Here is a 70,946-nt window from a genome sequence, read left to right on the forward strand (position 1 = left end):
AGGAAAGGTCAGTACCAAGCAAAAATATGGATAGGAAAGAGTTGCATAGGAAAGAGTTTTCCTTGCCTTATTCGCTCGGTAGTGACTTCAGAAATAGTAATAGCAGATATCACTTACATTTTTTGGGATCACTATCAGGCAAACAGGTTTGCAGCCCCTGCAAAAAAATACCTTATTCGCTGAGTGGTGACCTCAAAAAGTGTACAAGCAAGCAAACAGGTTTACAAGCAATGTGAAGGAGATCTTAAATCGATGCGGTTCTAACTATCATGTCGTTCCCTCTGATCACCTCCCCTAATATCGGGGGGATGATACCATTTATTCTCTCTCCCACGTCCACCTCTCATGAAACCTCATGGCAGTACCACCCTCTCATAAAACCTTATGCCCAGGCTCTGCTTTTTAGGCTTGTCTAAAACTCTATTTAAGAAGCAGTTGTTTCAGAACCTCCCTCAGGGTTTCGCAGAACAACTAAAAGAAGCTTAGGATAGTGGCGATGCCTTTCCAAGGTATACTCCCGCAGCGCCAGCAACACCGCATCCGGGCCCTCCTCATGAGGTCCCCCCTTGGCCCTCCCCCGATGTTACCTTTAGTGTTCTCGTCCGACACAGCTCGGGAGTGGCTGCTGTCAACACGGGAGTCTATTCTCGAGGTAAGTTGCTGGTAATTCTTTTCTTTCCGCTCCCAATTTCTAAGCTCGTAGTTTGAAGAGCTTACTTGCTAAATGCTCTGTGCAGGATGCTAGCCTGAAGCTGCAGCAAATGCCGATCGTCAGGCAGAGGGTCTCAATCCTTAAAAACTCTATGGAAGCAAGAAGGCCCGAAGACATGCAGCGATTGCTCGCCGAGAATGGATCTATGGAGGCAATCATTAATTGGCTTCAGGAAATGAAGGATGAAGTGCTTGAGCTAGCCAGTAAATATGAGGAGGCCATTAACTTTGCAAACATGCTTTGCGAACAGATAAGTTGGCTGTGAACCCTAAACCCCCCGGAAATTAATAGGCCACTCTTTGTAAAGTCTGAAGTGTTTTCTAACTCAAACCCGGTGTTCAGTTGTAATTTTGTTTCTTTCTTATTAAATCAAAAGGCGTATTTTGCAAAAGAAATCCCTAAATCCGCAACAAGTAGGGGTTACCTTCCCCTTATTTGCTTAATATTGACCTCTGTACTAGCAGACATCACTTAACTTTTCTTTTGGTCAGTACCAAGCGAATAGGGCACTTCGGACCAGGTGACCTTACCGTATTCGCTTGGTACTGACCAACTACAGCAAATTAAAGGGCACGGGACCTAAATCAAAAGGCGTATTTGGCAAGGAAAACCCTAAATCCGCAACAAGCAGGGGTTACCTTCCCCTTATTTGCTTAGTATTGACCTCTGTACTAGCAAACATCACTTTACTTTTCTTTTGGTCAGGACCAAGCGAATAGGGCACTTCAGACCAGGTGACCTTACCATATTCGCTTGGTACTGACCAACTACAATAAATTATAGCACACGGGACCGAAATCAAAAGGCGTATTTGGCAAGGAAAACCCCAAATCCGCAACAAGCAGGGGTTACCTTCCCCTTATTTGCTTAGTATCTACCTCTGTACTAGCAGACATCACTAAACTTTTCTTTTGGTCTGTACCAAGCGAATAGGGCTCTTCGGACTAAGTGACCTTATCTTATTCGCTTGGTACTGACCCACTACACAAAATACAAGTGCGCAGAAGGGTAGTAAGTAGCATACCTCTTCACTGTGTGTAGAGTTCCGCGTCGCTGAAGCATTGCAGAACAAGAGTAAGAGAAGGAGGATGCGCGAGAGTAAGAGGTGATGGAGTTTGCTTACCGCGTGGCATCGATGGGGGTAGAGTTAATTAGAATGATGCGCAGTAGAGGACGCGAAAAGAGGCAGAATAGTTGAAACTTGAGATGTTTGGCGGGGGTAATGCCTCAACTTAGAATGCTTACCTCAGGGAGGGTGACAACTTCACTTATGCGCGAGATTGCGGTTGGTAAATCGTACTGCATGGGAATCTGAGACCATTTGATACTGGTTGTCCTTGAGAGCGCAACCCACGTGCCTTTTTGAGTGACTGTTAAGGGTCAGACAGACGCCAATCGCCCTTGCTGTCGCCATCTCCATCTCCATCTCGCACCTTCTACCTGGCCAGCTCTCATGCCTTTACCTTTTCTGCGCCCTTCCCCTTGGCAGCTCTCGTGATCCTGCGTTTAGAGTCAAACGCCGATCGCCCTTGCATTCGCCATCGCCTTTGACTTTTCTGTGCCTTTTCCCTTGGCCAGCTCTCGTGATCCTGCGTTTAGAGTCAGACGCTGATCGCCCTTGCATTCGCCATCGCCTTTGCATTTTTTGCGCTCTTCCCCTTGCCCAGCTCTCGTGATCCTGCGTTGAGTGACCTCCACTGGGTCGAGTCCTTTGCTGTTGCGTCGCCATCGCCCCCCTACTGGTTCTTGTTGTCGGTGGCCTGCGACATCACCATCCAACTCGGTGCCATTGGATATTGCAGAGACAGGTTCTTTCTCCCTGCCTCTCCCCTTCCTGTGTGTTGTTAACTTTGTCCGCACCGAAGCCACTGCGTTAGGGTAAAAACGCATGCATGGTTGGAATAATTACTCCTTATGTGGTGACCGTATAGCATTCATGGTTGGAATAATTACTCCTTATGTGAACTATAAATCTATCACTATCATGCAGCAGTCGTGTGTAGCTACCCCTCTTGTAAATTATTTTTTGCTCTTGTAATTTATTAACTCGCGCTTATGGTAAAAAAAAAAACATAATATGCTCTGTTCTTATCCACCTGTTCCGAATGCCACAAGACAGAACCAAGCGAATAGAACCCTTCGGAGATTCTTGGGGGCCCTACTCTCTTGGTACTGACTCAACTAACGTCACCACTTATGACATTAACGCACGGGACATAACCCGTCGATATGACATTAGCGTACGGGACATAACCAAGCGAATAGAGTTCTTCGGAAATTCTTGGGAGCCCTACTCGCTTGGTTCTGACTCAACTAACCTCAACTCTTATGACTTTAGCACACGGGACAGAACCAAGCGAAGAGGGTCCTTCGGAAATTCTTGGGTACCCTACTCGCTTGGTTCTGACTCAACTAATGTCACCTCTTATGACATGAGCACACGGGGTCGAACCAGGCAAAATAGGACATTGAGGGGTACTCGAGGCCCAAAATTCGCTTTGTTATGACACCAAATAGTTTTGGCTTGCTTTTTCTTTCAGTCATGGGGATCATAGTCCTAGAGATAGACGTGAGCGAGGATACACGTGAAGAAAAACTATTCACATTCTTATATAACACCCGAGCTCATCACCGTGCACCAGAACTATCAGGAATGTTCAATGCAGAGTTTTCTATATAGAGGATTATAGATTTCTCCTTTGAGTACCTACAAAACCATTTGCAACAGTACGAGGCAGTCACTTGTGACAATTCCATGCAGCTGATGGCATGAGATATGTGCACCCTACCGACCTTGACCCTGACAAGAGTGCTTCAAGGAGACTGACTCGCTTTCCTGACAAGAGTGCTTCAAGGAGACTGACTCGCTTGTACAAGACAGGTGTTGGGGTATAAAGCCCAATGTGGTCGCCCAGGTAAGTGGGCGGGCCGCCAGGTATGTACACATATTCTTTTGTAAAAAACCTAATAAGAACTCACTATCCTCTACACATTACAGTAGAGCGAGTTCACCATATCTTCGTGCTCTTCTTCTCGCACTCTCTCTCGCGTCGCACTTCCGCTCGTACTCCTTCAACTGGTATCAGAGCTCAGATCGAGGCTCGGGGCAGCACTGCAGGAGGCTAGAGTCACCAGCTCAGATTGGAGTGAAATTCGACAGGCAAAGACACGGCCCCAAATCTTGTGGGCGAACCCGTAGGACTCGGTGTACTCAGCATTTCATTCTGAGATCATCTCGGTCACCGTTCGGATTCGACAAAGTTCTGCACAGGCCATTATCGACTACGTGGTCTCAGCGGGTGCAGATCCGACTCTGCAAATTTGGGTTTTTCGGCCTACGACTGCAGGTGCTGAGGATATCGACACTCCCAGAGTGTTGATTTGTGGCAGTCTACACATCGAAGGACGGCTCACAGTTCTTGGAGGCGTGTCACATACGACACGGGCGCATCTACACATAGACTGTAGGCGACATCCACTAGTTCATCAGGTAGCTTGTGTTTGCTGCTTGATATTCCAAATTTCATCCTGACATTGCAGGTACTTCCACATGGGATGTATTGTCAGAGATGATGTATGTCTGTTGAGGGTTTGCTGGCTGTGAGTCACGCAGCAAACAACCGCCGTAGCGGTTACAGCATACAGTGGGAAATTTATGGATGTATGACTTTGTGGGAAGTCTATGTACTGTCAGATTTACTGCAGCCTTTGTTGAGGGTCGAGTGAGGTTTTATTGAGCTGGGGGATTCTCGAATGTTGAGATCCTTTCGGTGATACAGGTCTTGGAGCGATCCCTCGAGCACCCTTAGATAGGCAGCTAGGATGTATTGACTGTGAGTTAGACAATTGGGATTGCATCTTTGCTTTACTGCCGTTGAGGAATTGTCGCAGTCTATGCTTATAGGACAATGACAGGACAGTTAGAGTGTTAGAGAGACAGTGGTTTTTTGAGCTGTTTTTTGGTCTGTTTTTAGTACACAAGAGCCATTTTACAAAGGAGACTCTGCCAAAATTTCTGCAGAATCTAAAGCTTTCTTGGTTCATTTGACAGGTTGATATTGGTTCAGAGGTCAGTTTACAAGGGAAACTCTGCCGAATTTTTCCCAGGAAAGTAAACTACTGTGAAGCGTAGCTATGGCTAGATCACAGGACACTGCTCTTTACAATATCAAGAAGCTGGATGGAACCAATTTCCCATTGTGGAAGAAGCAGATTTGGCATGTATTGGTACAAAAGAAGCAGATAAAACCTATAAAGCTCAAGGGGATAAAACCAGAAGATATGGACGAAGATGAATGGAGCGAAATGGATGAATTGGCACTTTCTACCATTATGCTGACTTTGGCAGAAAGCGTTTACTTCAATGTAGCAGACGAGATGTCGGCTTATCAAGCATGGTTAAAGCTGAGTGATCTTTATGAGAAGCAGAGTGCAGCTTCACAGGTATACTGGCTTAAGAAGCTTGTTGACTTGAAGATGAAAGAAGGGACACCTATGTCCAATCATCTGAATGAATTCAACACAATCTACAGTCAGTTGTCAGCTCAAGGTGTCAAGTTTGATGAACCTGTTAGAGCTATGTTCCTGTTGATCACACTGCCGAAAAGTTGGGACACTTTTCGCACAGCTTTGAGTAATTCTGCACCTCTAGATGGTTTGACCATAGCAGGTGTAGAAGGCAGTCTACTTACTGAAGAAACCAATAGAAAGACAATGGACAAAGGCAAAGGAACAGCCTTAGTTGTCAGGGGAAGGACCAAAGAAAAGTACAAAGGTGGAAAGAGGAATCAGTTTCGTAGAAAGTCCCGCAATGCTAAAGGCAAGAGTGACATAGAATGCTACCATTGTGGCAAGAAGGGTCACATGAAAAGAGACTGCAGAGAATGAAAAGGAGAAAAAGGCAAAGAGAAAGCAGAAGACCATGGTGAGAAGAACAAGTCCTCAGTGAAGATTCAAGAAATAAATGTGACAAACACTGTTGCAGAGGATGACAGTCTAGTGTCAGGAGATATCTACTTCTTGAAAAATACAATGGACTCAGCTCTTCTTACAGCATCTGATGGAAATGCACTGAGTGATTGGATCATAGACTCAGGGGCATCACTTCATGTGTCTCCAAACAAGGAGTGGTTTACCTCTTATGTGACCACTAAAGATCATGTTTGGCTAGGCAATGGGCAGACATGTGAGATCTTAGGTGTTGGAGATGTTCAATTGAAGTTTCAGAATGGCTCTTCTTTCACGCTGAAGAATGTGAGACATGTTCCCGCAATTACAAAGAGCTTGATCAGCACAGGTTTACTTGATGATGCTGGCTACGTCACCACTTTTGGACAGAACATGTGGAAGATATCCAAGGGTTCTATGACAGTAGCACATGGAGTAAAATCTGGAGGACTTTACATGATTTATGTATCAAATGTCTCTAAAAATGTAATCAATGTAACCGAGCAGCCGAACGCTTCTTTGTGGCATAGCCGGTTAGGACATATGTCCAAGAAGGGAATGGAAATCTTGTCTCGTTCTGGTTATTTGCCTGGCTTTTCATTTAATGATGTTGAATTCTGTGAACATTGTCTGTATGGTAAGCAAACACAGCAGCCACATAAGCATAGAAGCAGTAGAAGAGATACACAGTTGGCACTTGTTCATAGTGATTTGTGTGGACCTATGCCTAACCTATCTCTAGGGGGAGCTTCTTACTTTATGACATTTATAGATGATTACTCGAGGAAAGTATGGGTTTACTTTCTCAAGCACAAGGATGAAGCGTTTAGTGTTTTCAAAACGTTTGTGAAACTTGTGGAGAATCAGAGTGGCAAGAAGCTTAAATGCTTACGCACTGACAATGGTGGAGAGTATGTTTCAAAGGCCTTTCAGGACTTTTGTGAGTCAAAAGGTATAAAACGTGAACTTACTGCTCCTTACAATCCTCCTCAAAATGGTGTTGCTGAGAGGATGAATAGGACCGTACAAGAGAAGGTCAGAAGTATGTTGTCTAATGCACAGCTGCCAAATGGGTTTTGGGCTGAAGCTGTATCAACAGCTGTTCACCTTGTAAATAGATCTCCTAGCAAGGTTTTGCAGAAGGATTCAGTGCCAGAGATGGTATGGTCAGGCAAAATGCCCTCATACAAGCATCTCAAAGTCTTTGGCTGTGAGGCATATACTCACGTTCCAAAGGAATTTAGGAACAAACTTGAGCCAAAAAGTAGAAAGTGCATCTTTCTAGGCTATGGTAATTCTGGTGAGATGGGGTACAGACTTTGGGATCCCGAATCCAGAAAGGTTGTCCGCAGCAATGATGTTCACTTTAATGAATCCAAATATCATTCTAAACCAGAGAGGGTTGAGGAGATTAGAAGAGTTGTCTTCCAAGAAGATGGACCTGCACGTGCAAGACAAAATGTCAGCGCTCAAGAGGAGCAAGGACAGGATAGAGTGGAACCACAGGTTGTGGCTGAGCCAGAGCCACCTATTGTGCGTAGATCTGGACGTGTCACGCAACCTCCTGATAGGTTTGTTCCATCTATGAACTATGTCATGTTGACTGATTGCAATGAGCCTTCATGTTACAAGGAAGCAGTGCAAATGAAGGACTCCGAGAATTGGCAATTGGCCATGCAGTCAGAGATGACAGCTCTACATAAAAACAAGACATGGAAGCTAGTTAAATTACCACAGGGCAAAAAGGCTCTACCTTGTAAATGGGTTTACAGGTATAAGATCACCGCTCATGATAGTCAGCCAAAGTACAAAGCAAGGCTTGTTGCCAAGGGCTTTAAGCAAGAACAAGGCATTGACTTTGAGGAAGTCTTCTCTCCGGTAGTCAAGATGACTACATTGAGATGCTTTCTTGCATTGGTTGCCATATTAGATTTGGTGTTGCACCAAATGAATGTCAAGACAACGTTCTTGCATGGTGATTTAGATGTGGAAATTTACATGCAGCAGCCAGAAGGGTTTGTTGAGAAAGGCAAGGAAGATTGGGTATGCCAGTTGTTAAAGAGTCTTTATGGCTTAAAACAATCACCGAGGGCATGGTACCATAAATTCCACAAGTTTATGCTTTCTCAAGGCTACAAATGTAGTGAGTTCGATCACTGTCTATATACAAAGAAGGCTAAGGATGGTAGTTGGCTGATCCTTATTTTGTATGTGGATGACATGTTGATTGCTGGCAAGCACTTGGAAGAAATTTCAGCTTTGAAGTCAAAGATGGCAAAATAGTTTGACATGAAAGACATGGGTGAGGCAAGTCATATACTTGGTATGCGCATTGAGAGAGACAGATCAAAGAAGTTGATTTGGTTATCTCAAACAGAGTATATTGACAAGGTTTTGCAACGTTTCAATATGGAGAAGGGAAAGGCACTGAGTGTTCCATTGCCACCATATGTGAAACTTAGCAAACAAGATTGTCCTGTGTCTGAGGAAGAACAGGCTGAAATGGATAAGATTCCATATGCGTCTGCAGTGGGTAGTTTGATGTATGCAATGATTGCTACTCGCCCAGACATTGCATTTGCAGTGGGAGTAGTAAGTCGATACATGTCAAACCCAGGCAAGAAACATTGGGAGGCAGTGAAAGGAATAATGAGATACCTGAAAGCTACAAAGAGTATGCGTATATGCTATGGGAGTCAGGAGCTAAGTGTAAAGGGTTTTACAGACTCAGATTCTGCAGGTGACTTAGACAACCGAAGGTCTACGTCAGGGTATGTCTTTACATTGGCTGGTGGAGCAGTATCATGGCATTCTAGATTACAAGATTGTGTTACTCAGTCTACTACAGAGGCTGAATATGTTGCAGCATCAGAGGCATGCAAAGAATCAATTTGGCTTAATCGAATAGTAACAGATTTGGGAATCAAAGAAGAGATGCCTTTGTTATATTGTGATAGTCAAAGTGCTATACAATTGGCTCGCAATCCATTTTATCACTCAAAGACAAAGCATGTGGATGTGAAGTATCATTTCATCAGGGAAATGCTCGAGGATAAGCAACTTTAGATTGTCAAAGTTCACACCATAGAAAATCCTGCTGATCTACTTACAAAAGGACTTCCCTCAGAGAGCTTTGCGCATTTTCGCAAGCAGTTAGGTGTAGGGTAGTACATCACTTCTCTACATCTCTTGTATATTAGCTTGTATTGTAGCTTCTCTCACACTTAAAGTACCACATTGGACTTTAAGTGGGAGGTTGTTGGGGTATAAAGCCCAATGTGGTCGCCCAGGTAAGTGGGCGGGCCGCCAGGTATGTACACATATTCTTTTGTAAAAAACCTAATAAGAACTCACTATGCTCTACACATTACAGTAGAGCGAGTTCAACATATCGTCGTGCTCTTCTTCTCGCACTCTCTCTCGCGCGCACTTCCGCTCGTACTCCTTCAACAGGTGTATGAAGCACTTTAAAAAGTGTCGCTTATTGGAATTCTACCATGGGTTTGTCTGTTACTTATACTTGCAGACGGATGGCGAGTCAGAGACAAATTTCGGTAGTTGTCCATTGGCGCCGGAGGAAGAGGTAGAGGATGTGGAGGTGCAATTCAATCCAGAAGAAGAGCGGGAAGAGGTACTAAAGGAAACCTTTGATGCGGTCTTAACTCTTGTTTCTCTTGCGGATGCAGCAATAGGGTGCAGGCAAGAAAGCCCAAGTATGGAAGCGGCTTTGCCTCTCAATTGTGCTCCCAGCTTTGCTATGGCGGCCGACACCCACTATATTCTACTCACAGATATCATGCATGAGCTCAATATACGGGAGGACTACTGCCTAGCGGCAATTGCAAATTTTTGTGAGGCAGACATGGGGTTTGTGGACGATGATGCAGTGGACCAATATCTTATTGCTGACACAGTTGTTCGTGACTCACAGCTCACTTCAGGGTCGCAATTGGTTAAAGATAGGTTCAATGAGGCGAAGTCCGGAGAGGCCGATTTGCCAACAGATGAGCAGTTTGAATTGACAACAAAACAACTCGGCTTGGAAAACATGGGTAGACATGTGGCACCAGAAGATCATGTAATGAATAGTCAGTCTATTCACTTATGGGGGAGGTCGATGCTGGAAATGGACGAGAATCAGATGGTAACTTTTGTCGAGCATTCATATAGTATTAGAGATGGCCGAGTGATAAAATATCATGAACAGTTTTTTTTGCTGCCAGGTGCTAGTGTATTACGATAGTTTCCTTAGAAGAGCGGGAGGCTCACGCCAAGGGCTTGTCACTGGAGTCCAAGGCAAGGATGCAGCGTTGTCTCACTACATCGGGCGTTTCAACCACAAAAAGGTTTGTAGAAACAATTCAAGTACTTGACAATTGTACTCATCTCACTTACGGCTAATAAATTGATTGCAATTATTCTGTAGATCATAATATACCACAAGGAATATTCCGATGACAATGCAAACTTCCCTCTGTTTGCAATGAAAGCTATTACAAGGTTGTGTGGTGGGCACCCCCTCCCACTAAACGCAGAAAGAGTAATTCTGATTGAAAAACAGTTTGCTCTACGTGTATTTGGCATTGGGTATGGGTGCGAGGCACTCAGAGCCCCATATTTCATGTCCTACACAGCTCAGGCTCTGGCTGTAGGGGTTGAAGATCCGGAAGGCTTAGATCCATACAATAAGCGGTTGTTTCTGAGGGAAAGAAGACGCATGATGCTCGTAGGGATGCTGCCATCAACAGAGGAACGAGCTCGTCTACAGAGCTTGCACATCGAAGAGGTACAAAGTGAGGAGGAAGGAGGTGCATCGAAGAGGATAAAAATGACGGGCTCAGGTCCATCTTCTCCCGCTCCTGACTCGTGACTGGCGCCACCTCGCATGGCGCTCGGCCGCATTTGATGCTCCCCAAGCCATCTGTTTCTTCTCTTTGCGGATGTGTTGTAAAGACCGTGTAATTTCTGAACTCTTAAGAAGTTCCTTCTGCCTTGCTCTATGAATTAGTCGTCTATAAGTCCATTGGTGTAACTCTAATAGGCTATTGGCCTTTTCTTTTCCTCCCCCATGCCGAGTGTGCTTAAAATAACCTGTTCTTGCCATGTAGTGGGTTTTTTCCATGCCTTGTGTGGACCATATTGATAGTGAACTGTATGTCTTGGCAAAATATGGACCATGGTTGAATAGTATGTGCTGCATTAAAATAAAACAAAATGGTCATTTGAGTACAATTTAAAATTTTGTTTTGTATACGTAGAATGCCAACCTACCATGTAATGTGTGATATGTTGCCCACCCCACCCTGTAAGGTAAGCCTTTTTCCAATCCAACAAGGCTGCTTGAAATGATGTGAGCTTACTTTGGTCCCAAGAATGTTGCTCAAGGTAGTGAAAAATTTTATCTAGTGATTTCCACACATTCTCTTTGTGATTCTGGATTGCCCCACCACGAGCATTGTCTTTAACCACTTTATGTAACTGTTTCCATTTGTTGAACAGGATTCTCCTTTCTTCTCTATCTGAATCTTTGAGGCTAAACCCAAGAAACCTTCTTGCCTTCACTCCACCTATCGATGCTTTCCTTGGTACCTTGTACCGACTTTGAGACATCTTTATCCTGTTCGATTTTGACATTGCCTCCATGCAAACCAATGTCTGAGAGCACTCCCTCTAATGCTTTGATCACTCTTTTCGACTCACTCTCTGGCTTTAATGTCCATGCAAAACATATGTACAAATGAACCACCTTTTCAATTATTCGACAGAGTGCATGAAGTGTACAGACGTGAACTCTACTCAGAGGAATATCAAGCACTGGTTTAAAAGTTTTATCTTGAAGATGTCTATTGGGAGCTCTAATCCATTGCACACTCTCAAGTGATTGTGCATCAGCCATGCAATATAAGCATAGATTTGCCACAGCTGCTCCGTGTGTTATGTTGTACATACACTTAAGAGTCTTTAAGTCACCTGCCATGTGCCATTCCACTGTGTAGTCGCCAAATCCTTCCACTGAAAGAACGGCTCCGTTTCTTTGTTCACTGATGATAGAAGGAATTTGGGTTTGACTAAAAACCCAATCGAGGATTTCAAAATTTTCCTTATCAACTTGCAGTGAAAAATGAAAACACAAAATCAACAACCAAATAATCAATATTTTTGTTATCAGAGATCGACCGAAGTATACCTGAAATGATCCTAGAGATAGAATGTTGTTTTTTGATTGCACGCTGAAGTATCGTGGATCCTCTTTCGTTATTGATGGATCCAGATCTCTGTTCATGAGGGTAATGGTGACTCTCTCCAACTTCTTGTTCTTCAGGACCTCTCACTCGTCGAGCTTCAAAACAAACTTGAGAACCCCACCGCACTTGTATCGACTGATGTCAAAGAAGTGAACTGCATACCTTTGCAATGCTTCAAGATCAACGAAGAGGTTGTTGTGCTCGTTAAACTGTACCTCTCTACCGCCCTTGCCTAAGCATGTTGCTTCAATATGGAATGGTGACCCCAATTTCTCAAACACCTCATCGTTTACGTGCCGGCGAGCAGCCTTTACATGTGATGGCTTTGGCAGCAATGATCCTCTCTGTAGTTTATTTTGAGATTTTTTAGCTATTGCTTTGAAGAGTGCCCTATATCCCATCTGCGAGATGCCACTCTCATCAAGTATTGCTTGCACTTCCATTGGTTCCAGCTGATTCTCGTTCATGAAGGAGGTAAGTAGCCTCCCTTTCAACTTACGAATTTTTTTCTGAGTTATCATCTCTTCAACTACTTCTTTTGGAACTGGACGGCTGTAATGCACTCCGGCATTGAAGCCTGCACTGTTCGAGTTTGGATGCAGTAAAGACCTGCCAAAAAAGCACAATGCGTTATGATCATGTATAGGAAAGTAAGTGTATACACTTCTTAATGAAGCACATTGAAGAAACAAACTTCGAGTTACCTTAAAGCTCGTATTCGTTTTTTCAGGCCACCACTACCAACCTTCATGTTCTCAAGGTTGCACAAATCTCGTTTTCTTTTCTGACTACCAAGCACGGTGTCTTTCTCTCGCAAACTTGTGATCTTCTTCTCAAGGCCTTGGATTGTCTCTTTGTTTGATGAAATCTTTTGAGAGCATGCTTCATTAAGTTTCTTCAGTTGCATGTTCTCCATTGCCAGGAAGTTTCTTTGCCTTTCCGCATTCAATCCTCTCATTTCCAAATGTTCGGTGTATCCCAATAGCCCATCCTTGCCATCACCTGTGAAATGTAAGAGGTTAGTGATATTAGCAAAGGGAGGTGGCACATTTGTCATAGGATCCTTTGTATAAATAGACCCATCGGTCCACAAATCCAAATGATGTTCCTTGTTTGTCCTTCTAAGTTCTTTCTCCCGTTGAGATAAGAAAGACTCCCTCCTACGTTTCTACAACGGTGCGTACTCTTGCAATACATCAACATGAAGATGATTTGTGTTCTTTCTTTGGGTAAGTGTTAAAGATGAAGGGGCCGAGGATTGTAAGTTCAAATTAGTGTTTTCATCAGGAAAAGATGCGTTCTCCATTCCTAGAGTTGATAGAGAAGAAGACGGAGAAATATCTCAGGTTTTGGGAGGGAAAGCCATATTCTCAAGTTTAGAGTTGATAGAGTTCGTGTGGCTTATGTTTCTGGAAGGAACGCTTGTAAGTTGGCATTTCAAATCATTAGTCATACGGCTAGTTGGATTCCTGACAAGAGAATGAAGGATAAGAATAATAAAGACGGCGGCTACCTACCAAAGAATGTCATTTTGGCTTTTTGTTGCGCAGAAAAGTATCACATAAAATGCACAAGTTAACATTTTCATTTTCTCTCTCTAAGCCGACGTGGCACTTCTTACAGGGCCCAAAAGTGAGTCCAACTTTCTCCTAATGCAATACTTCAAAAGAGAGATAAATTAAGCAATTGACAACAATTGAGGACCGGATTTTCATGGAGCCAGTCCCCCCTCCAAAAGGCTTTGTATTATGGTTTCTCCCATCAAGAGAGACATTTTACAATACAATTCTTTGTGTTCCTTCAATACTAGCTAGTGCAATGAACATTGAAACTTCAAGCACTAAGCAAAACACTTATCAAATACAACATCAATTCCCTCACGGTCTCAGACCCAAGACCTCACACACCTCGAAGATGGTGAGAGCTAGCAGGGTATGAGAGTAGATTGAGAGGAAGAAGGAGTAGTCTTATGAGAAAGATGTACATCTCCTCACATAATCACTCATATTAGCATAGCTTAGCTTAGTAATTAGCATGGTAGAGGAGATGAGCATGCATTGAAGCTTGGCTCTTGGTTGGATTTGCATCACAAAGCCAAGAGTTGTTGGTGTAGGCCTCCCTTCTCACAAGCTTGGAGTAGGTGATAAGCTTTCCATTAAAGCTTGAAGCAACAACAACAACAACACACAACAACGACGCAACCAAAATTCTTCCAACCAATGTCCTACTCAAAACTCTAACGGTAACAAAAAGGTGAAGTGTTTTAAATATTTCCAATATGGCCACTATGCAGATAAGTGTCCAAATGGTCCTACTAAGAGCAATGGAAAATCCAATGTCCAATCCAATGGAGTCATCCAAAATCCAAACCAAAGATCTTTCAATAACAACCACCCCAACGGTGCTACAATTAACCTCATCAAAGATGCTAATCTCAACGACAATGAAGTGGAAGCCAATTACAATGAGAGATATGATCCGGAGTATGATCACGATGACAACCCATCTTCAGGTACTCCTATATCTCCTCACACTTTGTTTAAAGTGCAAGGCACAATCAAGGGTGAAAGTCTCACCATTCTTTTAGATGATGGCAATAGCCATGATTTTATTTCTGCACGATTGGCACAACTCTCTCTCTCTCTCTCTCTAAAATTTCTTCACCTCACAAAGTCAAATATATTTTAATAATCAGTATTTTAATTAAAAAATCATCACTGTCGAAGTTTGCATTGGTGAATTTACTCAAGCACGTACATTTCTTGTAGCACCATTGCATGGTCTTGATATTATTTTTGGAATGCCATTCTGTCATGATTCATTGATTAATTATAAAACGCGTACCATGTGTCTCACTCATAATAATCAAAGTTTCTCCATCCAAGCAATACTAACACATCAAAAAATTTCGGTTCTCTCTCACACTCAAATCAAAAGGCAATTCGAAAACAAGGGAAAAACATATATAGTGCTTGGTAAATCAAATCTCCGTTGAAATTGAAACTTCACATAACTCCTCACATGATGATTTTCTCTCACAATTTAAGAATTTTTCATGCATGACCTACCACATGGAATTCCATCTTCACTCCCAGAAGACCACAAAATAGATATTATACCGGTTAGTGAACCTCCTTGCAGAGCACCTTATCGTATAAATCCAATTGCACACAGGGAGATACAAACTCAAATCATTGACTTGCTTGATCAAGGACTTTACGACCTAGTAGTTCACCATACAGAGCTCCAGTACTACTTGTTAAGAAGAAAAATGAAAACTTTCGTATGTGTATCGACTACAGGGAATTAAACAAAGATCACCATCAAGAATAGGTTTTCTATTCCTAGAGTGGATGATCTATTAGACAAACCGAAAGGGGCAAATATCTTTAGTGAAATTGACCTCAAATCAGGGTACCATCAAGTCAAAATGTTTACCAAGATGTCTACAAAACAGCTTTCAGAACACAAACGGGACATTTATGAATTTCTTGTCATGCAATTTGGTCTAACAAATACACCAACCACATTCACACGCATGATGAGAACAGAATTTTCATTGACCATCAAGATTTTGTGATTCTATTCTTTGATGATATTCTTGTATTCAGTAAATCAGATCAAGAGCATAAAGAGCACTTAAGACGTGTATTTCATCTGCTTGTACACAACCACTTGTATCTGAACCATGAAAAGAGTTCATTTTTTACAATCTGAGATTGAATATTTGGGACACAATGTATTGAGCAAGGGAATACATGTAGACCCCAAGAAAATTGAAGCCATTCAGTCATGGCCTAGACCCAAAAATTTACATGAACTTTGTTCTTTTTTTGGTCTACAGAGTCATTATAGGAATTTTATATGTAACTTTGCTTACAAATCTCATTACCTCACTCTTCTATCAAAGAAAAATTCTCATTGTGCATGGTATGATTTGCAAGAAAGTAAGACATATTATAGGGAAAAATGCAAAAAGATGGGACAATTCTTTGTGTTGTTGCATGGACTTGAGGTGAAGTTTTATTGTGCTAGGTTGTTGCACACAAGAAATCTGTGGTACAATGTTTAGCGGATTCTAATGAGTATGCAAGATCTAAAATTGTGTGTTTTCAACGACCATACTATACACTAGGGTGTGTTTGCACATGATAGTTTATACACACACACACACACACACACACACACACACACACACACACACACACACACACACAATCAATCAAGTTTTCCATACACACATGCTTCATTGCCAAAATGATCAAAATATAAGTTACAAGAGAGACTTGGGTGACTAAATTGAAAAGAAAACCATTCATATTGAATGAGTTTTGTTGAAGATTACAATGTTGATAATGACTCTAACTATGAGTCTACTAACTTGAAGCATTGCGAGAAGATTACAAAGTTGAAATGCCAATGCTAAGAAATCATTCCTTCTTATTTGCACTGACATTTGAAGGTGCCTCATATTCATCAAGTTTCATCTGACTCTCTTTGGCCTTGAGTGTTGGAATTAGGGTTGCAAAGAAACACACACAGCTTGGAGAAGACGAAGGAAGCTCAAGGCACACAATAGAGAGTGTGTTACTTAGTGTGCAATGGAAAGATAGATAGCCCTAGAGTGATGGGCGTATATACAATGCACGGGGGAAAAAACCTCCTAAAGAGGGAAAAAATGCCCCGGCGGTCCTAGTGTGTTCACACACATCACTACCATATGTATATGGTAACAAATCCCCCCTGGAGTGATGCGCTGAACGAGAGCTGGCACATGAGTAAAGGGAAGTGCCATGCCCTGAGGACAGGATCAGTCCACAAAGGGGAGTAAGCCCAAAGCTTTGTGGAAAGCTTCAAGCTTCTCACGAGAAAATGCCTTTGTGAAAAGATCTGCAAGGTTGTCCTGTGTTGGCACATAAGCCAAGCTGATCTCTCCTGCTGAGAGACTCTCCCTGACATAGTGGTAATGCACCTCAATGTGCTTTGTGTGAGCATGAAAAACTGGGTTCCTCGCAACTGCGAATGCACTCTGACTGTCAGTGTAGATAGTGTTGGCAGTGTCCTGTCCAACACCCAAATCAGCCATAAGGCGTCTGATCCATACACACTCAACCGTAGCTGTGAAGACTGCCCTGTACTCAGCCTCACAACTCGAAGTGGCCACAGTAGGTTTCTTCTTGCTCAACCATGATATACATGAACTGCCAAGCATGAAACAAAAACCACTTGTGGACACTCGCGTGTCAAAACAACCAGCCCAATCTGAGTCCGAAAAAGCATGTAAGTCTGGCGGCAATGATCCCCCCTTGGGATAAAACAAGCCAAGATGTAAAGTGCCACTAAGGTAGCGGAAAATCCTCTTGACAGCCTGCCAATGCTTAGACCCTAGGCTATGCATAAATCTGCTGACCTGTGAGACTGCAAACTGAATATCCGGCCTCGTGTTGCATACATAAATGAGGCAGCCAACAGCAATTTGGTAAAGAGTGACATCAGCAGGATCGCCAACATCATGTAGACTCAACTTCAAACCTGTTTCCATGGGAGTGGCAATACGTTTGCAATCCTCAAGTCCAAACTTACAGAGCAATGTCTCTATGTAACTTTTCTGACACAAGGCAATACCACCATCACACTGCTTAAACTGTATACCCAAGTAATGATGCAACAGCCCCAAATCTTTCATCTTGAAAGTAGCATTCAAATCAGCCTTAAATTCAGCAATATGTCTCTCATTTGGTCCAGTGATCAGCAAATCATCAACATAAAGAACCACGATGATAAATACATCACCCTCACGCTTTACATACAATGTGCTTTCTGTTGGACTGTTACGAAAGCCTTGTTTGACCAAATGAGTGTCAGCTTTCTCATACCAAGCACGAGGAGATTGCTTCAACCCATACAAAGCCTTGTTACATTTGCACACTTTGTCCTCTTGTCTTTTTATGACAAAACCGCGAGGCTGCGTTACATAAACTTCCTCAAATATGTCACCATTCAAGAAAGCAGTAACAATGTCTGATTGATGTACATCCCAACCAAAATGAGCTGCCAATGCACATAGAAAACTCATAGTAGTCATACGACAAGTGGGAGAAAAAGTCTCTTCATAATCTATGCCTTTTTGTTGTGCATAACCCTTTACAACAAGTCGAGCCTTATGGCGATCGATCTCACCATCCGGTTTGCGTTTTGACTTGTAAACCCACTTTGTACCAATGGCCTTTTTGCCAGGAGGCAAATCACATAAAGTCCATGTGTCATTTTCTATAAGTGCATCATATTCTGATTGCATGGCAGCCATCCAATTTTCTGAATTCTGTGCTTCATCAAAAGACAGAGGCTCCTCAACATCATGTAAACTAGACACAGCCAAAGCATAACAATCTGATGCATAAGATGCATGGCGAGAGCCTGAACGAGTACGACTAGACAAAGGTGCATCCAATTTACTGTCACGCAAAGTGTGCACCAGCTATTTTGGCATACCTCTAGCGTGTTCATTTTCAGCCCTTTCCTCATCAAGTATATCATGTACATCTGCATCAGTAATAGGCTGATCTAAAACATTTTCAGAAACCCCCACAAGCTGTACATTTGCCTCATTGGAACTTACATTCCTATTTCCACCACTGAAAAGAGGCAACAAAGTGTCATAAATGTCCTGTGAGGTTACATTACTGTCTCTAGTACATGACAGCAAGGGCTGAACAGAATCTTCCACAAACACTACATCCCGAGAAACCAGAATACGTTTTGTTTGTGGATGATACAACCTGTAACCTTTGCTTTCAGCACTATAACCAACAAAAATACATTTGACAGCCTTATCATCTAATTTTCTTCGCTGCACTTGTGGCACCAAAGCATATGCCAAACAACCAAAAACACGCATGTGCTCAATAGAAGGTTTTCTATCATGCCATGCTTCATATGGAGTAATAGACTTCAAAGCTTTCGTAGGACACCTGTTAAGTACATAAGTGGCACACATGATGGCCTCAAGCCAAAAAGAATGCGGTAAAGCTTGACTTTTGACCATACATCGTGCCATTTCCGTTAGTGACCTGTTTTTCCTCTCAGCAACACCATTTTGCTGAGGTGTATAAGGCATTGTACATTGGTGTTTTATCCCACAACTAGCCAGAAATGCATTAAATTCATGAGACATATACTCCCCCCCTCGATCTGAACGGAGGGTGCCCATAGTACATTTCGAGACATTTTCAGCCATAGCTAGAAATTGTTTGAAGCACATAAAGACTTCAGGCTTCGCTTTAAGCGGAAATACCCATGCATGCCTAGAGTAATCATCAATGAAAGTCATGAAGTACAGGTAATTGCCCAAGGACGGAGTTTGCATGGGCCCACAAACATCACTATGCACAAGCTGCAACCTGCATGTGGCCCGAACTGAACCATCCTTTGGAAACTTAGAACGCTGCATCTTACCCAAAATACAGCCTTCACAAACATGTTTGACAGGTGCTTCAAGAGGCGGCAAAGAAGCAACCATATCAGATTTCTGCAAACGCAGCAAAGTGGCAAAATTCAAATGACCAAAACGTGCATGCCAAAGTTTTGCATCCTAAATAGCCCTTGAATCTGCAACAGCATTTGCAAAATTTTGTCCACACTTGTCATACAAAGTGAGCTTATACAGCCCATGGCACAAAAGCTTAGATGCAACAATTTCATCACCAAAACTGAGATCATGAACTGTACATCTGTCATCCACAAATTTGACTACAAGTCCAAGTCTAGCAAGTGCGGATACAGATAAGAGATTCTTCTTGATCCCAGGTACATAAAGTACATCAACAAGTGTGAAGGAACTGCCATTAGCAGCAGTGAGCACAATCTTTCCAACTCTGTGAATTGGATAAGAGGCGTTGTTGGCACAAGTGACTGAATTCCCATGAGGGACAGACTCGAGAGAGGTAAACAATTCACGATGTGAGGTAATGTGCTTTGTAGCACCACTGTCGAAATACCACACATGTGAATCTGCAGCAACTGACAAGCATGCATCATGGACAGCAGGATTGTAAGTGCACTCTGCGCTAAAAGCCCATTCTGCATCAACATCAGCAACACAGTCCCCTTTCACAGAAGACTCAACAATGGCTGCATTTGTAGTGGAACCAGCATTTGCAGTGGAACCACCCTCTTTCTTCTTAGCCTCTTTGGCCTGGGCTTCAAGGTAGATTGAGGCATGGAGGTCGATTGAGCTGCTAGGTAGATAAAGGCATGGAGCTCAAACTTAAGTTTGAGCTCCATCTCAATATTCACCTCAAATCTCAAACTTACATTCAAGCTCTAGATAAAGGCATGGAGATCAAACTTAAGTTTAAGCTCCATCTCAATATTCACCTCAAAGCTCAAACTTATATCCAAGCTCTAGGCCTTCAGCTACCTAGCAGCTCAAGCTTAAGTTTGAGCTTCATGACTCAATCTACTTAGCACTTAGCGAGCTTCATACCTCAATCTACCTTAAATTGCAACGGTTTTGAATGACCCACTAAGCTATCTAATGTCAAAATCTACTAAAAAAAATCATTCATTTATTTCAAAATATTTGACATGGAGCTCAAATTTCTAGGTAGATATAGGGATGAAGCTCAAACTACTAGGAGGAAAAGGAATGGAGCCTAGGCTTCAAGGTAGATTGAGGCATGGAGATTGGATGAGCTGCTAGGTAGATATAGGCATGGAGCTCAAACTTAAGTTTGAGCTGCTAAGGTGTCGGGGCGAATATTGTGGCGATCGAAAAAACAATGGCGCTTTCTCTCTGGCGAGGCTCTTTGGATAGATCGCCTGCATCGTCCTACTCACAATCTCTGAATGTTGAAGAGGAAAAAATTTGTAGCATTCTACATTACGCAAAGCTCAAACGTGAAAAAAGGCACCGAAACAATGTGATATGGCAGGAGGGCACCAGTTATAGAGCGGTTACAAACCTGCAATCTGTGTTATAACAACAAGACAACTCAACCATTTTGCTGGCATGACAAGCGTGCTCAAGAGGCGGAAGTGTCGTAAAATTAGCCCGAAGCATACATACAACTCGGGGCCGCCACTCTTTACCTAGGTAGATAAAGGCCTTGAGCTCGAACATAACTGCGACCTCGTATAAGGTAGGTATTGACATGGAGATTGAACTTAAATTTGAGCTCTAGGTAGATATAGGCATGGAGCTCTAGCTTAAGAGTGTGTGTGTGTGTGTGTGTGTGTGTGTGTGTGTGTGAGAGAGAGAGAGAGAGAGAGAGAGAGCCGATTAGAAAACGTGCATGTTTGAGATGGCACGAGAGGCTCACAAAGAGCTTGACCCAACAAAACCTTGACATCGTTGATGAGAAGGATGACCCCCAATTAGAGCTCTTGAGTCTACTAGTGATGAGAAGCGAGATATCTTTGACCTCGGTGAGGGCTATCAGAGGCCCCTGTCACACTGGGACAGGAGGCCACATCACCTTTTTGAAGGCGGCCAGGCATTTGCAGTCACACTGGGCCATTACTTAAACAATGCCCACATTTGACAACGAATTGCATGTAGCCAAGTCGTAGAACGTCTGCGTTCCATACTGACGGGCCGAGTTCAAGACTTATGCTCTTCTTTCGTGCGCTCAGTTTTCGGAGATGGCCGCTTCACTCACAACTTGGCCGGCCTCCCTTGCCCGTCTCTCTGGCAAAAGCTGCAGGCCAACTTTTTCTTTTTCCTTCGCCAATGACAGCCCCACACCTCGGCATGGCTAGCATTTGCCTGCCCCAGTGTGACACGGGCCTCATCAGTCAGCTATTGATTCACTGTCAGTGTCCTGCACGACGGCGCTGCCCCCACAAGCTCTACGATTAAGTGTGAGAGCACAAGTGACCTTTACTGAACCCTCCATCCAGATTCGACTACTCTCCCTCGGTGCATACACAGACAAAGTTTGTAGTATCAAGATGCCCCTTCATGCTACTGGTAATGATCGTGACATAGATAACGATGTTTATGGTGGAGCAGCTCGTCCTCCCCCGTCCAGCTTCTACATCCCCTCCCTTTGAGCGTGCATCAGAGAGCGGAATCCCATGTAGGGGCACAAGTCCAAGCGATTGTATATTCTCGTGCGTCATGGTCCAGACGACACACCAAGCTCTGTCGATTGAATGGGCCAAGAGAGAAAGGGGTGGGTATATTTCCAAGGTGAGCTGAGGTGGAACTAGTTTGAGCGGATGATTTGGCTTGTTCAAGATCACTATGCCCTCTGCCCTCTCTGTGTATGGTTTGGCTCTGAGCAAAGAAAACAACAAAGTACTCTTCCCGCTTTCTTGTTCTATTCGTGGTATGGAAAAAAGAACACTCCCTTTCATAGCGAGACGGTTCACAACAGCTGTGTGCGAGGGGAGATTGAAGGAGGATATCGCGGCTATGAGGGATACTAGGGTACGCACAGAGATGTGTGAGCATGGACATGCGCTTGGATATGGAGTTGAGCCACAACGTATACCTCCGCATGGAGAGATGCAGCAGAGTCATGGATCGACAAACGGCAAGCCCCATTTCCATGCCGTCTTCTTTGACGTTCGTTATGTTTGAATTTCAAACTAAACTGCACTTTTGCCAGCATGACGTGTGTCATTAATACCTTTCATTAATACCTTTTGTTGGCACTGCCGTTAAGGCAGGGTCTAAGGGGAGGAAATTTGTCCCCATGACCATAGGGGCTTTGGCCAATGAAAAATTGGCGTGTGAGGGTGTTTTTTTTGTGTGGCTTGCATGCAAGGAATTAACTAATTCTCGGGTCTACGTTGCAGAATTTGGGTGTGTGAAGTATAATCGATCAGCAACGATGACTTCTCGCGTTCTGCAACTCTTCTCCTCTGTCAGACCGTCTTGTCACCAAGCTCCTCAGTCTTGCACAGGATTTTATTTTTTTATTGTGCCACTATGGGCAGTGCCCTCGTCTACTTTAGACGACCTTGTTTAATGTTTTGTTCAGGTCACGATAGAAGGCTGAAGTTGCTTGGCCTCAAGTTTCAACTTTCGATTCTCGCTTGAAGCCTTGGAACATGATAGTGGGACCTCAATATCAAGTTCAATCTAGAGTCAAGCTCAACTTGAACCTCAACCTTGAGTTCAAGCTAAAGCATGCATAATTTGGGACTTGAACCTCAACCTCAACATAGAGCTTGAGCTAGAGAATCAAAATTTGGACTTCAAGGCCGTCATGGATAAAGACCTCATTTGCAACTTTGTATAAATTCGCTGAACTTTTTGTACTGTTTTTGTAGAACAAAAAGGCTAAGCACATGGTGGGAAACTATGCCTTAAAGCTCTTGAATGAAGGTTGGTGTTTGAATGATGTACCCAAATGCAATAAGGTTGGTGCTTGAATGATGTACAAGGAAACAAGAAAAAATGTCCCTTTTTTGCGCATTTCTCCTCATATTACTGAGGATGTCTTCTCACCTCAACCCCACCTCCATATGATAGTGTAGTAATAGCCTAGGAGGCAAGCCTCTTCACTTCATTCTGGATACTAGCACATGCTTGAGACTTCTCCTTTATGCATGAATGTAAGCTCGAGACTCACTTGCATGTGGCTCCCAAGGGCAACCTCACAAGAAGTTTTGGACAAATTCTTAGAATAATTCCCACATTGTGACTTACCTCAACATCATGAGCTTTTGTGAGGGAGGCACTGCATACCTAGCTAGGTATGGGGCGCCTCTTGAGCAGAAGCTCATGATGTTATTCATTGTATGAAAAACACTGGAAAAGACTCCGTTTTCCTACATGAGAAAATTTCTAAATCTTCTTGTGTCTGAGCCTCATGACATCCTTGGAGATACCAAGGGCATAGAATAACACGTTCAGGCTCGAACTTAAGCTTGAGCCTAAATTGAATATTCTATTGTAGCACTAGAGTACATGACTAGCCTCATAGCATCCTTGGGGATAGCAAGGGGATAAATTAATGCCTCTAGGCTCGAACTTAAATTTGAGCCTCGACGTCATATGCTAGTGTAGCACTAGGGTGCAAGGCTAACCCCATGACATCCTTTTGGCTACCAATGGCAAGAGGCTCGAACTTAAGTTAGAGCCTCGACTTCATATGCTAGTGTAGCATTAGCATGCAAGGCTAACCTCATGACATCTTTATGGCTACAAGTGGCAAGAAGCTCGAACTTAAGTTTGAGCCTCGTGTTTCGATGTTAGTGGTCCACTATCATGCAAGGTTAGCCTCATGAAATCCTTGAGGCTACTACCAAGGCATAGAGCAACACCTTTATGCTCAAAGTTAAGTTCAAACCTTGCATGCATTTGATAGCATAGGACAATTGTGCAAGGCTAACTTCATGAAATTCTTGTGGCTACCGCTCGGGGCGGCGCGGGGGGGGGGGGGGGGGGGGGGGGGGGGGGGGGGGTGCACTATGTAATTATGTTAATGTATAACGTGAGTTCGAAAGGAGGGGTTTTGAAATGCAAAACTTTTAGGTAATTTAATAGAGATACATTAAATTAAGGGGTTTTTATATTCAATTTTGAGAAAAAAATCCTACAATAAGGGGTCATTTTATTCATTTAGACCCGATGAACGCATGTTATATAGGGGGGTACTAAACGGTGAACCCCCCCAAGGGCTATCGAGGGCATAGAATAGCACCTTCAACCTCAAACTGAAGTTCGAGTCTCAATTGAATATACTAGTATAGCACTACCATCCAAGGATGTCTACCAATGGCAAGAGGCGAGCAACCTTAAGTTCGGACCTCGACTTCATATGCTAGTGTAGCATTAGGATGCAAGGCGAACCTAATGACGTCCTTATGGCTACCATTGGCAAGAGGCTCAAAATTAAGTTTGAGACTCGCCTTTCTATGTTAGTGGTCCACCACCATGCAAGGATAGCCTCATGACATCCTTGAGGCTACTACCAGGCAACACCATTACGCTCAAATTTAAGTTCAAACCTTGCCTACATTTTCTAGTGTAGCACAAGGGTGCACCATGCAAGGCTAACTTCATGAAATTCTTGTGGCTATCGAGGGCATATTTAGGCTCAAATTGAATATACTAGTGCAGCACTACCATCCAAGGATGTCTACCAATGGCAAGAGGCTCAAACTTAAGTTCGAGCGTTGACTTCATATGCTAGTGTAGCACTAGGATGCAATGCGAACCTCATGACATCCTTATGGCTACCATTGGCAAGAGGCTCAAACTTAAGTTTGAGCCTCGCCTTTCTGTGCTAGTGGTCCATCACCATGCATGGATAGCCTCATGACATCCTTGAGGCTACTATCAAGGACATAGAGCAACACCATTAGGCTCAAAATTAAGTTCAAACCTTGCCTGCATTTGCTAGTGTAGCACAAGGGTGCACCATACAAGGCTAACTTCATGAAATTCTTCTAGCTATCAAGGGCATAGAATAACACCTTTAGGCTCAAATTGAATATACCAAGGATGTCTACCAATGGCAAGAGGCTCAAACTTAAGTTCGAGCCTCGACTTCATATGCTAGTGTAGCACTAGGATGCAAGGCGAACCTCATGACATCCTTATGGCTACCATTGACAAGAGGCTCAAACTTAAGTTTGAGCCTCGCCTTTCTATGCTATTGGTCCACCACCATGCAAGGATAGCCTCATGAAATCCTTGAGGCTACTACCAAGGGCATAGAGAAACACCATTAGGCACATAGGTTTGAGCCCTTTCTACATATGGTAGTGTAGCACTACCATGCAAGCTAGCCTCATGACATTCTTGTGGCTACCAAGGTCACAAAAGAACACCATTAGGCTCGAACTTAAGTTTGAGCCTTGCTAGAATATGCTAGTGTAGCACTACGGTGCAAAGCTAGCCTCATGACATACTTGTGCCTACCAAGGTCTTAGGGCATAGACTAACACCTTTAGGCTCGAACTCAAGTTCAAGCCTGAATTGAATATGCTAGTGTAGCAATAGCCGGGATGCAAGGCCTACCTCATGATATCCTTGTGGTTATGAAGGATGGCAAGAGTCTTGAATGTCTCCAATGCATATGTGGGGCTCATGATAGCCCTTGTGGCTAACAAGGTATCTAGTGTAGCACTACCATGCAAAGTTAGCCTCACTACATCCTTGTGGCTACCAATGGCAAGAGGCACGAGCTTAAGTTTGAGCCTTGCCTACATATGCTAGTGTAGAACTATCATGCAAGGCAAGCCTCATTACATCCTTGTTGCTACCAAGGATATAAAACACAACCTTTAGGCTCAAACTTAATGTTGAGCCTCGTCAGCATATGCTAGTGTAGCACTAGGGTGCAAGGCTAGCCTCATGTCATTCTTATGGATACCAAGGGAATATAATAACACCTTCAAAATCAAACTTAAGTTTGCCCCTTAACTGCATACGCTAGCTTTGCACTAGGGTGCAAAGCTAGACTCATAGTATCTTTGTGGCTACCAAGGGCAAGAGGCTCAAACTTAAGTTAGAACCTCACTTGCATATGCTAATATAGAACTACTGTGCAAGGATAGCCTCATGATATCCTTGTGGCTATCAAGGGCATAGTGAAACACAGGGCTTAGAATAACACCTTTAGGATCAAAATCAAGCTTGAGCCTAAAGTGCACATGCTAGTGTAGCATTTGTGTGCAAGGCTAACCTCATGATATCCTTGTGGCTATGAATAAAGGCAAGAGTCTTGAATGTTTCTTGAATATGTGAGCCTCATGAAATCCCTTGTGGCTACCAATGACATAGAAAAACACCTTTAGGATTGAACTTAAGTTGGTACCGCAAGCGCATATGCTAGTGTATGGCTAGCATCTAGGATGCACCTCATGACATCCTTGTGGATACCAAAGGCAAGAGACTCAAACTTAAGCTTGAGCCTTGCATGTATAGTTGTATCCCTAGTGTGCAAGGTTAGCTTCATGACATCCTCATGGCTACCAAGGACATAGATTGAGACCTTTAAGTTTGAGCCTCCATTTCACATGTTAGTGTAAAACTAAGGTGCAATGCTAGCCTCATGACATACTTTAGGCTATTGCCAAAAGCATAGAGCAAGACCTTTAGGATCAATCTTAAATTCAAGCCTCATTACATATGCTAGTGTAGCACTAGGGTGCAAGGCTAGCCCCATGAAATACTTGTGGCTACAAAGGGCAAACAATAACACCTTCAGGATCAAACTTAAGTTCTATTTTCAACTGCATATGCTAGTGTAGCACTACCATGCAAAGTTAGCCTCACAATAGCCTTGTGGATACCAATGGCAAGAGGCTCGAACTCAAGTTTGAGCCTTGCCTACATATTCTAATGTAGCACTATCGTGCAAGGTGAGCATCATGACATCCTTGTTGCTACCAAGTGTATAAAACAACACCTTTAGGCTCAAACTTAAAGTTGATCCTTGTTGGCATATGCTAGTGTAACACTAGGGCACAGGGCTAGCCTCATGACATCCTTATGGATACAAGGGGCATAAAAATAACAACTTCAGGCTCAAATTTTAGTCCAAGTCTCTACTGAATATGCTAGTGTAACACTAGCATGCAAGGTTATCCTCATGGTATTTTCATGGCTACCAAGGGCAAGAGGATCAAACCTAAGTTCAAACCTTGCTTGCATATGCTAGTATGGTGCTATCATGCAAGGCTAGCCTCATGACATCCTTGTGGCTATCAAGTGCATATGATAACACCTTTAGACTCAAACTTAAATTCAACCTTCAAGTGCATATGCTAGTGCATGGTTAGCATTGAAGACAAACCTCACAACAACCTTATTTCTATGAAGGGCAAGAGGCTCAAACCTCGTCTATATATGCTAATGGATCACTAGTATGCAAGGCTAGCCTTATGAAATCCTGGTGTCTACCAAGGGAATAGATTAACAAATTTAAGCTCAAACTTAAGCTTTAGCCTCAATTGCATATGCTAGTATAGCACTAGGGTGCAATGCTAACCTCATGACATCCTTGTGGTTGCCAAGGGCATCAAACAACATCTTTAGACTTGATCTTAAGTTTGAGCCTCATTGATATATTCTAGTGTAGCACAAGCATGCAAGGCTAGCCTAATGACATCCTCATGGTTACCAAGGATATAGAATAAAACATTTAGGGCCTAGGCTCAAACTCAAGTTTGACCCTTAATTGCATATTCCAGTGTAGCACTAGGATGCAAGGCCAACCTTATGAAATCCTTGTGGCTATCAATGGCTAGAGGCTTGTCTGCAAACGCTAGTGTGGCACTATCACACAAGGATAACCTTATGACATCATTGTGGCTATCGAGAACGTAGAACCACACCTCTAGGATCGAACTTAAATTTGAGCCTCTTTTGCATATACTACTCTAACAAGGATACAAGGATAGCCTTCTGACATCCTTGTGGCTACCAAGGGAAGACTATAATACCTTAAGGATAGAACTTTAGTTCAAGGCTTAACTGCATATGCTAGTGTAGCGATAGTATTGAAGGCTAGCCTCCTGACATCCTTGTGGTTATGAAGGGCATAGAACATCACTTTTAGACTTGAACTTAAGTTTGAGATTCCTCTCCATATGCTAGTGTAGCACTACCATGCAAGGCTAGCCTCATGAAATTGTATTGGCTACAAAGGGCATAGAGCTTCACTTTTACGCTCAAAGTTGCCTACATATGCTAGTGATCACTAGTTTGCAAGTCTACCCTCATGACATCCTTGTGGCTAGCAAGGGCATAGAATATTACATTTTGGCTCAATATTAAGTACGAGCCTTGCCTGCACATGCTAGTGTATTGTTTAACTGAAAACCCATGCTCCTTGTTTAGGTTCTTTTAAAAAAAAAAGAATGGAGGCTTTCAATGTACCAATTACATCAGAGCAGGTGCACAAGTCTTCACACTAGATGCTCTTGGAATGTTCACTCACGCCAGAACTATTGGTCCAAAATAAATATTAATATGACCTTTGAATTAAGAAAATAAGAACAAGCGAGGTGGTTTGTGGATACCTACGATACAGATGCAAACTACATAGGTGACATCCATCTGTATTTGTCACAAGGTGATATGAAATATAGAGACATGGGGATTGTTGTGGGTGTCACAGATGGTGTGGATGCAACAAGAGTGCCATAGTTTGCATGTAATGTACTACCTATTGGAGAGACCATAAATACAAACAAGTGTTGCTTATCATTGGACATCTTTTGTGTAACAAATAGGAATGGTATTAGAATTGGAAAATAAAATTCTATTGTAAAGTTAGGATTAAAGATCTGCCATTTTACTTATAAAAAAGACTCATGTGTGGATTGAACCAAGGAAAAAAGTGATATTTGCAACTTTGATGCCCTTTGATCCTTCTACCAGATTTTCCCTTGATAAACTTGCCAAAGAGGATGTTAACAATGTTAAACTATTGGACCATCTCTCAAAAACACTCCATTAGTGTTGCAAAACATTTTCATGGTAAAGGTGCAAAGGTTCTCCATCAATTGCATAAATATAGACAATCAAATATTATTTTCGATTTCCCATCAAAGATCTCTTGTGATATGTCCAAAGATGCGAATCTATTTGTTGCAAAGTCAATGAAAATGATCCATTTCTCTACCAAATGATGAGGATCAGCACAATAGAATGAAAATGGTTGTCCTTCTAAACACTTCCTAGCATCAAACCAAAAAGGACCTTAAGTCTTGAAAGATACTGTTTTGATTCTTTGAAACTATTAATGTGAGCCTTTCATCAATGTGTACTTATAAACAGGAATCTAACATAGGCTCAAGCATACCCTCCATGAGCTCATTTAGAACTTCAAAGTGAGGCTTGAACTTAAGGTTGAGTCTCACTATCATATGAGGTTCTAACACTAACAAGCGAGGCTTGAACTTAAGTTTGACTCTTCAATTACATATCTGCATGTATTTTAGTCTTTGCATAGATGTATGTTAGCATACCAACAACCAATTTAATCTAACAAGAGGCTTGAACTTAAGTTTGAGCCTCAGATTCAAGAAGTTAGAATGACCATGGATGAGTGGCTTGGAAGTCGAAAACATAATGAGTGTTGAAAGATGCAATAGTTGCAGCCTTCTTTAATCTAATAGGGGGAAGTTATCGTGGAAACAAGTTTGTAGGAAGTAGAAGTTGGGAGAGCATGAGTACAATGAAATGAGGAGATATAGCTAGTACTATGCCAAGGACTCTCTCAACAAAGTAAATAAGACTCCATTGCTTCCAAAAAAGTGTAGTGACTCTCCTCGAACACCTTTATAGAGCTAATACAGGCATGGTATCATCTTGTATATGCAAAATCAAGGAAGTGGGATTTGATATGAGGAAGATCAAAGTTTTTTGCAATGTACAACATGTGTCGTTTCAATTGGTAGTCTTGGATCTACATGGTATCAAAGAGCAACTCTTTACATATTTTTCTTTCAAACTTAGCACTCAATCTAAACACATATGAATAAGTGTTAGTGTGTTTCATTGATTTTATCAATTTCAAAATTCTTGTTGAAGGGGTTTCTAGCCAATTAACTAAGGTCCATATTGAATATGGACATATCCAAACAACAAGAGATGACTCATGGATATGGAACTATGAAGATTGCAATGGTTTCCCTTTTTGTTAGCAAGGTTGATAGATTTGAGGTGATTGACAATGCTCCTACAAAAAGAGCCCTTTTCTCAGGTTTGGTGGAAAGAATCAATAATTTATTGATAGAAGCTTCATTGATGTCCCTATTACAAGGTTTTATCTTGAATAGACCCATGTTCTAGAAATGTTTTGCGGTGGGGATGTATCAAAGAAAATCGTGTTAAATAAGAGAACGGCCATCACTCTATGTAAAGACAATTTTGAAGCAATGAAGTTAAGATCTCAATGTTCTACTCTTTTGGAGAGAAATTTGTCCTTGTAAGAGTGGTGTGGGGCAAGCTAAGCATCATGTTAAGACAAGTAGTGGAGTTGGATGATGCAAAAAAATAAAATCTCAATAATCTTGACATCAATGAGAGCAACAAAGTAGTGGAGAGTATGGTGATGAAAATGAAGACAATGATAATTTAGAAAACGCAAATGATAGCGAAGTTAAAGAAGTTGCGGATTTTGACCATGCAAGGGGGGAGACAATGTTGGAGAAATTAGTCCAATTGTGGATGGTGAGTGTGCAAAAGACAATATTGGAAGATAATGAGGATCGTCGTGCGAGTGATGAGGATGCACAAGAGGACAATGGAGCCCCTCAAAACATTGTAGCTATTGAAAAAATTGGGAATGCTTTTGAGAGTATTTGCAACACCAAGTTTAATGATGCATTTCTTATGTAGCAACAAACTCCCAAAGTGTGAAAGATAAAAAAGTATATTGATTTGATTAATTGTGAAACTTATGGTCAGTTTGAAAGATCAAAAAGTGTATTGATTTGATCAATTGTGAAACTTAGGGTCCTTCAAGAAGTGTTTTTGTTGGAGTATCTTGTGTCTTTCTCTAAAAGCATTTTATAATTGTACAACATTTTGTGAAATTTGCTATGTGATATTACTCAAAGAGCCTTCTTTCAAAGATTTTTTCTTGGAATCAATCGTCAATTGAGTGACATCTACGCACATCTACCATTAACATATTATGGGAGGATCAAACTTAACTTTGGGCCTCACTAATTAGAGCAAAGCCATCACAAACCATAGTGAAGCGCTATTGCATGATGCTCAACCACAACAATCCTTGTAATAGATTCCTAGTTGAGTAGTTCCAAGTGATGCTCAAAATTCCTTATCCTAGTGTAGCACTTTCATATGTTAGGCGACACGCATAATCCCTTTGTAGCTAACTAGCAAGGGATTGACATTTATTTTGTAGGCTTGGAACCATGCATGAGAAAACGCCAGGTTTGAGGATGTATTTGTAGTCATTGAGCTTATTGACATAGTTTTTTTAATGGAATTTTATATTTTCTAAGGATGATTTGTAAAATACTTGGATATCATGGGGTAATATTGCAATTGGATTTTGTTTTTTTATCTTGGTGTTTCTAAACACCACATTCTTCCAAGGTTCCTTCAATTTTAAAAATCATTTTTGAGTATTTTATAGTTTTTTGGGCCTTTCGGGCGTTGATATAGCCAAAGCTTTCACCTTAATTATGTCACAAAATTGAGCTATCGGTTTAACTCATTTCTTTCATATGAAGAATGGTGTTTAATACAAATTAGCTTTAATGTCATGCTTCCTTCATGCTTCCGATGTCATTGTAGTTGATGTATCTTTAAATAAACACACATGATGCCCCTAAAGATATGTGTCAAGGCATATACTTTAATGGGACAAAGTGTGTCCGTAAATAGATGATAGCTCAAACTACACAAAAATACTAAGTCTTTGAGTGTCATTTTAAAAAATGGGACTTGAATAATTCCCAAAATTCATAAATATGTCTTAAGTTCCTTTGATGCACTCAAGAATGCTTTGATAAATACACGAGTACTTCAATTGCCTAATTTTGATAGACCATTCTTTGTCGTAGTCATTGATGCTAGTGAAAAATGTATCGATGCAGTTCTTATGCAAGATAACCATCCACTTGCATTTGAAAGTTGTAAATTTAACCGTCTAAAGAAAAATTTAGTACATATGACAAAGAGTTGATTGTTGTTGTACATGCTTTGAAAATTTTAAAAATATTACTTAATGGGTATTGATCTAATCATCAAAATCAATTAACAAAGTATGAAGTACTTACTGTTTCAATCCTTAATATATGATAGACATATTAAGTGAGTTGCTTTCATTCAAAGTTATCAACCCAACATTCAATACCAACCTGGTAAGGAAAATGTTGTAACTGGTGCTTTGAATTGAAGTCCCTCTCTTAATAATCTATCAACCATTAGATATACTTCATTTGATTCGATGCCTGATACTTATGCACAAGATGATGGATTCAAAACCACATGGTTGCATATGATTGTAAATTTATGCACACATTTTTGGAATACACTATTCAAGAAAATTTAACAGAAATTATGTGTAACTAAACCTTTTCATATATTAATAATTGAAGAATTGCACAAACCATCATATGCTGGACATAGAGGATTTGCTACTACCTTTCAAAACTTATGTCGTGAATTATATTTTCCTGCTATGAAAACTGATGTTAAACAATATGTTTCAACTTGTTTAATTGTCAAAAGATCAAAGGAGCAACATGTAAGAATTGGGACTGTTACACCCTCTTCCATTCCTACAAAACTTTGGCAACACATTTCCATGGATTTTGCTAGTGGTTTTTCACTTACTGTTCACAAGCATAAAATGATTTGGACTGTAATTGATTGTTTTTCTAAATAACCATACTTTAGTCCTTGTAAGAAAACACTCACAACACATCAAGCTGCATTTCTATTTCTTAAAGCTGTCTTTCCACATTATGGTCTACCTAAAGTCATTATAACTGATCGAGATTCAAAATGTTGTAGTGCTTTTTGGACTACCGTTTTGAAATCTTGAAACTACACTTGATTTTACTTTTGCATTCCATCATGAATCTAATGGTTAAACCGAAATCAGTAATCGCACTATCATTGATTTGCTAGAAGCTTATGTTTCTTCTCAATCCAAGAAATGAGATGATTACCTACATATTCTATAGTTTGCATATAACAACACCACTCATACTGCCACACGTAAATCTCCATTTGAAATTATGTATGGTTGTTCTCTTTTTACTCTTTCTTCACGTCTTTCTAATGTTGTGCCTGTCGTTGATGATTTTACTGCTAATTTTCATGATGTTTATGCAAGTGTAAACATGCACATGAACTGTACACTAAGCATGCTAACAAGCACCTTAAGACATACCGGCTTAAGGAAGGTAATTATGTTATGCTCCGCATTGAAAAAGAAAGGATCAAAAGTGTTGATACTAATGTTTTTGTTAAATTTACTGCTCGTTTTTACGGTCGTTTCAAAATTTCTATTGTAATGAATGATGTTTCATTTCGTTTAGACTTACCTTCACATTGGCACGTTCACAATGTTTTCCACATTAGTCTCTTAAGACCTTTCATAGGACCCCTACCTACACGTCACATTTATGAAGATCCACCTTCACTTCTTATGGACCAAGAAGAACAAATCATTGCATAAATAGTTGATCTCGAGACCACCATCACACACACTGGAATGGTTTTATAACCGCTGTCTTTCGACTTTCAAAGGATACCCTAGAGAGGATGATGTCTGAAAAGTTTTTTCGTAACTTTCCGAACCTTCTCCACACTTTCCATCACTCAAGCTGCAGTTGATTCTCTATTGAGCAAGTGAGGACAGTATGCGTTTGGGCACCCTCCTGTTGTATGTGGTTAACTGCAATTGGGATAGCTTGCTTAATGGTTAATTATGTGCTGTCTATTTGTTTTTACTAATAGTGAATTGATGATGATTTGTTGGAATTCTAGGAGTTGAAAAAGAGGCGCCAACAAATAATAACCCTCTCTGCCATTTTATCCTAGCACAATATTTTAAACTTTTTATTCAATAAGCCACTATGGCTATTGTAAATAGCTCTAGTGAGAACTCACCCTTAGGGGATATGCAGTAAGTGATATGCTCCACTCAAGTACTAAAGTGGACTATTTGTAAAAGAGGGGCCTCCAATTTTGACACTCAAAACTCAAATAATAAATTAAATACCAAACTCCACAAGAAGGGGTGCAATGGAGTTTGGAGCTAAGATTTTAAGTCTTTCTTGTGTAGATGCTCTCAATTTTCCTTTCCCTCTCTCTTATGCTATGTTTTGTGTTATGCTTGTACTCCTTAATTATGTTTAAATCTTTTACACTATCTTACACTCTGTCCTTGTCAATCTATTCTCTTGTTGTGAGTGTGTTGTATAGTTTAGGTATGTGTGCGTGCACTTGGATTTGGGAGAGAAGGTGACATGTTGTTGGTGAAGTCTATGATGAATTGTTGAATTTGTCAAAGCAACCGGTCTCCTCTTTCTCCCAACAGGGCAAGAGTGTAAGCTTCTTCTATTTCGTACACGATACATGTTTTTCTTGTGGCCCAACATTTGTCACATAGCGGTCACATGCCTTGTGTAACTTAAGCCATCATTTCATGTTTTAATATCATTTATTTTTTAAAAAAATTTTAAAATCATATTTTTTAAAAATTTCATAAGAATAACAAAGAGAAATACCCAAATTTGAATGATTTAGCGCCAAAGGATGTCAGTAATAACCGCTGTAATATTTGCGAGAATAACCGCTGCAATAAACACGATAATATCGGTGGTAATATTTGAAGTGCAAAAAAATGTCCTATTGTCTCCCTCTCTTCTTTGGCCAACCCATCTCTCTACAAACCGCGATGTAAAGCGGCGGTATTACATCGCGGTAAATTTTTTCAAACTTTCATAGCGAAAAGACACCATTGTCCACGAGCAAGAGAGGAAGGCATCAAGCACATCTCTCTCTCTCTCTCTCTCTCTCTCTCTCTCTCTCAATGTAGGGCTTATGTAGATAGTGTTGGCATGCTCAAGCACCGTCAGAGGCCTTACCGTTGTACCGTTGGTAAGAGAGAACGAGACCCGCCATAAACGAGTAAGCGCGAGCTAGTACTTTTAATGGTTGATGAACTTTATAAGGTGATCTTTCAAAACAATTTCATGTCAAAAATATATTGCAATATCTACAAAGAATGCTCCCTTCTCTAACTAGAAGTTAGCATGTTATTATTGGCATGAACAGAATAGGTTCCAAGCAAGGCATCTTAAACTAAGGGTGTAGGTTATGAAGCTAGCAAGGGCAGCGATTCCTGGCTTGAACCTCCTGTTGTAGGAATGCCCAAGAACACCTTGACTGAGTCATAAATACTCCATTGTGCTGCTGTGAGAGTGCCGATCATGGCAATCCGCAACGGCAAGCCCCGAGTGAACAAGGTCCACAACCCCATTTCCTTCAAGGCTTGCCCCATTGTGGCTCCTTCTGCTTTGTTCAAATAGGAGACAAGATTATCAGCAGGATGAGAAACCACAGCACAAGCAATCCCTGCTATGTATCCACTAGTGAAGCTAATCCCAAGCTGTGTGAAAACAGAGCATTCCTCCTTCGGATATGGAACAATATGTGTGTAGAAGGCTTCCACTGTGTTCTCAAAAGTGGCAAACTTCATCATTGTGTAAGGTACCTGCCTTGCCCATAATGCCCCCATACCCTTATAGATGCCTGCTATACCCTCCATGTGCATTAGCTTTGGTAACCCATCTGCTAACCCCCTTGCAAACCCTGGTTGGGTTTGCACCCTTACCTTCACAGCTTCGAATGGGCAAAGGGCTATGTCTGCAATTATCTCAGCAGAGGCAGACCCTGCTAAATAGAGGGCTGTTTTGTACTTCTTCCCTGCTTCTGGCCCTGCAAGGTCTGTGTAATACTTCTTGAAGTACTCATAAAGCCCATACTTCCCTGCTCCTTGAGCACTATAGCCCACCAAAGTGGGCGCCCAACCCCGCGCAAGTCCTCGCACTCCCTGTTCTTGAATGATAGTTCGGAATGCACCGACGGTGCCGCTGTATTTGATGGGGTCTATCTGGATGTTGACCTTTGCTACATCAAAGGGGGTGACCCCTAGATGGGTGATTCCACAAGCCAGGAGACCGCCAACTGCACAACCGGCGAAATACTGAGGGGAGAAGAGCTCGATTTTCCGCGGGTTCTCCATGGGAGATGCAACGAAGGGTGCCGGAAGTCTATTGAGGTTGAAGGATTCCGCTGAGGGTTGAGATTGTTGAGGTGGGTTAGTGACAAACCTTGATGGGTTGGTAGAGAACCTTGATGGGCTGCTGGAGGGGAAGCTGTAGAGATGGGCAGGAAGAGCGCTTACTCTCTTCTGATCTGATGAGGGGTTACTCATCATGATGAAGAGAGAGGATCGAGCTATGTAATGGGCAGCTAGTTCCTAGAAATCAAAGGGGTAGCAGTTGAAGGTATGCACGACAAACTCGGAAGATTGAATTGCCTGATCTGATGCTGAAGAGAAGTAAGTATAGGCAGAGAGAGAGAGAGAGGGAGAGACTCCGGAGGTGCCTTGAATTGTAAGATACGTACGCTCGTTTCCTTCAACGCTGGCAAGCTTACCGATTCCAACCAGATGTGTGCAACATGCTTTGACCCCTTCGACCTCTTCGACTCTTGTGACCACGGTCTTTAGGCTTACGTGCCCCGGCGTCTCTCTCTCTCTCTCTCTCTCTCAAAAGGTGAAAACCATGTCTGACGTTTAAACTTACGTTAGCCTAGCCACGCAACAGTTGGGCTCTCTCTCTCTCTCTCTCTCTCTTCCCGCTTTGACCCACTTTTATGAAAAGGTGAAAACGGTGTCTGACAAGGAAAATTCCACATAAATTTGAACATTTCTGCTAAAAATTCGCCCTCGATAAAGACCCGAATCTCAGGGCTAGAAAAACATTGTTCCTAACAGAAGAAAATAATCATTGTTGATCCTGGGTCGTAGGATTTGAGTGGGATTCAACCTCTCAACCTCCTACAGTCCTACTACACTACTAGTACGGCCGGCCGCCGAAGCCCCCTCTCTCCCTCTTTCACATGCAAAGGGGCTTTTTTTAGTTTTGGACTTTAGCCTTCAGATCGTAGATTGCGACACGTGTAAAGGGCTCCCCCTTCCGCCATATTATGTTAGTAGATAGTAGATTGCTTTGGTAGACTGGTAGCATTACTAGCCCGGCGATCTTAGTTCACACTGAGTTTATGATGAGTTCACACCACAATAATACAATACACATGGTTTGCAAAGTTCACATCTAGTTTACATTCAAGTTCACAACGAGTTCACTGTTTACATCAAGTTCACATTCAAGATCAACGGTTGTGCTCTTCGTTGACAAGCGACACCGATTTTTAGTATGAACATCTGACTTGATAGGCACAATGCCCTTGGTCAGGCAAAGCTTGCCTACATACATACTTATAAAAATGACCTTTAGCACTGTGGGACTAAACCCTTAAGTCAAGAAAAGAACTCCAGGCACCAAGATCTAAATCGAGCAAAATCACTCAATACAAAAACAAGGCTGTCACTAACGTGCCAACAGCGGCACTGCTTGTTGGGGGGGGGGGGGGGGGGGGGGGGGGGGGGGGGGGGGGGGGGGGGGTGGGAGTTATAACAACATACCTTGTCGTCTCTGCTTGAGGCTCTTTGCGTTGTTGTTGTTGTCGATAAATTAATTTGCTTTTTTCTTGCAACTGCTATTTTTATTACAAGCGTGGATCCAAAGGGACATTGAAACGCAACATCTTATAATAGCTTCAAAATGCCTAAAAGTTGTGTACAACATTTCATAGGCACCATGCCTATATCACTCCCTGCAAGCAGGCAGTGCCAACAATGCATCATGACTTGGACACAGTAACATACTCATAAGATTGGAACCCCCTCTAAAACAAATTTGCTTTAAAAAACGACCAATAATGGGTGTTGGACTGGACAATAAACCCATCTAACTATGGCCATGGCCGAACATACACAAGTATTAAAAAAGGCCATACTTTCGGGTTCACTCTAAAGCCCATCGGGTATACTTGATGGTCATGCACCTCTTTCAAGTAGGCACCCTCTCATCATTCGAAACCATTATCCATGGCTTAACTCCCTGTAACAAGGATCTCATCAGTAGGCCACCCCTTCTTGCCCAGGTCCACTTGCGGATACACAAAGATCTGCCACAACAACCTCACCTCCAAGCCGCCATAAAGATGATACCCGTGATCCCCCTTCATCTTGGTGGTGCTTACTTAGTCCTTGTTGTATGCATTTTGCATTTTCTCTTTGCATTCTTGGGATCACCATGACAAAGCTTCTTAAGAAGGTGGAAAGAGCCCTCTACATTTAAGGTAAATGAGTTTTGTTAAAAGTTTGGTATAGTCTAGTCAAGCTTCACTACGAAGGAGCTTCTTTTATCCGTACTAGTGTGTTGGATGTGGTATGAGGCTTACTATTCGACGTCATTTATCATAAACTTGTTGGAAAGAGATGTTGTATCAGTATAGTGAATTTTTTTTTATAGAGTACAAGCACTTTGAAACACATGCACACACCCTACGTCCAACGGCCTCACAGGTAGGGAGAGAGGAATCCCATCACACACACACACCCGCATATGGGAACAGTCCCTAAGGACTTAGAACATGTCTTCAGGTCGCCAAGGGGGGATTGAACCCAAGACCTTAGGCACATAGGCTATGACTCTACCAATGGAGCTAGCACCCGTTGACATCAATATCGTGAGTTGGAAAGGATAATATTGGGTATCTATAGAGGCCTCATAAAGGCCTTTTCTATTTTGTTGAAGGCTTATATTGGTCCAAACTCATGTATCCAAAAAGTGGGATTGGCTACTGTGTACTATGGTAAGGTTTGCTACTGGTATTTTATTGGATAGATTGAACCATTGGGGTTTTGATGTATATTGTGACAGACTTGGCTATTTGTGTCAGACCTAGTTTCTTTTTTATAAAAGGGGGGGCATCTTTGACATTTAGTCTCTATTTTTTGAAGTGCACGAGCGAGAGCGTGTGTGAGTGTGTGTAGCACTGGAGAAGAGAGGAGAAGAGGAGACCTTGTGTTTGCAGGGGCTAAAACTCACTCTCTACATGTGAGCCCCCTTATTCTATTATGTACATGATGAATAATTATAGTGGGCAGGCACCTAGCCTAACTGACCACATGGGGCTTTACCCCAACAACCTCCCACGTAAAGGCCAATGTGGCCATGAGAGAGAAAAGAAAACCGTACAAAACTTATACAAGGCTATCACAAGTATGACCTCAGCCAATTGAAGTCACGGAGCGGAGCGTGGGTCGACTCTCTCACACACACACACAGTGAGCTTACACAGTACAGTACGTAGAGAACTGTTAGAAGGGTTATCTCCAATACCTTAGTATTCACAAAGTATAAGTTAGTATATACAAAGAGTTAGAGGGAAGTGAGTTAGGCGGGCAGCCAGCCATATCCGCATAAGAGGCCACTTGGGCTTTAATCCCAACAACCTCCCACTTAAAGTCCAATGTGGCACTTTAAGTAACTGTAAATCTATGAACATAAATGTACAAAGATTTACATGGCTGCCATCTATCCAATGCCCAATAACTCACGACAATGCACAAAGCCCTCTCCTGGAAGTCCCTTTGTGAGTAGATCAGCAGGATTGTCCTTGGTGTGGATCTTCAGCAGTTGTATCTGCTTGTCTTCAAGTACTTCCCTAATGAAGTGATATTTCACATCAATATGCTTAGTCTTCGAATGGAACACTGGATTCTTTGCCAATTGTATAGCACTTTGACTATCACAATATAACTCTGGCATATCTGCATTGATTCCCAAGTCTGCAACCAATCTACCAAGCCAAATAGCTTCTTTGCATGCCTCATTTGCTGCAACATACTCAGCTTCTGTAGTAGACTGCGTAACACAATCTTGTAATCGAGATCGCCATGATATGGCACCTCCAGCCAATGTAAAGACATAGCCTGATGTAGATCTCCTCTTATCCAAGTCTCCTGCATAATCTGAGTCAGTGTATCCTCTGACACTCAAATCCTGACTACCATAGCATATGCGCATCCTCTTTGTATGTTTTAAGTATCTCATGATACCTTTCACTGCCTCCCAATGTTTCTTGCCGGGATTTAACATATATCTGCTAACCACTCCCACTACAAATGCAATATCCGGACGTGTAGCAATCATTGCATACATCAAACTACCCACTGCAGATGCATATGGAATCTTATCCATTTCAGCCTTTTCTTCCTCAGACACAGGACAATCTTGTTTGCTAAGTTTCACATATGGTGGCAATGGAACACTCAATGCCTTTCCCTTCTCCATATTGAAACGTTGCAAAACCTTGTCAATATACTCTGTTTGAGATAACCAAATCAACTTCTTTGATATGTCTCTCTCAATGCGCATACCAAGTATATGACTTGCCTCACCCATGTCTTTCATGTCAAACGATTTTGCCATCTTTGACTTCAAAGCTGAAATTTCTTCCAAGTGTTTGCCAGCAATCAACATGTCATCCACATACAAAATAAGGATCAGCCAACTGCCATCCTTAGCCTTCTTTGTATATAGACAGTGATCGAACTCACTACGTTTGTAGCCTTGAGAAAGCATAAACTGGTGGAACTTATGGTACCATGCCCTCGGTGATTGTTTTAAGCCATAAAGACTCTTTAACAACTGGCATACCAAATGTTCCATGCCTTTCTCAACAAACCCTTCTGGCTGCTGCATGTAAATTTCCACATCTAAATCACCATGCAAGAACGCTGTCTTGACATCCATTTGGTGCAACACCAAATCCAATATAGCAACCAATGCAAGAAAGCATCTCAATGTAGTCATCTTGACCACTGGAGAGAAGACTTCATCAAAGTCAATGCCTTGTTCTTGCTTAAAGCCCTTGGCAACAAGCCTTGCTTTGTACTTTGGCTGACTATCATGAGCGGTGATCTTATACCTGTAAACCCATTTACAAGGTAGAGCCTTTTTGCCCTGTGGTAATTTAACCAACTTCCATGTCTGGTTTTTATGCAGAGCTGTCATCTCTGACTGCATGGCCAACTACCATTTTTTCGAGTCAACCACTTGTAATGCTTCCTTGTAACAAGATGGTTCTCCGCAATCTGTGAGCATGACATAATTTAGAGATGGCACATAACGATCAGGTGGTTTGGAGACACGCTCAGAATGTCTCACCACAACTGATTCTGCCTCTCTAGCCACTATAGGCTGTTCCTGAGCCTGACCATGCTGTCTTGATGTGCTAGCACTAGGTCCATCTTCCCTGAAGACAACTCTTCAGATCTCCTCTGTCTTCTCTGGCTTAGCGTGAAACTTGGCTTCATTGAAATGCACATCATTGCTACGAATAAGCTTTCTGGACTCAGGATCCCAAAGCCGGTAACCCATCTCCCCCGATTCTCCGTAGCCAAGAAATATACACTTCTTGCTCTTTGGTTCTAACTTATTTCTGAACTCCTTAGGAATATGGCTATAAGCTTCACAACCAAAGACTCTGAGATGCTTATACAAAGGTGCCTTGCCTGTCCATAGCATCTCGGCCACTGCACTCTTATCCAAAACCCTACTAGGAGACCTGTTGATCAAATGGACTGCTGTAGCCACTGCTTCCGCCCAAAATCCATCAGGCAACTCAGCATTTGACAACATGCTTCTGACCTTCTCTTGTATGGTCCTATTCATACGTTCTGCAACCCCATTTTGTGAAGGATTATATGGTGCAGTAAGTTCCCGCTTAATCCCTTTTGTTTCACAAAAGTCTTGAAAAGCTTTGGAAACGTACTCTCCACCATTGTCAGTTCTCAAGCACTTCAGCTTCTGACCACTCTGATTCTCCACCAGCTGCAAGAATGTCTTAAAGACCTTGAGCACCTCATCCTTGTGCTTCAAGAAGTAAACCCATACTTTGCGAGAATAGTCATCTATGAATGTACAAAAGTACGCTGCTCCCCCTAGTGACAAACTAGGCATTGGTCCACATAGATCACTGTGTACAAGAGCTAACCGTTCGTCCCTACGATTCCTCTTTGATCTGTGCGGTTCCTGTGTTTGCTTACCATAAACACAATGCTCACAAAACTCAAAATCTTGAAATGAAAAGCCAGGAAAATAACCATAATGAGAAAGTATTTCCATTCCTCTTTTTGACATATGTCCCAACCTACGATGCCACAGTGACACACTTGGCTGCTCAATCACATTAATTACATGGTTTTTAACCTCTGAAACATGTAAAGTGTACAGAGTTCCTGACTTGCTGCCATGTGCTACAGTCATCGAACCTTTGGAGATCTTCCAAGCGTTGTTCCCAAAAACTGTCACATAACCCGCATCATCCAACTTCCCTGTACTAATCAAGCTCTTTCGGATTGTTGGAACATGTCTGACATTCTTGAGCCATAAAGAAGAGCCATTCTGAAACTTCAAATGCACATCTCCCACTCCAAGTATGTCACAAACCTGCTCATTGCCAAGTCTAACATAATCTTTAGTAGCCACATATGATGTAAACCACTCTTTGTGCGGAGACACATGTAAAGATGCCCCTGAGTTGATAATCCAATCACTCATAGCATGTCCATCCTCTGCAGTCAAGAAAACAGAATCAAGATTGCTTGTAAGGAAGATGTGACCAGCTGCTATACCAGAATCACTGTCTGAACCAGATCCTGTGACATTCACCTCTTCAATCTTCACTGAACTCTTCTTTTCATCTTGCTCAGAACTCTTTGTTTTTCCTTTTTCTTGTTTCCACTTCGTACAGTCTCGCTTCATGTGACCCTTCTTGCCACAATGGTAGCATTCTATGTCATCCTTTGACTTCGAATCACGATACTTACTTCGGTTTTGTGCCTTCTTACCCTTCTTCTCTTTAAACTGTTGTCTCCCTCGAACGACCAAAGCACTATTGCCTTTGCCTTTGTCAATGTTCTTCCTGTTCACTTCCTCTGTGAGCAAGCTGCCTTCTACATTGGCACTTGTAAGACCTTCTGGCGCGACAGAATTACTTAACGCTGTACGAAAAGTATCCCAACTGTCTGGCAAAGTGATTAAGAGAAACATAGCCTTCACTGAATCTGGAAAGACTATCTCCTGTGCTGTTAACTGGCTGAAAATTGTGTGAAATTCATTCAGAAGATTTGACATGGCTGTCCCTTCCTTCATCTTCAAATCCACCAATTTCTTGAGCCAGTAAATCTAAGAAGCAGCACTTTGTTTCTCGTACATACCACATAGCTTTTGCCATACGCCATACGCTGTAGTCTCTTCTGCTACGTTGAAGTAAACATTTTCTGCCAGTGTCAGCATGATTGTGGAACAAGCTAACTCGTCAAGCTCTTCCCACTCATCTTCAGCCATACCTTCTGGTCTCTCCCCTTTGAGCTTCAGTGGCGTCACTTGTTTTTTCTGCACCAAAACCTGCCAAATCTGCTTCTTCCAGAATGGAAAGTTTGTGCCATCCAGCTTCTTTATGTTGTAAAGAGTCTCACTTTGAGAAGATGCCATATCTTCCAAACTGCTTACTCCTGAGAAAAATCCGGCAGAGTTTCCCCTGTAAACTGGCCTCTGTACACAGTAAACAAGCTGTAATCAACAAGCTGAACACCTCTCCTCAGGAACTGTCAGTATTTTGAAAATTTTTTGACAGAGTCTCCCCTGTAAACTGAGCTCTGGGAACCAAAAGATAGCTCAAAAACAATCATAAATAGCTGACCAGTGACAAATCCTGTAAGCATACACTGTCTCCTCTCTGGGTGATGACAGAACCTGTATCTGTCTCAAGACTGAACCCTGAACAATGCCTCAATGGCCTGACGCATAAGATGCAATCCAGTGTCTACACAAAGTCATACATCCTAAGGGATAAAAGTTGCCGAAGAGGATGCGTGTAGAGGGGAACTCCGGCAACCTAACCCACCTCACACTGGGTAACCCAGCCCCCAGTGCTTGGCTTCAAAAAACCTCACACACGACCCTCTCAGATGGCTCAGCAAACTGCCCAGAACTAGCATACATCCTATAATAGACCAATCACTGTCCTATGACCGCTGCGGCGGTCTGTCTGCTAGCGTGACTCACAACTAGCAGACCCACAATCACAGTACATCAATCTGCAATACATGCCAGTGGTGTCAAGCCGTCGTATGGCCACACCTCCCCTAGAACCTGGTCTATAGATGATGCTCTGAAGACTAATGAGTGATGTATGTCGATGCCGATATTGATGTCGGCCACCTCCTGCTTGCCAATCTACACAAGACGGATATCTTTGCGGCTGAAATCTATCTTCTGCTGTAGTGCTCAGAACGAAATTCTGAGGGCATAAACGGCTTCGAAAGGGGGGTAAACCCCAAGTTGCCTAGTGGAAACGCTCCCGGAACGCCGAGTGTGAATTTTCGAACTCCGGATCCAGAATCTGCCAGAAAAGTGCGCGCGCGCGCGATTGCGCAAAATCGCACTGAACCAAGGCTCTGATACCAATTGAAGTCACGGAGCGGAGCGTGGGTCGACTCTCTCACACACACACACAGTGAGCTTACACAGTACAGTACGCAGAGAACTGTTAGAAGGGTTATCTCCAATACCTTAGTATTCACAAAGTATAAGTTAGTATATACAAAGAGTTAGAGGGAAGTGAGTTAGGCGGGCGGCCAGCCATATCCGCATAAGAGGCCACTTGGGCTTTAATCCCAACACCAATGACCACTGGCTCACTGAATCTGTGTGCATCCATCTCTAATCATAGAGAAAGTATAGAGCGATCGACACCATACTCCTCATCAAAGCCGCACACATCCTACAGGTATCTCACCATACGCTGCAAAGTGCTCCTATGCTCAAGGTCAACGTCAGTCACTGCACGACTAACTGCTCCCACTACAAACACACCTATTGCAAATGCAATCTCGGGTCTTGAGATCAGTATCTCATACATGAGACTCCCAAATGCTGATGCAATCCTAGCAATATTTGCCAATCTGACCATCTCAGTCAAATCTGGCTCAGAACTTCACTCATGAAAATCACCCTAAAACCCGAATTCCGATCCCTGAGATCCATCCTCGTATCCATCGCATGTCACATGCGTACCAAGAGCATCTGTCTGTCATGAACCCTGCATTGTGGCAAACGCAATTCCTAGCGCTAATTCACACACATTAGCCTCTGGCCTAAGCATATCCATGAATGACTGAATTACAATTGAATCCTCAGCACTCAAGCCATCCATATATGTCATCATATCCACGAATGACATGCCCTGCTGCACAACTGTCCGCACAACTGGCTCAACATGCTCACAAACTAGATCATCATGCAACCTATCCGCAAAGGAGACATGCCTTGTCTCTTTGCATAGCCGCGTACTCACGAAGACTGTGTCGTCTCGTACGTGGCGTACTCGCATCGCATGAATCGTGCCAACACTAGCACATTTCGCTATGACTAGCTGTCTACGATGCAATCTGAAACTGTGCTCATCCAGCACTACCTAGCATCCGCTATCTCGTAACTGACTCATAGAGATTAAGCTCTGCGTCAAACCTGGCACATGGCGTACATCTTGCAACACGTATGATGCACCACTCGGCAAAAATAGTCTAACATCTCCTGCACCAACTATGTCATGCACCGAACCATCAGCTAGACACACATGTCCAAGCATACCACTAGCATATGTACTAAACCACTCACGACTCGGCGTGACGTGAAACCTAGCACTCACATCTAGTATCCAATGTGAAGGTAATGTGTCATCAAAAACCGACATAAGAAAGTCAAGAGCAAACATGGAAGCAAAGGCGACATCTCCGTCATGCATAGCCACATACGCTACATCTGCTCCCACATCATCCAAAGTGATAGCATCCCTCTTGTGTTCCCACATCATCCAAAGTGATAGCATCCCTCTTGTGTTGTCTCTTGCGTTGTCTCATCCGCCAAAAATAACACCTATGTAAATGCCCTGTATGACCACAATGCCAACACACAACATCTCTATGTCTTCACAGTCGTCCTCTGACTGTATGCATCTCTCTAGACTCATTGTGCCAAAAGCATTGCACAATCTTTGCCATAACTCTCTAGTTGTACATGCATCCAAACCAATGTGGTAGACAGACTCACCAAGGTGTAACATGATTGTCAAAGGTGCAAGCTCATCCAAGTCCTCCCACTCATTGTCAGTCATAGATTCTAGCCTAGCATCCATGCTCTGTAGTGGCAACACTTGGCCCAACTGAGTCAATGCATCATATATCTGCTTTCCAATGCTCAAAGTTTAAACCATCAAACTTTGTATGGAAAAGTACAAACCCTGACAATGATGTACATTCCAAATCCATGGCGATAACCTGTGAGTGACAAGATCAAGCATAAGTTGATCAACTGACAATAGCCAAAGCCTGGCTAACTCATACACCAAGTATTGTCAAAATACAACATAAGTTGTCTAAGAGAAGTATTAGCAAATATGGCGATCAATGTAACGAAACAAAATGAGCAAAACCACTCAAATGATGCCAAAACACCTGCTCTAATCCAAGAGCACTATGTGATAATCGATGAAACTGTCATTAACAATCTCCCTCCTGAAGAGATTACCACATATATGTCAAATGACGTAATTTGGTGAGCAAACACTCTCACAATGCGATGCCAAAACACTATGGCAAAGCAACCACTGAGTGTCAAATGCAATCAAAACATGATTGTATACCATGCGCATAAACAAATAAACTCGCAAGAAAAATCCGACGGACTTTCGGCAGTATTTGGCTATCTAACCATAATAAACATACATGCCATAAACATGCTCAAAACCATGAGCAAATCATGCGCAAAATCCGCACTCAAGCATACATGAGCTGCGCCCCAAAGTCTCAACTCTTTAAACTTGAAAAACAATCCTGTAATCCGAAACACAAAGTGCATCAACCGCACTCTACAAGCGAGACATATACTAGCATAACTTGGATACAAACCAACCAAAATATGGCACAAATTGATGCTCAAAATAGCTGAAAATTAGCTCACATATGCCATTGCAAGGCGAAGAATATCATCCACCAAAAAGCGCACATCATGTACATCCACATGGCAATATAAACGAGCATCAAGCATGTACCAAATGTGTGGCAAATGAGCATCCAAATCAGCTGAAAATTCAGCTCACAATCATGCGAAATATGCCTACAAAACTCTCTGCAAATCCGTGCACCACACTTTCCGAAATCTGCTCAATCGCATAAGTCAATGCACATAACCTGTGATGAAGCCACTTTCGAACTTGAGAGTTCACAAGAATGCATACATCCACAAAGCATTCTCAACATATGCACATACATTTGTTGAAAATCTCAACCCACACTCTCTTCACTGAGAGCAAAACATTAATGCGCAAAACAAGAGAATGAAAAATCTTAATCCGAGCTCTCCAAATGTAGCAAATCACCACAATATGCATACATCATCTTCAACTTTTCGAACACCGTGCAGCTGTCAGTCCATATCTTCCAAACCGTTCAGAAACTTCCTTCTGCAAAGTTGTAGACCACGCGAACTAATTTTTTATTTGGGCTCATTTGTAGTCTGTTCAGATTTTTGATTTGGGCTCATTTCGACTTTTTGTAATCTGCTCAGATTTTTTATTTGGGTTCATTTCGGCCTCCATTTCCACTACAGGCAATACTGCACAGGCTATTTTGTCATTTGTGCAGAATTTTTTTCAGCGCCGTTTTCTGCAAAATAGGTGCCTCATAGTCTTCTACGGTTTGTGCTATATAGCACGTGTTGTTCCCGCTCCATTTCTCCTATTTTCGGGCAGTTTTCACATCAGGTGCAACATTTACCATGACTGACAACAACAACACAGATGTGTTCAAGATGTTTGCTGCTGAGGACAGGTTGGATGGGGACAATTACCCTATGTGGGCTTATATGATGCAGCACGTTCTTGTGTCAAAAGGCCTCTGGAATATTGTGCAGGGCATTGATGTACGTCCTGGTTCCGAGGATGTAGGCGATGTTGAGAATGTTGCAGGTCTTGCTGCAAGGATTGCTGCTGTTAGAGTTGTTTTCCCTACGGCACAACAAGCTCGTTGGGATGTTAAGGATGCGCAGGCTCATGCCACCGTGCAGTAGCAAACCAAGTTGCAAATCGAGACGGGACCTATTGTGGTGGCAACATGGCAGATGCAGAGTGGGAGTAGGCAATGTAAGAAAAGAGTGAGCAAGCCATAACGAGCTCATCCCACAATCAGCAACATGAAGCTTGGTCTAGGGAACTCCCGCGCACTATGATCCGGGAGGAAAAGCCACTTGGAAAGATAAATATGTAAGTTATTTTTAATTGTGCAAGTTTGGATAAGAAGGTGTTTTAGCTTAATGTTTTTTTTTGTTATTGTTAACTTACGAAAATATCACTCTGAGCCGTCCTACTAGAAACCATCATCTCGCGAGCGAGTGATTCTATTGAGTAGTCGAAACACTACAAGATGTAAGTGTAGACAATGAATATTATGTTAAAAGTTAATTTGGGTTATTGATTTATCTAAATTTTTTTTTGTTGGTGTAGAGTCAAAGCAATCCAACGTCAATCCAACGAAGACAATTAGGATATAGTTTTTTTATGTACTCCTCTTTTTCAAGTGCAGATATGGCACAAAAAACCCTCATATTTTGTATATAAAGCTCATTTCAAAATTAGGCTTTATTTGTAAGTTTTTTAAAGTATTGTTTTCTTTCGCCTCAATTTATAAAGGTAAGGTATGAGTTGTAATTTTAAAGTTTATTACTAATTTTTTTATTCTTTTCAAAATGCAATTGATATTTCATATGTTTTATGCAAGTCAAAAATAAACATGCTCATTTGAGCCACCTAATTTTGGTTGGCCCAAAGGAGCATCTTTATTTTTGAAAAGCCGTATAGCGATAATAAACACGATAATGTGCATGGTAATAGGCACTGCAATAGTCGCGAATATATTACCGCAATTATTACCATGTATATTATCGATAAACCATTATCATGTACATTCCCACCTCTATTACCGCACACACAAAAATTCTCTTTCTGGTTTCCTTTGTCAAACCGCGAAAATGGTGGTGGGTGTGGAGTTTTCCTCTTATAATCTGTACTACTTTCACAAGGTTGATGCTCTGATTTGGGGAAATCGGCTTGCTACCCTAGTATAACCCTCAAGCCTAGTCCATACCCATATGACTGCTCTCGCGCCATTCAAAACCTAATCTTTGCAGCTTTAATTGGGCCCAGTTTCTCAACGACAATCACCTAAGCTCTCATCATCTTGCGCTTGACCTGCATACTAAAGAGAGCTAGAGGGAGAGAGTGGTAGATATGAGGGTTCAATGGGAGATTGGTTGGTCTCTTGATTAGGGAGGAAGATGTGTAGCAAGAAATTCTTTCGATTTTGATGAGTGTTATTTTGGCCACCGAAAGCAAGAGGAACTTGATTAAGGGGTAGGGCCACCTGGCAACCACCTCCCAAAAAATATGCCTCTTAATCCAAAGCTCCTCAATAACATATATGTGGCATATCTTATCTATCATGTCAAAGAAAGTGACATGATAGCTCCATGATCTCTAGCAACATCTCTAATATCTTCATCCATATTTGTGTACGGGGTTACCCTTTGGGGACCATAAAAGGGAAACAAGTTGAAGCAGAGTAATACACAACAACAAGAAAGTCTTGAGCTTACTACATTCAAATTCTAACAGATATCAACTCTGTTCACAACCTACGTGATGGGTTGTAAGTCTTCCACATAGAGCATCACCATCTCCCAGGAAAAGGTGACTATATGGTCTAATTATTAGGCTCTCTGGCATACTAATTCCCATCTTTAGCCAATCACTATGGGTAGAGTGCTAGTCGAGCTTTGACGTGTCTCCGTATAGAATATGATGACTCCTCCATGGAAAAGTATCCGCAAGTACTCCCACATCCAACGTAAGTGCACTGTTGGTGTTCCATATCGCTCTCTTTGATGAGGTCCCACAATTCAACAAACATCATTAGCCTTCAATGGTTTCTCATGATATTTAAAAGGATTGAGAGAGAGAGAGAGAGAGAGAGAGAGAGAGAGAGAGAGAGAGAGAGAGAGAGAGAGAGAGAGAGAGAGAGGGGGGGGGGGGGGCTGTCACTTTGTTGCATTAGAGACATAATAGAGTTGATTTCCTAAGAGATTTTCAAGATTTTGCACAAGGCGCATTTGAAATGTTGCATTATATTTGAGGTTCATGATTGACTAGGAAGTGGATCACTAATATGGCAATAAGATTTTGTGTATGCGGATGAGAGACACACAAGCTTGTAATTTTTAGAGGATCTATTCTAGCAAAGAAAAAGCCTTTTTCTTTAAAGAGGGTGAAATTGGAAAAAAATAGATAGTAAAACATTACAAGGATCCCACAGGTAGGGGGTGAGATAGCCCCAACAAAGACAATATTAGGACACTAGGACCTAGGTCCCTCACCCTAAATCCAGAGGGTTGATAGTATTTAGGCACCATAGATTTCCATTGTTGTCATTTGTTAGACTTTTGAATAGAGATAGGAGACATAAAATCAAGAGGGACTTCAGTAGCTAATTTACAAATTATGTGGGTAGGTTGTTGCATATCATGCTTGAGAGGCCAGAGAAGAACAAAAGAAACTTGCTTGAACAGTGAGGCATTTCTTTGAAGTAATATTTACCATATAATGAAACCCCTCAAAATGTTCCAAAGGGGAACATCTAGTCCTCGATTTTCCCAAGGAGAAGATCCTGCATTTCCAAAGACTTTGCCCTAACTTGGAAGAGGACAATTTGTAGGAAATCTATATTGGTGTGCCTTTAGTTTACACTCAATACATGACCAACCCCTAAAGCCAAGCATAGTAAGTATGCACCTTATGTGCATGCTTGCAACCTACTACATAAATTTCCCTAACACATGTTTCTTTGTAGTCACATGTTATTCGGTATAGCCACATGCTATTTGATCTTTTTTCCATGTGATGAATATCACTTTTAGCATTTAATACCACCTTCCTTTTTTGAGCCTATATAAGGCCACATGTTAAACTTGTATTATCTCAAAGTCTAATGGAATCACTATGTTCATTTCAACATGAATGGTTCATTGTGCAATAGCTTGCGACTTCAAGGTAGTACTTTTCATTGCTTATGCTCTCAACCTATATAGCATTCTCTTGATGTAAGATATTTCTTTAGGTCGAGCATCAGAAAATGATTGGTCGGGGATGTATATGGAGGCTTTGAAGTTACAAGCTGATGGGAAGGTAGCTTCTTTTATAGCAATAGTTTCATTTTCACTTTTATATGTTGTCCTTGCATCCTTATGTAGATGCTTGTTGCTTTTAAAAGGTTGCATATGTCCAGCCATACAATCCAAATGCATTGCAAGACATCCAGAAGCCATTTGTTATCATCATTCAAGATAGTTGGATGTTGGAGATGTGTATTCGCTTCTCACGACATAACGCATGGGCTGTGGATAACACATTCAAGACAAATGTGTATGGGTTGCCATTATATGCATCCGTTTTGCCTAATCAAGCTGGGATCGGATTGCCTGTGTGGTTGATGATGTGCACATGTGACCCTGGGACATGTCAGGAGAGCATTTCCCTTGGATTGACCATCTGCATAATATTTTCAAGGATGGGTAGCATTCGGCCGAATGCAATTATAATAGATAAGTGCCCTTAAGAGCTGAATGCTATCTTGAGAGACATTAGGGATGATGATGCTTGTTGTGTCCATGGCAATGTGGATACTACAAATCTCGTGGAGAGATTATGGCAGTACATTAAGTACAATTTGTTGGATGCAAGGATAAATAGGTCGGTGCTTTACCTATTGCATGCACTTGTTGGTGATGCAAGGAGTGGAACCTGGATGGGAGGAACTCTATTGGAGTTCTTCAAGCAGAAGCAAGAGCTAGGTGAGCATTAATCATTTTCTCCTTGCATTTTTATATCAGCTACTTTTCCTAAACAAGCTCATTGTGTGTATGTCAATAGTGGACTTTGAACGTTTTGCTGTATATGGCTCAAGCAAAGAGTGCGACCAAAGCACTAGCTGGTGGGGAGAAGTTATTTCAGCGATATGAGTCTAATCCATCTACGCTTCAGGTGGTGAACGAATCTTCATTGCTATTCAAGATTCAGAGCATGTCTTTGGACACTTGGTATCACGTGAGTTTATAGTCCTCCTATTGTGATTGCCCAGATTGGTCCTCCCAATACAAGCATCTATACGGAGTGCACCTAATACTACAAAGCCATTTTCCGATGCTACATGCAATTTTGCCTATTGTGGATAGTTTGCATGCAATTGTTGAAGTTCCTACAAACAATGGAATGCGAGAATGTCCTCAGGATTTGGAGGTAGAGAGTGGTTGTGATGGCGCAGAATTGGGTGTTGACATGCATAGCTTTGAGCAAGATATGGACAGGGTTGATACGGAGATAGTTTCTTGTATTGAGGAGTTTAGAGATATCTTGCAACAGCTTTCGAATAATTTTTCCACATGGACATAGGTGCAAAAGGAGATAGCTCTTGGACAATTGAAGATCTCTATGGAGAACCTGAAAAATCTCCATGAGCCAAAGAAGGCGAGCATGCCATGTAGAGGTAGCATTAGACAAATTCAAGCCAACGTCACACAAACATGGCTTGGGCATGGCAGGCTGTCAAGTATCATTGATCCTCTTTCGGATGCACTCGATGGTAGCCCCAGCCAAACAAAACTAGGAGACTCACAGGTTTACTGGGCACAAACACCAACGAGGACGAAGTCGTGTGCGCTTCGATAAATGGCGGCGTATTTATTGTCCTCATTGTTGCAGTAAGACTCTTCTTGGTGATGAATCTTGCATAATATGCTGCCATATATGCCATGCTTTGTTGCCTTTATCTCAAAAGCATTTGGCTGGATCTTCTACTGCTCAAATCATGGACCACCTGGTGCAGTTATGGGATGGCAACAACTCAGTCAAAGGTTCTATCATCGCGTGTGACTATGAGGAGTCACTTGAAGGAAGTGAACGGCATTTCACAGTGAAGCTTGATGATGGCAGAATCTATGAAAAGGTCTATGCATCAAGAATACTCATAACCCTTATGTGATGAACATGTAGGGCCTTTACATCCGCCATTATTGCAGGATTAGTCAGCCAACCAAGAGGAGGCTTGTCAGACATGCAAGCATGACCAATATATATGGGAGCGTTGTGCATTAGCCATGTAGGCATTTTGAGTAGTCATTGCAGCATGTATATACAAACCGCCCTTGTTTGTGTGCGGGCGATCGTGGTGGTCTTGTTTCTTCTCACTGTTTTTTGCTACAAGAGTTTGTGCTGGGCTGTGAGCAAGCCCCTTGTCAAGTTTATGCATTGCCATTGTGTGGGTTTAAACAATTTGCAGGATCAGCCGGCCAAGAGGAGGCTTAAGCACTTTGTGTATATGGGAGTGTTGTGCATTAGCCATGTCGGCATTTTGAGTAGTCATTGCGGCATGTATATACAAACCGGCCTTGTTTGTGTGCGGGCGATCATGGTGGTCTTGTTTCTTCTCACTGGTTTTTAATTTTGCTACAAGAATTTGTGTTGGGTTGTGAGCAAGCCCCTTGTCAAGTTTATATTGTTGTTGCTTGTTTATATACAAGGTCCTCGAGAGTTTATGGATTGAGAGCAGGTTTATGGATACAATCAACCATGTATGACTAAGTTTTATTGTTGTTGCTTGTTTATATACAAGGTCCTCGAGACTTTATGGATAGAGAGTAGGTTTATGGATACAATCAACCATGCATGACTGAGTTTTATTGTTGTTGCTTGTTTATATACCCTTGGTCCTCAAGAGCAGGTTTATGCATACAATCAACCATGGCTGAGGTTTTATTGTTGTTCCTTGGAATGCATACTTTTCAAATGTACCTAGACTCGCATCGTGGACTTGCATAACTTGCCATAATTATACATGGACTGCCATAAAAACCCAGTTGGACCGAAGCCATAAAACCTGGACGTCCAATAAACACCTCGCAATAAACCTCGACCTGAACATAAATATGGACCGAGCATAACCTGGACTACCATCTCTAGGTACCTAGACATAATAACATGGAATGGAAATGGTTTGCAAATTCAAAGAATTCAAAGCAAATATATAAATTTGGGTCAACTCTCTGTCGCCAATCTGTTTGACGCTCACAATCGATGCGTCTCTCATTTTCTCTTCCACCATTGTTCCTTTTGAAGTGGCCCGTATGGTTTTGAGTTTTGTTGATTAAATTAGGATTTGGTAGAAATTTTGACTTACAATTGTATCAAGCTTGGCTAAGAAAATTTATCTTTAAAATCGATCTATTAATTATTGATTAGCTAAAGTGACAATTGTACACATGATCGAACACCTCATATATTATTCATATGTATCCTTTATATTACCATCACCACCAGCAACATCATACGCACCTCACACTAAACCTGGACTGCCATAAAAAACATGGAGAACCTCGACCTGGAACATATATAAAACATGGACCAAGCTCGCACTAACACTAAACCTGGACTGCCATAAGACATGGACTCGCATTAAAACCTTGACCTGGAACATAACACATATGCATATCGAGATCGCAAATAAACCTAGACTTCCATATAATTATACCCCACATAAACATGGAACATAAACCCATTAACACTAAACCTGGACTCGCATTTAACCTGGACTTGCCATATATGGAACATGTTTAAAAACATCCATGGATCGAGCTCGCACTAACACGGCCATAAAACCCATATGGACTCGCATTGAAACCTCGACATGGAACATAAACCCATTAACACTAAACCTGGACTCGCATTAAACCTGGACTCGCCATATGGAACATGTTTAACATCCATGGACCGAGCTCGCAAATAAACCGCCATAAAACCCATATGGGCTCGCATTAAAACCTCGACATGGAACATAACACTAAACCCAGCTGGACTCGCATTAAACCTAGACTCGCCATATATGGAACATGTTTAAACATCCATGGACCGAGCTCGCAAATAAACCACCATAAAACCCATATGGACTCGCATAAAAACCTCAACATGGAACATAAACCCATTAACACTAAACCTGGACTCACATTAAACCTCGACTCGCCATATATGGAACATGTTTAAACATCCATGGACCGAGCTCACAAATAAACCGCCATAAAACCCATATGGACTCACATTAAAACCTAGACATGGAACATAAACCTATGCATATGGCCATACCAACCAAGCTGCACTAACACTAAACCTGGACTGCCATAATAACCAGACATAAACATGGATGGTGGCCATAAACCTAGACTGCCATAAGACATGGACTCGCATTAAAACCTCGCCATATATAAGAGCTTGTAATTAACCTGGAGTGCCAACCAAGACCGAGCCATAAATTTGGAACATATATGCTCGGACTGAGCTCGCACTAACACTAAACATGGACCGCGCCATAAACCTGGACTGCCATAAGACATGGACTATAGATAGACCTAGCTCAAACACAAACATGGACTCGACCTCGCCATAAAACCTGAACCGAGTTTGCAATACACTTGAACATAAACATGGACCGAGCTCATGTTAAATCTGACTGCCATAAAGCCAGACATAGATAGACACATAGACATGGACTCGCATTAAACCCCGACCATAAAACTTGAACCTCGCCATAAAACTTGGACCGAGCTCGCAATACAACATGACGGCAGCCATAAACCTGGAGCTTTAAACCTCGACCTCGCCATAAAACATGAACCCATATGGACCGAGCTGGCTATAAACCTCGACTGCCATAAAACCCAACTGGACATAGACACTCACATTAAACCTGGACCTGCCATAAACAATGGACTTCACATTAAACCTGCCTGGACAGAGCCATATAAACCAAAACTGCCATAACCTTGCGTTAATTGAACGAACATAAACAACTTGTCCATAAACCCGACAGCAATTCCAAAAAATACACCCTTACAGTTTAACCAAGTGAGCCGTTTACTGTGACATCATTCAAACTTCAACCCCATAATGCCATAAATCAGAAATAACCTCATCGACACTTCACCACACATAAGAGGCAGCAGCCTCATGCATACCACTTGCCATAAACTTGTTGGATACACCCTAAACCTTGCCATAATAATTATACAAACTTGAGCTCACAGTAAACGTGAAAAGAGACTCAAGTGTCATACCATAATGTCGTTTACATAGATTAGGTAATATCACATTGTCATGTCCCAATTTTTCACGATAACATTTACATAGATTGGGTAAAGAGTTGAGCAAAGACTCGAGAAAAATTGGGTAATAGTAATATCACATTGCCATGTCCCAATTTCATAATAACGTTTACATAGAATGCTAGTCAACTTCAAGACACCATCCATGGAGATTTTGCCTCATAAGTAACTTGCCTATACGAAGGCAATGCCAACAAAACAAGAAACAAAACAGTGAAGTTAGTCTTTTGCCACAACCTCAAGACACCATTCATGGAGATTTTTCCTCAGCATCAATATGTCATCATGGTTAAACCATTTCTTTCTTACCCGCAACACATAAGCAGTCGTCACAAGAGCACATAGAAGAGACCCACCAACTAGACAAGCACATAGGAGTTATGGCACCATACCCATCCCTTACTCTTCTCTCCAAGGCAAGAGGATATTATATATCTAATGGCCTCCATGACATAGAACCCACAATCAATCCCATTCAGCTGATGCGGGCCTTGCATCAAATCCATGACATGATCAAGGGCATCTATGTTTTTAAGCAGCCACAAGAACACACCTAAATCATACTTGTAGCACTTTAATCTCAAACTCGGTACATGGCTCGAGCAATGCACGTTTCACTGCTGGATTGCTTGCTCCATGGCCCAGCGCCTCCATAGCCCTACATGAATCATATGTAAGAGTGCTTGCAAGACATAGCTGACATGCAAAATCCAAATATACAATTATGCTAGTACCTGTGCAAGAAAGGTATAACATCCATCAGAGCACTACAACCGAGCGAATCATAAAAGAGAAGCTGGTGCTTTCTTCCACCTAGACCCGTTATCTTCATATGTGTGGAAAGGTACATCACACATAAAGTCCAATGCTTTCTTTGGCAAAGACAAGAAGGCAAATTTTAGGGCATTGTTCACATTAGGGAAATGTAACATATGTAACATTGCATGATCTTATAACAATCGGAAAAATGGTTAGCACACAATGGCTTATATCCTTCTCCCCAAAGAAGTTTTGCATAACATGTATGCCATCATGCTTGCCTAAACTTGCTCCTGCCACTAGAACCCACATGGAATCGAAAAACATAACTCGATTTTGGGCATTGCTCACATTAGGGAAATGTAACATATGTAACATTGCATGACCTTATAACAATCGGAAAAATGGTTAGCACACAATGGCTTATATCCTTCTCTCCAAAGAAGTTTTGCATAACATGTATGCCATCATGTTTGCCTAAACTTGCTTCTGCCACTGGAACCCACATGGAATCGACAAAACATAACTTGATTTAGCACATCCGGTGGTGCTATAGTGTGCTCCATCCACCTATTAAGAAACACAAGTTATGCTTCTAAATCCGTGTACTTTTACAAAGAAACACAAGAAAGGATCAACATCAAAAGATTACATTGTAAACAAATTCATTATCTTTGTTGAGGCTTCATTAAGTAGTATGATCCACGTGTATGCCATATTGAATGGAGCTGAATTTGATGGGTATATGCGAAGAGAATCTAGTGCAAACAGGTCACAACCAGCAATGTAATGATTGTCATGCACAAGAAAGCCAAAAAATCTGAAAATGTCTTTATCTAAATCATACCTGTAAAGTACTCGGTTGCTCCATGTCAGAGACAAAGGGCGGATTTCGTTCCCTGTCTTTTCCAAGCGCAAGTGTCCATATGAGACATAGAACTCAAGGGCCGTATAAGAGCAGTCATCAGGTTATCATACATCAATAGGCTCGTTGGAAGTCTTGCCTCTCCAAATTGGTAGCTTCTTCTTGGATGGAGAAGTACGTACATGGTCCTAAAAGGTAGCATGCATCTCATTATTTAAATGACATAAACAAGACATCCTTGTGAACAAGCAAGTCATGAACCCTCCTCTTAGAAGAGACATAAATGTAGAAGCACCTCCCAGAAACCTCATCAAGATTGAGGTTGCCTAAAGACTCGGAAAGATCTCCTCTTGTATCAATAGCTTCAACAGTCTTCTCTACACTTTTATCATGATCCTCCTCACCCTTTGGAGCAAACTGGAAGGGATCCTCCTCATCAATGTCATCCAAGGCAGCCTCAAGCCATGGTGAACTCTCTTCTATTTGCACGCATAGCATTAAGGAAAAAAGTGATTACACATGCATGCTCTATGTGATGAGGCAAAGAAGCAACAAAGTAGGACACTCACATGTGCATCATAACCTTCTTCAATTCTCTTTTGAATTTGTCCAAGCCGGCGAGCCTTGTCCGCCATGGATTGCTTCATCCTCCCACTAATAAACTCTTCAACAAAGGAAGCTTGATCCATCTCCTTGTACTGTCCACCAAGCTCCTTCCATACTTGTAATGCTCGAATGCGCATGAGGCATTGATATCGCTTGCAGGTTTGCGTGAACTTCCAATCTTTATCGGTGAACCTTTTCATGGCTGCTTTCTTCCAAGCCTTAACCTCAGGATTAGGCAGCAAATTAGCTCTTCTCTTTGCCTCTTTGTGCAAGGGCCGCCCTCCAGGACGCTTTGGAATCTCTATGTCAATACCATGAGACTCCTTGAGATGTGTCATCATCCTCAATCTCTTGAATAGGAAGGCCGAACGTGAGGGACAATCCTTGCTTGCGCGACATTGGCGTGCTAGTCTTCTATCGGGGAGCTCAATCTCTACATAGAATTTGCAAGGATCAATGTTTGTTGCCTCTTCCTTCTTTGCTTGTGTTTTCTCTTTTATGCCATTAGGATCATCGCTTAGCTCCGCGTTGTAGGAGGCATTATCAACACTTGAACTAGCCATCTTCTTTCGCGCGTGGTTGTTGAGGCTAGGAGGTGTGGGCGGATTATGCATGACCAGCCGCGGGCTTCTTCTCAGCGGAGATGCTGGCAATTTTTGACCAAGAGACATGGGGGGGCTGTTGAAGCTCTCCTCTTGAGAAGGCAACAACTCTTCATGAGCCTCATTGACCCCATCCACATGCTCAGGTACCTGACTCTTTGCATCTCCTGAGGGATTACCCCTCCTCTCACCTAAATCTCCGAGAAGCATGGAGTTGGCCCGTGTCATGCGAGAGGAAGTAGCTCCCACACGAGTACTCTTGGTGGTCTTTTTTCTGGGTGATCTCCCTATTTTTAGGGGTGCTTACTACCAGGCACACAACCATTAGCACAACAATGCATTCAAATGGTTGAGTGTATATGTGTGGGGGATGACCTATTACATGTGTGTGTGTGTGTGTGTGTGTGTGTGTGTGTGTGTGTGTGTGTGTGTGTGGAGCAACCGATTGCATTCATGTGTGTGTGTGTCTGGCAAAAGAGAAAGAGGATATGCATGCAGCACAAGCAGTAGCATATGCATACCGGGCAACTATCACAAACAAGTGTGCCTTCCCCCTCTTTGTTCAGCACGTCAGAATGCAGCACTTGCCAACCTCGGCTCGAACACAAACACCCCTCACGAACACCTGCTGGTCCTCAACCGCCTGCATGTCCTAAGGATGGGCTATACCTCCCACATCAGCAATTGCAGCTTCGGCATCCCCCCACTAAACCCCCTCCTGCATGCATGCAAAATGACAGGGATCCCCTCCAAGCACTGAGTGGCCTGCCAGTGCGGATTCCTTTTTTGTCTATGTTTACCTCCCAAACCCCGCATGTCCGGGTTTAGTTTTTTGTTGAGGTGGACCGCCAGGCGGGCATGCCTATCCGGGTTTAGTTCTTGCTGAGGTGGACCACCAGGCGGGCATGCCTGTCCAGGTTTAGTTTTCAAGTGCGGACGCTCCAGATCCCCCCGATTGCTGTGCGCCCACTTCCCGTCCCTTGATCCCATTGCCACCCCCCATTAAAGGCTGGGTGTTACTTAGTCCTGAGGGCCACATGGAGAAAGGTGTTCCCTGCACCTATGGTTAAAGGAGCCAAGAGCCTCCTTGCCACATGCATGTTGGGCATATTGTGCAATCAACACATTCAAAACTTCAAATAGACTTTTTTTTGGAGAGGATGCCCATCAAGAACTTTCGTGCTTTCGTGATGACAACACCACATTTGGCATACATATTAAACAAAGCATCGCCAAGCACATCTTTTTGCAACAACATCCGGTAAGTAGCATTCTCATTGTGAATTATATCGTACATGTGAACATCTTGTGTAAGGCCATTTTTGTCCTTTCACGATGGCAGTACATTTGGCATGAATATCGACAAAAGCACTACAATGCACACCATCTTTCAGCAACAGCCCCATGACATCTAGTGATTGCATTTGAAGAGAGGCCTTGCCTTCACATAGGGAGAGAGACCTTGCCTTTGCATCGAGTGAAAATAGTCTAAAGCTTCCCTGCCGCTGCCATGTTGGACATATTTTGAAATCAATGGATTCGAATGATGATATGGTGGAGAGGATGCTCAACATACCCAGTGAGTGGACGAGGTTGACAATTTGCTGCTTGGTTTGATCTGCTGCAAATTTGTGAGAGTGATGGCTATATACACGAAAGTTGTGGGTGGAAATTGGAATTACACAAAACCTGAGCCCTGCATTTCTAAAGGTGCGATTGCTTTTTAAATAGAAAAGGAACAAATACTTGAAAAGAGCTTTTTTGACCCACGTGCGTAAACGCAAAAGCCATTTGCTCCGAAAAGCTATAAAAGAAATGAGGCCCATAATCCATTCGTTGCACGCACTATCTCAGCTGCATGGCTCCCCATCGTCACCGCTTACAGACCGAGCATCAGCTTTTGCCGGGCCTTCCTGATGAGGTGGCACTTTGCATCCTGGCCAGACTGCCCTTATGGAAGCTCGCCTCTCTTCGCAGCTGGCGCCGCGCCACCTCCTCCTCCGCCATCGATTGGGCTTCCCTGCGAGCGTCTCTGGGCGTCTGTCAGCCTCTGCTGCTCCTCCAAAGCCTGCAGTTATCAATTAATCCAGTAGAGTGCAAGAGGATATTGGAGTTCTCACTCTTGGACCCTCTCTCGGGCTCCCACCTGCCGATCCCGCCCCTTCTCTTTCCCCATGATACCCACCCCTCTTTCTATGTAGAGACATATAATGGCAGCACCCTCTTCGTGTTTTTGGAACCCCTGGCTAAAGACCCCCTCCCCTCACTCATGTTCTCTCTCTATTTGGACACTTTGAAGGGCCCCCTTCTTCACTGGCATCAATGGTATGTCTCCAATCCTGCTCCTCCTTTCAGCTCCGACAAGAGTAGTCGCGTTATGCTGGCCGGACACTTGTATGCCATTGGACATAACAAAAAAGCAAGCCAGATAAACATCGGTGACGCTTTACATCAGTCATCCTCGCCAACATCGACCCCGACGTCGCATAAATCCATTGGTTGCAACAATGTTGTTGACCATCAAGCCTCACCCCTCTTGCAATGGGAGAGTCTACCCGATTTATGCGAAGCTCGTGATGTGGGTGCTACCCTTGTGGCATGCGGTAGCAAATTAATAGTTCTTGGGGGAATGTCAAATGATCATCATAACATGTATTACTGAGGCGAGGTTTGGGATCAAAGTGTGCAACCAAGAGAATGGACACTCGTGCCGGAGCTTTGGCCAGCTTCGCTCTTCTCGTGCAACATGTTGACATGGGTTGTGGCAGTCATGGAGGGACGTCTCTGCGACATCTCCCGAAAGAAGGGTCACATTTTGTTCTATGAGGAGCACACCAAACATTGGATATCTTGGATTCGAGTGTGGGACCTTTTCCCAGATTGTATTGAGCCTTGCACAATGTTTGCCATGGATCACACCCTCCCGGGGCGGTCACTTTTTAGAATGTGTATGCTATCACGTGAGTTAACTAGAGAGGATTATTAAAAGATCAAAATGTATACATACAGAGGGGCGTGGGGGTTTTTTAAATAGACACGTAGTGTAAATATAGTATGTATATTGAGGTATTATTAATAACCTCTTGAACGCACGTGATATAGGAAGCTTTTGATAAGTGACCGCCCCGGGCACACCCTGTGGTTCCTCAAGTCCAATCGCTACTCATCGAGGTGCACAAGAAAGACAATTATATCCACCACTAGCCTACATCATAAGAATGTGCTCGGCATCAAAACCTTGTGTATTGCAACTAATGCATTGTCCAAAGAACTTAATCGCAACCCGTTGCCAACGTCTTTCGAATTCCAAGATTTGAACATGCCCACATTACATGGCATGTCTTCCTCTGAGATTGAGGAACAAAGCCCCTCCAAATTCACAATCAAGACCTTAGCAGCCTAGTCCATTTTCAGGCAGTCGAGGACGTGCTGATGCAGTATCGGAGGAGGGCGAGGTTGGTTTGAAATAAAGAGGATCGCGAGAGGCGAGACACCACAGCTATGTTGCGGTCCTAGGCAATGGAAGTTATTGTTGCTGCAAGCACCTCTGCCTTCTCTCGCTCTTGCCCCACGCTTAGGCTTCAAAAGCCAAGTGAGAGAAGTTGGTAGTTTTCAATTGGCTTGGTTGACAAGGTGTGGTAGGTGAAAATGCTTCAATGTGTAATAAAAGTTGTAGGCATAGCTTTATCCTTGAGTGCTCCCATGTAAATTCTCAAGTCTAGGGCATGTAAGCGAGTTGTCCTTAGCTGGTTGCTTCATGGACCATAATTAAGCTTGCAAAATGCTTGTCAATGATCGTGATTGTATGCAAATCATTGCTTCAAGAATGACAACAGAGCCATGCCTAGTGGTGCTAAAAAACCTAGGTTTATTGTAATCCCACCTACAATTTTTTATATTTACCTAAAAATTGCATCTCGATAGTTGCTTATAATACAAACCTAGAGAAGATAATAAAGAACAAGAGAAACAATTAGTTTTCATGCTTTAGAAGGACATATCCTTTGTTTTGCACATGTTGGCCTGCAGAAAAATTTTCTACACTTACTGACCTATGTAAGAAAATAATACTATTCTTGCTAATGCGCATAACTCGAGCCACCCAAGATCTAATATTTCGATACATGGGACTTTGAAAAATGTACCTTCCCTCCTTTGTAAAACCCCCTCTCATTCACTTGTTACCATACATTAACCTTGAGTAAATCCCCTGGGTGAATTTTGAACAACAGCATTGTTATGGGCTTACATACTCACATGGGCGACGTGACAAACATTTAACTTTCCTTTGCATTGATGTTGATTTCTCTTCTCCAATGTGATTGACAAATTGCATCCCTAGAAGAGAAGTAAACTGCTAAAAATCCACTTTTAAAGTAACAAAAGCTCTCAAAGACAAATCCTGTTAAGGTCTTAGGTAAAATTTCTAGGGCTACAAAATACTATATGATCCAAAAACAAAGTGAAAGCAACAGTGGGCAAAGAGCCATGTCCAAAAGGTAGCCATTGAACATGGGGCTTCATAGAAGTATAAAAACTAGAAAACACAATATTAGTCCTAGGGCGTCCATTGCATGTTGCACTCAGCATAAGCAACACCATCAAATCACAAAAAAAAAACAAGTCCCATCAATATAAACAAGTCCCACATGCATTTCTCAGCCATCCATTGAAAGCATTAGGAAAAGGAGATTTCCATATCATAGAATTGTTCCAACTATTAGCAAACCAAAAGATCAATTTAAAGTCAAATTAGAAATTCCTCATATTTAAGACAGACCAAGCCATTTATATATGTACAAATATCATGCCATTTCAAAAATAAGTAGTTGAGTAAGGAAAAACTCTTTTTTTCAAAACAGAAATATCTCCACCAAAAGTTCCAACTAGTTCCCATATCATTTTTCAGATAAACAGTGTCCATTTTGAGAGCTATCTGTTTAGGAATGGTAAACATCATTTTTATGATCAGCAATTGTCAAAAATAGTGCACATTAAACAACTATTACGAAGTTTTACTGACAATTCCAATTCTACACATAATATGTATAAAATATCATGAAAACCAAGAAGTAAAATCAATCATCTTGTATGTATATCAAGAAATTATTGCTACATGTGAATAGTGTGGCGCACATGTTCTTAAAAATCATTTCAACCAAATTCCATATCTGCAAGTTAATATGATTGAAAGAGGGTACATTTTAGTGTCCTTCATTCTCTAATACTCCGTACTTCAATAAAATTATACGTGATGTTTTACATTGTTAATGTTCTTGGAAATGGCTCTTGCGCAAGTGAAGCTAATTGCATGCCCATACGAGTGTATTTTCTCCTATGAAAGGACATAATAATGGTCTCAAGACATTTTCTGTTCGAGTATGAAACTAGTGGTAAACTAGTGGGATATTGGACATATCGTAGCCTTAATTTTATCCCTTCCTCCTTTCACAAAGAAATTGTTGAATATAATGTTACTAATGCCCCATTCGGATGCAAAGGTATTGATTGTCAATTTTTGAAGTTTAAGATAAATTCACGTCAAATAAATAGATCATGGGCGACTCAACATACTGGAAGTTGCAATATTTTGGCCAAGGATCAATATTTTGGCCATATACAAGGCTTTGATGCCAAGCACATCATTGTGATGTAGGTTAGTGGAGAAAAAATCATATCTCGCATGTGCCTGACAAGTAGGGATTGGAATCGAGGACCCAAATTGTATGATCCATGGCAAACGTTCAAAGTCATTTGGAAGGTCTTCCAATTAAGGGCTCTTCATAAAACAAAATGTAGCCCTTATTGCTTGAGATAGCACATAGGCGTCCCTCTATGATAGCCACAGTTGGTCTCAACATGTTGTGAGAGGAAGCTGGCCAAAGCTAGAGTATGAGTGTCCAATCTCTTGGTTGCACTCTTGGATCCCAAACCTCCCCTAAATAATAATTGTTCTTGCTCTTTTTTGGCATTCCCCCAAGAACAACTATTTTGCCACTCCCTTCCAAATTCCAAAATCATGCACATACAAAGAAAAGAGAACTCATGACAAAAAAGAAACGGAAACTATTGCTCAATGTTTAACTCCAAAAGAACCTAATCCATCAAATCCTCAAATAAATCTCATTATGGCTTCTTGTCATAAAAGGGTGTATGCAAGACAGAGTGTACCCACTTCCCGCAGTCTGCACCCAAGCGTGACCTCCACAATGCGGCTAACTCGCCAAGTTACCCTCGTGTCCGAAGCAAGAACTTGTGACGTGTGGCATACTTCTAGAACTCGACGAGTTACTGGTAAGAAGCTCCATGTGACTCGTCGAGTGACGTGGTTATGCCACAAAGGCGACATGTTATTTCCATGCACATGCACACACGGCATTGCTACGTAACTCGTCGAAGTAACGTGGCTATGCCAACATAGGCAAGCCATGTAACTCGGCGAGTTACGTGGCAAAGCCTATTAGATTGTTACATAGGCATGTCACGGAACTCGGGGAGTTACATGGATGCCTTCTTGAAAAAAATCTCAACAAAGACGTGGCATACACATCAAATGTCCACATAACTCGACGAGTTACGTGGACAGCTCTCCAATCGTTGGCATGCCACGCAACTCGACGAGTTACGTGGCACTCAATGAGACTTGCAGAGATGATTGAACATGGACCCACATGCGTGCATGGACTTTTTTTACGAGAATCGTACTGAGTGTCTATCTCAGAGAATGTCTAGATCAAATCTCTATCACTCCTTGTCTCTATTGAGACTCTTTTTCCCTCTCTGTCTCTCTCTCTCCTCATACAATGTGTATAAGAGTCCCTCTACCACATGATAAATATCATATCATTTTTTGTAAAATTATATACAAATTCGTAGCCAAAAATACATCTATTTCCAACCTTCGAGGACGCTGCCCCTGAACTCCTCCGCCAAGGGATATAGATGATCATATAGAGGAGCATACCATCAACCATATATATCCCTATATAGAAGATCGTAGGACTAGCCGTATCCACATAGACAAACATTCTTTACAAAGTTAACCATGTATATGTCCATACAGACAATTGTATAGATGACCATAGAGACAACATTGTAGATGCACTTATAGAGGACCATGTAAACACCCATATAGAAGCTATAAATACAAGCATGTCCTAATCCATTATAAAAGGATACCAATGTAGATGAACATATAAAGGTCCACATATATTGCAATCAATCTAATCATATAGATGAAAATATAGAAAACCATATAAAGACCCATGTACATGGACAAAGATCCAACAATATCAGATGATCATATCCTAATCCATAAAAGAAGAGCTAAAATGGGTTGTATGAGCCATATGTCCCATTTTAGCACATAGTATGGCCCTTGACCATCCAAACCATATCGGATGGCTGTGTGACTTTTTAGGAATGGGTGAATGGTTCTCACACCCATTCCTACAAATTCTCATGGTCATCCAATTGGTTTGGTCGATCCCGGCCCATACTATGTGCTAGAATGGGTTATATGAGCCATAAGTCCCATTTTAGCGCATAGTATGGGCCTTGACTGCCCATACCATATTGGATAGCTATGAAACTTTGTAGGGGTGGGTAAGTGGTGGTCACACCCATACGTGAAAAGTCTCATGTCCATCTAATATGGTTTGGATAGTCTCGAACCATACTATGCGCTAAAATGGGCCATATGGCTCATATGACACACTTTAGCACATATTATGGGCCTTGACCACCCATATCATATTGGGTGGCTATAAACTTTGCAGGGGTGTTGAAATGGTTCTCATCCCCCCCCCCCCCCCGGGTGAAAAGTCTTGTGGCCATCCCATATGTTTTGGGTGGTCGCGAACCATACTATATATTCGAATGGCCATACGGCCCATTTTAGCACATAGTATGGGCATTGACCACCCATACCAGTTTGGATGGCTATGAAACTTTTTAAGGGTGAGAGTGAGAACCATTTTCCTACATGTGCAAAGTTTTACAGCCATCCACTATGGTATAAGCTATCAAGGCCGATACTATGCGCTAAAATGGGTTGTATGAGCCAAACGGTCCATTTTAGCACATAATATGGATCGAAACCACTATGGTATGGGCGATCAAGGCCGATACTATGCGCTAAAACGGGTTGTATGAGCCAAACGACCCATTTTAGCACATAATATGGATCAAAACCGCTCAAACTATCTAGATGGTTGTAAGACTTTGCAAGGGTGGGTTTAAGTTCCATTCTCCCACTTGTACAAAGTTGCACATCCATCCAAACTGGTATGGGCAATCAAGGCCCATACTATGCGCTAAAATGGGCCAAATGACTCATATGGCCCATTTTAGCGCATAGTATAGGTCAAGACCGCCCAAACCATATTGGATAGACGTGAAAATTTGTACCGATGAGAGTGAGCATTATTCTTCCACCGATGCAAAATTGCACATTCATCCGATATGGTATGAGCGGTCAAATCCCATACTATGCGCTAAAATGGGTTGTATGAGCCATATATCCCATTTTAGCACATAGTATGGGCCTTAACTGCTCATATCATATCGGATGGTTGTGTAACGTTATAGGGGTGAAAGAATGGTTCTCACCCCCACCCGTGAAAAGTGTTGTAGCTGGTTTGAACGGTCCCAAACCATATGATGTGTTAAAATAGACCTTATGTCTCATACGGCCCATTTTAGCACATATTGTGGGTCTTAATCATCCATACCATATTGTGGGTCTTAATCATCCATACCACATGGTGAGGATGGAAGAATAGTACTCACCCCCACCCGTGCAAAGTCTTGTGGCAATCCAATATTGTTTGGGTGGTCTCAAACCATACTATGCGCAAGAATGGGTCATATGGCTCATACTGTCCATTTTAGCGCATAGTATGGGCTTTGACCACCTAAACCATATTGAATATCTATGAGACTTTGCAGAGTAAGGAAACCTACCCATGCAAAGTCTTATGGCCATCCAATATGGTTTGAGAGGTCTCGACCCATACTATGTGTTAAAATTTGTTGTATGAGCCATATGTCTCATTTTAGCACATAGTATGGACATTGACTACCCATACCATATCAGATGCCATGGAAAATTTACAAGAGTAAAAAAATTATACTTTCCCCCACTCGTGCAAAATCTTGTAGCCATCCAATATAGTTTGGGCAATCTCGACACATACTATGCGCTAAAATGGGTTGTATGGCTCATACGTCCCATTTTAGTGCATAATATGGGCCTTGATCGTCCATACCATATCGGATGGTTGTGTAACATTGCAGGGGTGAAGTAATGGTGATCATACCCATCCCTGCAAAGTCTTTTGGCCATCCGATATGTTTTGGGTGGTCCGTAACCATATTATGTGCTAAAATGGACCATATGTCTCATACGGTCCATTTTAGCACATATTGTTGGTCCTAATCGCCCATACCATATCGAATGGCTATGAAACTTTGCACAGATGGAAGAATAGTGCTTATACCCACCCTTACAAAGTCTTGTGACCATCCAATATGGTTTCGGTGGTTTCAAATCATACTATGCGCTACAATGGGTGGTATGGCTCATACGGTCCATTTTAGCATATAGTATTGGATTTGACCAAGCAAACCGTATCGAATAACTATGAGACTTTGCATGAGTGAAGAAATAGTATCAATCCTATCTATGCAAAGTCTGATGACTATCCAAAATGGTTTGAGAGGTCTCGACCCATACTATGTGCTAAAATTTGTTATATAAGCCATATGTCTCATTTTATCACATAGTATAGGCCTTGACTACCCATACCATATCGGATGGCTGAGAAAATTTGCAGGGGTGAAAAAATTATACTCTCCCCTACTCGTAAAAATTATTGTGGCCATCTAATATAGTTTGGGCAATCCCGACCCATACTATGAGCTAAAATGGGTCGTATGGCTCATACGTCCCATTTTAGCGCATAATATGGGCCTTGACAACCCATACCATATCAAATGGTTGTGTAACATTGAAGGGGTGAAATAATGGTGATCACCTCCATCGTTAAAAAGTTTTGTGACCATCCGATATGTTTTGGGCAGTCCCTAACCATACTATGTGCTAAAATGGACCATATGTCTCATACGGCCCAGTTTTTAGCACATATTATGGGTCCTAATCATCCATACCATATCGGATGGCTATGAAACTTTGCAGGGATGGAGGAATAGTGTTCATACCCACCCGTAAAAAATTTTGTGGCCATCCAATATAGTTTCGATGGTCTCAAACCATATTACACAATAGAATGGGTCGTATGGATCATACGGTCCATTTTAACGTATAGTATGGGCTTTGACCACGCAAACCATATCGAATAGCTGTGAGACTTTGCACAAGTGAGGAAATAGTACTCAACCCCGCCCATGCAAAGTCTCGTGGCCATCCTTCTAGTTATAACACAGGTGGCCCCATCGACGCTACCGGCCCCGTCATGGTGTCATCGGCCATGGCATTGTCCGCTTCGTTCTTCACGCACCCATCGGTCCTTATCGACAGTCCATTTTAACGTATAGTATGGGCTTTGACCACGCAAACCATATCGAATAGCTGTGAGACTTTGCACAAGTGAGGAAATAGTACTCAACCCATCCCATGCAAAGTCTCGTGGCCATCCTTCTAGTTATAACACAGGTGGCCCCATCGACGCTACCGGCCCCGTCATGGTGTCATCGGCCATGGCATTGTCTGCTTCGTTCTTCACGCACCCATCGGTCCTTATCGACACACCCGTCGTGTTGGCTCACCCATCCGCCCATGCCATCCCATCGTCGCACCTGTGCAAGGACCGTAGACCTCGTCGATGCTATCGGTCCCATCATGGTGAAGCCGACGGTGGCATCGTTCGCACCATCCTTCACGCACTCTTTGATCCTCGAGTGGCTCGCACGTCAACCCACGTGGCCCCATCACCCTTGATGTGCATGGCTCGTCGGCTCCGTCCGTGCTACAGATGTTAGGAAATAGGGCGTACCTAAGTAGATAATTAAGTAGTTTACTTAATGGAGAGACATAATTTTCACACACGAGAGATTATAGAGTAGAGAGAGAGAGTACACACGATATACGTGGTTCACCCAATGTGGGCTACGTCCACGGGAAAGCAACCACTCAATGGCTTTAGTACTTCAAAACAAGAACTAGATTACGAAGGGATTATACCCTTTTGGAGCTCCCTTCTTGCTTCACTCTCACCACCTCACATCAACTTCACAATAATGCACCACAATGCTTCACAATCCGTTTT

At 42.2% G+C, this 70,946-nt stretch overlaps 2 pseudogenes; both read right to left on the reverse strand.

Moving 5' to 3' along the window:
* Window positions 1-35,555: 35,555 nt before the first annotated feature.
* LOC147431340 (mitochondrial phosphate carrier protein 2, mitochondrial pseudogene) lies at window positions 35,556-37,038 on the reverse strand (annotated as a pseudogene).
* A 20,007-nt stretch (window positions 37,039-57,045) lies between these two features.
* LOC147431341 (uncharacterized) lies at window positions 57,046-59,193 on the reverse strand (annotated as a pseudogene).
* Window positions 59,194-70,946: the final 11,753 nt, after the last annotated feature.

Source organism: Adiantum capillus-veneris, chromosome 21, assembly GCF_014529385.1.
Source record: "Adiantum capillus-veneris isolate H3 chromosome 21, ASM1452938v2, whole genome shotgun sequence".
Taxonomy (NCBI): domain Eukaryota; kingdom Viridiplantae; phylum Streptophyta; class Polypodiopsida; order Polypodiales; family Pteridaceae; genus Adiantum; species Adiantum capillus-veneris.